Source organism: Stegostoma tigrinum, chromosome 23, assembly GCF_030684315.1.
Source record: "Stegostoma tigrinum isolate sSteTig4 chromosome 23, sSteTig4.hap1, whole genome shotgun sequence".
NCBI lineage: Eukaryota > Metazoa > Chordata > Chondrichthyes > Orectolobiformes > Stegostomatidae > Stegostoma > Stegostoma tigrinum.
Genome location: NC_081376.1, coordinates 12,020,830 through 12,092,918, shown reverse-complemented (window position 1 = coordinate 12,092,918; position 72,089 = coordinate 12,020,830). Strand labels below are relative to the sequence as shown.

The window sequence follows — 72,089 nt, the reverse complement described above, 5'->3', positions numbered from 1 at the left end:
CTGCCATTCAATAAGATCATGGTTGATCTTTTCATGCAATGAGTTCCACTTACCCGCCAGCTCACCATAACCCTTAATTCTCTTACTATTCAAAAATCTATCTTTGCCCTAACTGCTTCACTGAGTAGGGAATTCCACAGATTCACTACCCTTTGGGTAAAGACATTACTCCTCAACTCATTCATAAATATGTCTCCCTTATTTTGAGGCTATGCCTCATAGTTCTAGTTTCATCCAGCATAAGAAACCTTATCTACTCCCTTCATGATTTTGTGTTTCTGTAAGATTGCCCCTCATTCTTCTAAATTCTAATGAGTACAGTCCCAGTCTACTCAATCTCTCCTCATAAGCCAAAACCCTCAACTCTGGAATTAACTTGTGGACCTCCTCTACACCCCTGGCAGTGCCAGTACACCCTTTCTCAAATAAGGAGGCCAAAACTGTACACAGTACTCCAGGTGTGGCCTCACCAGCACTCTACACAGCTGCAGCTTAACAATTTTTAAACTCCATTCCTCTAGCAATATTCCATTTGCCTTCTTATTTACCTGCTGCACATGCAAACCAACGTTTTGTGATCCACGCACAAGGACACACAGGTGCATTTGCACAGCAGCGTGCAATTTTTCATCATTTAAACAACAGTCCACTTTGTTGTTAGTCCCACTAAAATGAATAATCTCACATTTACAAACATTGTCCATTTGCCAAACCCTCGCCCACTCATTTAATCTATCCATATCCCTCTGCAGACTTTGTCCTCAACACATTTTGCACTACCACTCATCTTAAGGTCATCTGCAAATTCTGACACACTACACTTGGCCCTCAACTCTTAAATCATCTATGAATTGTAAACAATGGGGGCCCTAACACCGATCCCTGAGGCACACCACTAGCCTCTGATTGCCAATCGGAAAAACACCCACTCATCCCCGCTCTCTGCTTTCTGTTAGTTAACCAATCTTCTCCCCATGCTAATACATTGCATGATCAAAAACCTCTATATTCATTGAGGCATTATATTGCAAGATGCTCCTCATTCAGGATGTTCAATCATTTGTGAAGTAAAAAGAAATGCACGCACAGGCAACTGATTTGTAGCCACCCATTATAAGAAATGTTCTTCCTCTCCAGCATGTTTCAAGCCAGAAACATCAATTCATAACCTTTTCTCATTAATTATTTTATGTTGTATAATTATCAATTACCTATTCAACATTAAACGGACAAACTTTTGTGCATCAAGAGTATAGAATCTCACATAATTTTAACAAATGGAGTCCAACATCCACCACCTCCAGGTGGGCTTGTTATTCCATAGCTGAAGTACTTTTCACAGCCCCTTTATCTTTCCAAGCTCAGAGGAAATGTAACCATTAGAATTCTGATCATCTGATCAATATGCAAAGTGTCATAAAAATGACTAGCTTAACATTCTTTGGCACAAACAAGGATGGAAAAATCAATTTCTTCATACTTTACAAAACAAGCCTAACAGTTTCTCTGTCTTCTCTTTAGATACGATTTTAACTTTCTTCGTGGGCCTCGTATGATTAACTAGAATGGACATAACGCTCACTAAACAGGATCACTGATTAAAGATTAATCCAGCCCCACCTTGCTTAACGCCTAAATGAACATTTAAAAGCACCACAAACACAACAACAATTTTATTCCGACCTAACCTTATTAATACTAGATTTCTTGAATTCCACTGTGCCTTCCTATTAGAAATTACAATGAATCACTGAGGAAAACTTTAAAGCATCTTCATGATGCCAACAACACTGATCTGCTTTTGGGTGAACATAACCTATTTTCAACAAAATACATCTGATTTTAAAATATCATATGCCGGAAACACCATTTGGGCTACTGATGCACTTCTTTAGTTTCTTTAGCTTTTTTTTGCATTTGTTGCCTCTTCAGGGGTGTTGCAAAAACATCTCTGAGAAATTACCATATTGGGTAATTGGTATTTTAAATGTGATAAGTCTTTGAGCATCACAATCACTCACATTATCATCATTCAGTCCCAGAGCAAATGCATTCTGTTCCTCAGAAAACATCACAAAAGATGAGCTTTTTAAGTACGAAGTATCTTGTTTACTTCTTTCAAATGCTAAGTTTGATTTTGTAAAATTGTGAATTGAACTTACTTGATTGCCTTGTCTGATTATCATGAGGTGTTATTTTACAAGAGCCTGTTTCCCCATAATCTGCTTATTTTTAAAAATACTCGTTAGACCTCAGCTGGAATAGTGTGGTCAGGCCACATACTATAGGAAGGAAATGAACACCGAGGCAGCTAAAATCATTTACAGGAACAATTCCAGAGATGAGGAGTTTCAGTTATAAGGTTAGATTGAGAATGCTGGGACTGTTATCCTCAGAGAAGAAAGCTAAGAGGAGATCTGAGAGGGGTCTTCAAAATTATGAGCTTTTTGTAATGGACCAGACCAAACCCCCTCAAAACACTTGAATAAGGTTTGTGCAGACCCTAACGTCTTCTTACTTTAAGAGCAAATGTAAATGTGTCAGATGCAATGCAATGGTGAAACTACATGACGTTAAGCAAAACATAATTTACTTAAATACTGTAGTTAAAATACAAATAAAGAGGAACTTAGGAAACTTAATTCTATTGGAAAACTTGAGAATAACAGATACAGTATCTATTACTAATTAACTGTTCCAATATAGTAACATCCTATAAAGACACACTATTAAAAGAAAAGAAAATTCAGACACAGATTCTCACATGCAGCTCTCCAATTCAGGAGGAAAATTCATCAAGAAAATTCAGAGCGTAGCAGCATGAGACATTAACTGAAGCTTCTAACTTGAGACCCCAATAGCTTCTGCTGTTACTTAAAAAAAACTAAAACCACGATATCTGGATCGGAGAGAGCTGCCCACACCCATTCAGGCTAGTAACAAAAAATGCCTCCTAGGGTGTTTACTCTAGCGAGCTTCAGTAGCCATTTTTCACCGCTGCCTTACAACCCCTCTTCAAAACCAGGACAAAATAACCTCTTAACGTGGCTGCGCATTAAATGCTTGATAGACTGTGAGAAACTGCTTGCTATTATAAAGGTCACAGACTTCAAGTGATTTGCAAAAGCAGCAAATGTGATGCAAGAAAATCTCTCTCTCGCAGCAGACAGACTGCATGACTAGAAGTGGTGTAAGCAGATTCAATAGAGGCAAACCAGGGGTTTGAGAAAATTACCTGGAAAGAAATAATACGGAAGGGTCTGGAGAAACAGCAGAAAATTGACAGGTTGTAATAATGCTTAGAGTCATAGAGATATACAGCATGGAAACAGACCCTTCAGTTCAAATCGTCCATGATGAAGTGATATTCTAAATTAATTAGTTCCATTTGTCAGCACTTGGCCCATATCCCTCTAAACCTTTCATATTCATATACCTGTCCAGATGCTTTTTCAATGTTGTAACTGTACCTACCTCCACCACCTTATTCCATACACACACCAACCTCTGCGTGAAAAATTGCCCCTTAGGTCCCTTTTAAATCATTCCACTCTCACCTTAAACCTAGGCTCTCTAGTTTTGGAATCCACTAGCCTGGGGGAAGACCTTGACTATTCACCTTATTCATGCCCCTCATGATTTTATAAACTCCTATATGTCAGCCCTTAGCCTCTGATGCTCCAAGGAAAATAGCCCCAACCTATTCAGCCTCTTCCTATAGTTCACATCCTCCAACCCCAGCGACATCCTTGTAAATCTCTTCTGAACCCTTGCAAGTTTCACAGCATCTTACTTACCAGTAGGAAAACCCGAATTGAACTCAGTATTCCATAAACGGCCAAACCAGTGTCCTGTACAGCTGCAACATGACCTCCCAACTCCTATATTCAAAGGCAAATGTACCAAATGCCTTCTTTACTACCCTGTCTACCTGCACCTAAGCAATTTCTTTATTTTCTGCTTTATTCCAATGAAGTAACACTGGATTTTTAGTTCTTTATTTTTCTAATTTTTCACTACGTTGCCCTTACTGTACCTTACGTACTGCTCAATGATTTCTATATTTGGTCTGAGCAGAATACCACTGGTGTGGTGACGTCTCCCCCAACAGCCTCAAACAGACCTGTTCCCTCTGTCACTGCTTCAGAAGTCAGATCAGTCTTTCTGGGAGTCAACGCAAGGAAAGCGATGGATCTGGATGATGTTCCCAACCTAGTACTCAGAACCTGTGCGGACAAACTGGCGGAGGTATTCATCGGCATATTCAACTGCTCCATCCTATAAACCGAACTCCCCACCTGCTTCAAGAAGACTACCATCTTCCCCAAGAAAATATATGTAGCATGTCTTAGGTGACTACCACCCAATAGCTCCAACTTCAATAATCATGAAATGCTTCGAAAGGCTGGTCATGGCCGACATCATCTCCAGTCTCCCAACCTGCCTCGATCCCCCACAGTTTGCCTACCAACATAACAGGTCCACAGAGGATACCATATCCCTAGCCCTGCAATCATCCCTGGAACATGTGGACAACAAAGCCATGGACATCAGACCCCTGCTTGTTGACTACATCTCCACCTGCAACACCATAATCCCTGCTGGAGGATCTCAAAACTGAGACACCTTGGGTCTTGCCTCCCCACTCTGTAACTAGATCTTCAGCTTTTTGACCATAGGCCACAATCAGTGAGGATAGATAACTGCACCTCCTCCATAATAACAATGAACACTGAAGCACCCCAAAGATGTGTCTCAGCCCCTTACTGTACTCCCTGTACACCCACAACTGCATTGCCAAATTCCAAATGAACATCTACAAATTCACTGATGACACCATCGAGTCATGTTCACTTTTGTTGTATCCCCTTGGTTTTCTAACAATCCCGAGTCCCAAGACAAGTCTCATGCGCCCCCGACGTACTCCCACACCGGGTCTGAACAGGAGGAAAAAGGGGGCCGGTCAATAGGTCACAGAACAGCTTCCTGAGCCTCGGCGGTCATTTTCCAGTCAGGCTTCCCACGGTATGTGACCGACAGACCGAGACCCGCCGCACCGCTCACCGACCATTCGGCCCGCCGCTTCCCTGCCTGTCTCCTGTCGGTTTGCCAGGTCGTTCCCGGCCTAGGCCTCAACGGCGTCTTCACTCAATTGGGGCCCGGCTTCCTTGCTGTCGGATCCCCGGCCCCCGAGTCCCCTTCCCAGCCGTTACCTGGCGCGGGCTATCGGTGTCGGGCTTGAATTCGCGGACTCTGGGCAGTCGACACGAATTCGGTCACCAGGCGGAGACGGGACTGTCGGGATCCGGGAACGGCAGCCGCGAGCACGTGCACGTGGGGAGGACCCTTCGATCGGCGGCGCGCTCCCGGCTGGCTCACCTGTTCAATGTCGTTTCGTTATTAAACAGGTCGCACGAGCTTGTCCGTTATCCCTTAACAAACAAACAAAGCCCATTTTTTGTAGGGCACAGAGTGGAAACATATCGTGAGGCAAAGAAATGTTGGCGAATTAAATAATCTTGTCATCTGTACCAACGATGGCCGCGCGCCCCTGAGGTGCAAACATCCCACATTCCTCTCTCCAGGATCATAGCTATGGGTGTGAGGAGGGCAGATAAATACTAACCCAACCATCACAGATCAGGTCCAACCAAGACAATGGTAGTTTCACCTTGTAAGTGATACTACTTTGAGTTTTAACATTTTAACACGCTTTGGTGCTTATTGTAAAAATTACAACTCCGTATGGTTATATCAAAACCAGAAGGCATTTGTTTCTCTTTCATTTGTTGTCTGTTCTGAGAGAGGGACCCAGTGTGCGAGGTCAGTAGTTCAGAGTTACGTACACTTTGACTGTCTATTCTTTTGGGTCTCAAAATTCCATAGACTATGAAGACTGACCCTACTTGGAAGAATGTATTATGTCTGATACCTTCCTCCAACTATGGCTCCATGTTGTGTTTGTGATGGTGGGATGGCATAGGAAAGTGGTCTTCCTAAAACCAAACATGTCTCTTTTATGACTCAGCCTCCGTGAAAGAATATTTCTCACTGCACCAAAACTGTAGGTTGGTGCTGTTACACATTTTCACCATAGAATGCCTCTCCTCATTCATTCCGCAATGCTCTTCATTTACATTTCCTGAGACAGAAAGCTAAATAATTCTCAACACTGGGTGAAAAGAAATAAGGTTGAAACCCTTGGCAAATAGAAAGTTGGAACTCTTGCTCTGGATTCTGAGTCATCATCTAGCATGGAAAATCAGAAAGAGGGCTGAGAAACAGAAGCCGGTAGTTTTGGTTCTGCCTCCCAGAGGAGGTTTATTAAAGTCATGATTCTCATGGAGACTGCCTTTTTACAGGGTTGGACCCGGTTTCGTCGGTTAATTTGAGGCCACAGAGAGCAGAAGTGGCTAGTGAAGTAGAGGCTTAATTTAAAATGCCTGTGACAGCCACTGCTGTGGCTGACATTTACATTTGGAGGAACCCAGCAAAAAAGTTTCTGTGAGCTTCACATTGAAATGTGTGAAGATGTCACTGAAAAGTTGAATGCTGGCATTTCGGGCAGAGCAATCCCTCACTTCATGGAAAATAACTTGTAGGTGATATTTGATACTGTGAGGGAGAGGAGGAAGGTTATCTTCCTGGAGAGTGGCAGTGACAATGGGCAGTGGATCTGCTCTCACCATGGTGTGTCGATGCTGTGGTTTTACGAGGTGTATTTTGTCCTGGTTTTTCTTGGAGAGAGGTTTTAAAGCAGTGATACTGAGCTGTATAGTGGAGGCCATAAAGTGAATAGCTTGGGAGGCCTTAGGTTTTCTTTCATAGTTGGAACATAGAAGCAGCCTGAATGGGTGTGACCTGCTCTCGCAGGTGAGAATTTCTAGATTGTGGCTTTTTAGCTTTGGGGTTTGACATTTGCTATTGTGGACTTAAGTATGTGAAGCCTTATTTTTCCCTGTTTTGTTTACAGTCAGAAGCTGCTGGTTTTCTTTGTTGCTTGGTTGCATATGAGCAAATCGGATTTCTGAAATTGCCAGTTTGGTTAGGGTCTGTTTATGGGATGTTACTGTATTGGAACAGTTAATTATTAGTTGTTACTGTATCTATTACCTTGTTAAGTTTCCCAGTAGAGTTGTTATTCTATACTCCTCTTTCTTTGGTTGTATTTTAACTATAGTGTTTAAATAAATTATATTTTGCTTAATGTCGAGCAGTTTGTCCAGTTGTATTGCATCTGGAACACAGCACTTTATATTTGCTTTTAAAATAAGAAAAATCTAGGGTCTAGGCTGCCTTTTTAAACTATTTTGAGGTTATCTGGTCTGGTTCATAACAATAAGATAATGTGACTAAGAATGGCATCTTAACCCATCTTTAGGAGATTAATGACCTGCACGGTTTTTATTCATATAAGCAGATGGCTTTTGTTAAACTACCTCAGATTCTTTATTGAGGCTCTCAGAGGGATGAGAAGCCATTCCTTGAATAGATTTGGAGTTGAAAATTTAGGAACCTATATTGAATGAAGGAGCTACCAGGATAGCAAGCACACTTAAGGGAAATCTGTTGTGATCACAGACTGGCTATAGGAATGGAAATCCTTCTTGTTGAATTTCACTGACCTGTCACGATTTCTTGATGGCCACATGGATGCAGTTAGTGTTGTTCTTCACCCAGGGAGAAATGAGTTATGGTGGGTCTGTGTTGATGCGAGGCTTCATCTGTCATGAAATGACTGTACTCACTATCAGAAAAAAGGGATCAGTGTTCATGATATTTGGCAATACACTGTCATTTGAGATACCACCGACGTCTGCAGCAGAGACTTGGAAACAGCCAGAGGTGAAAAAGTTCAAAGCCCATAATGGCTTTTATCGACATTGGACGGGGTATGACCAGTACTGAGAGATTCAAAGCCTTTGATAATGAGGAAACAAATGTCGGAGAGTAACTGCCGGAAGAGTTGGGGATCCTTGTTGCAGTGGGTGTCAGACAAGTTCTTTTTTGGTGGTAGATCTATGGAAGGCATGGTCTCTGTATGATTTTCAACTTTGGCATCTCTCTTTTGCCCTTGAGATGCCAAAGTTTCTGCCCATTCAGTGGAAGCTTTGCATTTAACTGCTATGGGGCCCAAATTCTAAATCTCATGCCTCTATTGGCAGCTGCTGCCTTTCTTGTGCTTCGCTGGATGTTGAGTTGTATGTGACAGCCTTGTATCTTGTCCTTATGCACCCTCCCCACCTAAACATCAGAAGATTGATGACCCTCTTTGTTGCCTGATTGCTGACTGGCCACACTCTGTCACCTGTAATCTAGTAATGGGCACCTACTTCCCAAAGGCCCAAGTCCACTCTACAGTTGAATCTTCTATTGTGCTAGTGTAATTCCATGTGCAACATGACTGGATTACCAAACCCATCTCCTTTCACCTCATCTGCCCCAAATAGCACATGGAATCCATGGTCTTAAGATCTCCAGTTACCTTAAGTGGTCCTGTTTAGTGATTGGGTAGGATCACCATCCTCCCCTCCTGGTGAACATGCTCAGCGTTGGGAATAACAGTCACAAAGTTTGTCTTTCTGGGCCCTGTCTGATTCCATTTCCACCCTGGCAAGGCCCAAAGATTCAAATGTGTGAAATGTACAAGTGAAATCCCTTTGTTGTTGTATGGTTTGTAAGAGCTCATAAATCCCTTTCAACAGTCTTGAACCAATCATCCTCTCAGTTGGTATAAAGGTGGTGACAAGGATGGAAGGAAAGTACTCAATTCATGGGATGAGAGACTATTGGTCACCCAAAGAATCAAACTTAGAAAAGTATCTGATGAATCTCTCTCTGATCCCACAGTTGCTTAAACAAGTTTTGGAAGACTATACAACAAAAAAAAACTACGGATGCTGGAAATCAGAAACAAAAACAGATATTGATGGAAAAACTCAGCAGCTGTAGCTCTGAAGAAGGGTTTCTGGACCCGAAACATTGACTCTGCTTTCTGTCCACAGATACTGCCAGACCTGCTGAGTTTTTCCAGCAAGTTTTGTTTCCGTGCAAGATGATTATCCTAACAGGAAAACACATCACACTGTTTTCTCTCATCCACATACCTTCCATACCTGCTGTCGGGTCTCTCGTTGGATTTAAAATATTCCATTGCACTATTCGAAGAGGAGCAGGGATTATCTCCAGTACCTTGGCCAGATTCAACATCAGCTTCATCTGCCATTATTGCATTGCTGTGTATGTACAGAAACCAGCAGCCATGTTTCTCAAGTTACAATGATGTCTATACCTTGGAAGTTCTTCGTTGGATGTAAAGTGCTTGAAATGTCTGTTGATCATGAAAGGCACAATATCATTACAAATATTTCTGTAGATATGTTAATTCAACACTTAAAATAACTTACTTATGGTTCTAGATTCTCCCTAACAAAGCTAACTCATACAATCTACCCTTAAGGCCTGAAGCTAATTTCATGAAATCTCCTACATCCCTACTCTTCAAGTGTATATTTCCTCAGTTCTCTAAACTATTGTCACATATAAAAACCTATTAAAGTAATTACCAATCAAGTAATTATTTTCAGAATTTATTTTAGGGTCTGACTATGTGAGGGGGAAAAATGGTCAAAACCTTCTAAACGCAGCTTAAGCAAAGCTTTACACAAAAATTGAAGTGATTTTTTATTTATATTTATGAAATTATTTACTGAATACTAAGTGTAACCCATTCTCCCTCAATTTTAGAACACTGCAGGCACATTTGTAACTTTCAGATTCAATGTTGCCATTCAATTTTGAAGCAAAAAAATGTTACCTTTCCTGCAAACTGCTAACTAAAATTCATAAATAAAAATATGAATTTCTGATGAAGGGTCCAGACCCGAAACGTCAGCTTTCCTGCTCCTCCGATGCTGCTTGGCCTGCTGTGTTCATCCAGCTTTACACCCTGTTATGTCAAATAAAGAACAGTGTTCATTTTACCTCTAATCTCAACAGAACGTAAACCTGGCCTTGTACCCGCCAGTGTTGAATTATAAATTTAATCAACAGACTATGTTCAGAAATTAATGTTAAAAAATTCACGGTATTTTTCTGTAACTTGAAGCTGAGCTCATTTTTGTTCGCTAGATTCATCTAACCTTTAACGCGCTTAATTCAATCAAGTTCATTTCAGCACGTTTTGAGTTGCCTCTTCTCTGAGCATGGGGCTGGAATGAGGGGCACCCTCTGCACTTTTCAATGAAATCCATTCACACAGTAGTGTCCACCACTCTAATATAGACACGTACATATAGTGCCCTTCATTACCTTTATTCGATTCAGAACTATCAAAATGTCTCCTATAATGGTTCTTTTTGATTCCTAATATTGTATTTCATCAGCAAGCTGACATTATATTCTTGCATCAAAACTTTCTCATTCTTGCTCTTTTCAATACATCTACAGATGTCAATTTTCTGCTTTCGTGTCAACATAGCTCATTTCTGCTTCTCAGCTTGGCTTTTCCAATTATTGGATTGCATAATAGCAGGATGGAATTTATAATTCACACGTTAGAAAAATTAAAAATTATTGGTGTTGACACCAATTTATCCAGCTTGAGAAGAGAATACTAATCATTTGGACTGTTATTGGCATGGATACGTAGCAAGAATAGTTAATTGTTAACCTTAATTCTCAAACCAAATAGATACGTTCTGATTGGTCAGGGTGATGCCATGGGAACACAGCGGAGACTGGCAGAAACTATGACCCATTTTTTATGTGAAAGGTATAACGTATGTACAAATTTTGCCGACATAAAACAAGGTCCTATGGAATCTACTCAGGAGAGAGATGCACCATCTGCCATTTCAGCAGTCAAAGCTTCTGTCAGTATTGTTTACACCCACAAGCCGTTCAACTACCTCTCAGGTGCCAATCAGATAGTTGTTATCACACTGGTGGAATTTAGCATTCACAATTTATTAATCTACTTTGTAAACATTTCTGGTTTACAAAGTGCATTTCCCACAGCTTGAACAAACCAATAGTGTCCACATGACTTACAATGAGCTTCAGCAGCTTGCTTTTTAAAAATGCAGCAATTCCAACCACAACCATTGGTTTTAAAATGTTCATTTTCCAATTTCAATCATCAGTCATAAGTATAGAAAAGTAAAAAAGATACAATTCACAGCGATAGGCACACAGTATAAGCATCTGGAACTAAGCTGAGTCAAATTGCCACACAGCAGAGTGAACAACTATCTGCTCAAGATTCAAGTCTGCCAAGGCTGAAGTAATGAGAATGAGGTAGGTCAAGTGAAATGTCCAAAGAAGAATATGAACAGAAGTGTCAGATCAGGCAATAACACTTCTCCAGGTCTCACAATTGAGAATCGAACAAGCTGTTTTTACCAGTAATTAATTCACTGAGGGAGAAGGAGGAAGCCAAAATATTCAATAAGTCGTGGTAATAAGTTTATCTACTTCAGCTCAGATCTTGGGTAATGTGCTTGGTGTGCGAGGGAAGCAAGGATGCCTACAAGTAATCCTACTGGATTTACAATCTCCTGTGTGTGTATGTGTAAAATGATATGCAATGTATACATCATAAGTCTACTATGTCAAAGATCCAGGTACAGGCATTCCATAGCACTACTTTTTTTGATTCAAGCATGAGTGGGATATGGGCCAGCATTTATTTTCTGTACCTAGTTGTCCTTGTGAAGATGATGGTGAGCTGTATCCTTGAACCACTACAGTCCATACCGTAGTCCTTCATGTCTCACTGTATTGAGGATTATGGTAAATTGTCATTGTGAGTGATGTGAATGCTGACTGCTCGCATTAACCAAGCACCTGTTCTGTTTCTGATCTCCTTCACACAGGTTCATTTGAACCCTCAAATAGATCCAGTGCAACAGGTGTTATTACCTCTATGGATACAGTACCACAAAGGCGCAGAGAATTGTAGAAAGAACAAATGGCCGAGAAGTCCAGGACCAGCAGCAAACAGCAATGGCTGCCAAACAGTCTCCACATGAAGAGCTCACAGATGAAGATCGCCTCAGACTGCAGAGGATGTACAGGAGGCCCCAAGTCCATTGTCCTCAATGCCATTTCCTCCAAGTAAGTGAGATGCAGACTGAGGATGTCTGGGGATGCTGTTACAGAATTGTGTCATTTGCTGGAACAATGTGGACTGAAGGGGTGGTGACTGTTTTAACCCGGTGGCTGTCAAGGTGACAGCTGAGCTAAATTTTTATGCAATTCACTACTTCTAAGGATCTGCTGGGGAGCTGTGTAGGACATCTCAATCCTCAATACATAAATGTATCAGCGCTGTTACTGATGCAATCTGTGCAAAATCACATCATTCTTTGTTGTTTCCCCTGATAAGTTCAGTGCTGTCGTGAGCATAGCTGGCTTCCCTAGGTGCAGGGTGCTACAGACTTTACATATGTTGTGCTGAGGGCACCAAATCGTAGTGAATGCTCAAGTCATCTGTGATGACTGGTGCTGCATCTTGGAAGTGTGCCCCAGGAACCTTGGACATTGACATGATGCATATATCCTCGAGAACTTTCTGTTTCCTTTTAAATTTTAACAGTCCGATGCATTAAAAGGATGGTTGCTGGTAGACAAGGGTTGCCACCTGCAACAATGGCTGATTACTCAGTTACATAATCCCCCAACTGTGAATAGATAATGATGCAGTACCATTTGTCGATCAGCGCCATCATGAAACAAATGACAGGACTCCTGGAGATGAGTTTCCAATGTTTGACTCAGTGTTGGGGTGGCCTTGCAATAAACTGCAGAAACAGTATGCCACATAAACCTTGCATTCTGTGTTCTGCACACCTGGAGCAGGGAAAAAGGGATAGTGATGAACGATAAACAGCTGGGAAAGGGGCAATGACTTCTAATGGAGGAAGATGAAGACATTTAGCAGAAGGACTATCACCTTCAGTATAATTGAGTCATGCAATGTCAGGTGCAACAAGCCAGACAGAACTCACTTGACAGACATTTCCATTCATTGACTGTAAATTTGTTGTTGGTCAAAATGCAAGCAGCCCCTGTTAATCCCAGAAACAAGTGCAGCTTTTGGTTTGTTTTCTTCACTTTTCCAGTTGTTTAATAAAAATTATGTTAATCATTTCAATGCTTTAGAATATTTGATGCTCCCACATTCAACAGTGAGAAGACGTTACGCTACTCCAGGCATTAAGGACAGTGCAGCTCTCCCTTGGATGTGTTCTAACGTGGTATGAGGCTAAGGACGTTGCTCTGTACTTCCAGTGTTGTTACTGTGGCAGTTGATCAGACAGCTGATGTAAAAGTGGAAATGTATTTATAAACGTATCTTCTCTTTTCAGTGATGTGTTGTCTACGTTCCCTCAGAAGCTGTACTTCTCATGCTGGTGATTGCAAGACAGCATGAATGTGGTGCATAAGAAGCCAGGTGCATACATAATGAGGTGAACAGCAGAAAACCATGTGGCTTGCCAGAGTTCACAGACAGAAACCCTCCATGAAACACCCAAAATTGACATTTAGTCTCTTTTTGGTAAAATTCAGCCCTGTATCCTTTAACAACAGATATGTGAACATTATAACTTGACACTGTAGCTAGGACAAAATAACCTAGATTAGTGATTAAATGGTCTATAATTATTCACTATCATCAAAATCTAACAGTATTCCATCATCTTAGGATCAACTACTGACAAGTTAGCTCAGTAGAGTGTAGGGATCTTGATCCCTGAAGGTGGCAGAACAAATTAACACTGTGGTTAAAAAATGCAGATGGGGTATTTGCCTTTTGGAGTCGTAATATAGTTTATCAGTACATGGTGGTTCTATTGGAGCTGTACAAAGCTATAATTAGGCCACAGTTGGAGTACTGTGCGCAATTCTGGTCATTACACTATACAAAGGTTGTGATAGTACATTGGAAGGGGTACAGAGAATATTCACCAGGACGTTGCCTGAGATGGAACAGTTTAGCTAATGAAAGGTTGGATGAGCTTAAGTTGCTTTCTTTAGGAGTACAGAAAGTTGGGGGTGGGAAGGAGCTGATTGAGTTGTATAGGATAATAAAGGGCACGAACAGGGATATGCTTATCCTAGAGGGTAGAGTCTGAAAGTTAGAGCAAAACATCCAACAAGTTTGAAACAGTTCATTGCAAAGAACAATTGATTCCAGATAAAGCTCTAATTTTAAAACCAGTATTTTTTGTTTACAGAAAGCATTAAAGGTGAAAATGTTGTACATGTAGGACTACTTTACAGATGAACGATAACCTCATTGAATGATTGAACGTGCTCCTGAAACTAAACGGCCTATTCCTACCTATATTCCAATTGGTAGAGCCTGTTGGCTGGCAATCACCTCAGCCCAAAGACATCAGTGCAGGCAATCTTCAAGGTAGTGTCCTAGACCAAACCATCTCCAGCCACTTCATCAATTTTCTCAAAAAGTCAGAAGTGGGAATGCTCATTGATGATTTTACAGTCTTCATTTCCATTTCTAATGCCTGACATAATTAACAAGTCTATTACTGCATGCAGCATAATCTGAACAGCATTCAGGCCATAGGCTGATACATGGTAAGCAATATTCATACCAGACGAGAATGTACAAGGAGCATGAATAGGCCATTCAGCCTCTCAAGCCTGTCTCACCATTCAATAAGATCACTATGATCTGCATCAGGCCACTACTCCTCATTTGTGCCAGCTCAACAAGTCCGTCAACTCTCTGATACCTCAAAATCTACCTACCTCCTCCTTAAATACTTTCAGTGATTTCATCTCCAGCACACTTGGTGGTAGAGAATTCCAGACATTCACTACCTTACGGGTGATGAAATGCACTTACATCTCAATATTAGATGAATGTCATCTTATTCTGTAACCATGTACTGCAGTTCAAGACTCCCTGACTTGTGGCAACATTTTTATAGCCCCCTCAAAATCTCAAGTTTCAGGAAGATCATCCCTCACTCTTCTAAACTCTCAATGTTAAAGGACTAACCTGTTTAACCACTCCTGATATGTCAGTCTCCTGACTCTAGGAATCAGTCTAGTAATTTTTCTTGAACAGCTTCCAATAGCAGTATATGGTTTTTTTAAACATGGGGACCTAATCAGTACACTGTACTCAATGTGCAACCTCACTAACACACCAAATAGTTGTAACATGACTTCCCTGTTTTTAAGCTCCAAACCCATTTGCCTTAATTACTAGTTGTACTTGCATATTAACTTTTTGTGTTCTGTGCAAAAGCATATGTGGATTCCTTGGCACTTCACTTTTTAGTCTGTCTCTATTTAAATCACATTTTGCCTTTGATCTTTCCCAAAAATTGACTTTGCACTTTAAACTCCATCTGGCAAGTTTTTATCCACTCAATCAACATATCCATTTCCCCTTGCAGATTCTTTATGCCAATGGAAGATGCCCCCCCCCACCCCCATTGCTCCATCAGCAGATTTGTATGCATTGCACTCTATTCCCTTCTCCAAGTCATTAGTGTAGATAGCAAATAGTTGACGCCGCAGGACTGATACTTTTGATAGTCATTCTAACCTAAAAAAGACTCATTATGTCTTGTGTGTTAGTAATCCTCAAACCGTGCTAATATATTGCCCCCAATACAGTGATCTCCTATCTTGTGCATTAATTTTTTTTGTGGCACCTTACTGAATATCTTCCAAAATCCAAACAATGCATTTACTGGTACCCTTTATGAATTCTAATCGTTTATATCCTCAATGAACTCCAACAAATGTCAAAAATGACATCCCTTTCACAAAAGCACATTACCACTGCTTGATTGCATTATCATTTCTGAACAACATGCTATTTCTTCCTTAATAACGGACACTAGCATTTTACCGTCTTCCCATACAAGTGCCTGGCAATAACCATTTCTGACAAGAGAGCATCTAACCACTTCTCCATGATATTCAACTAACAGCATGATCGTTGTTCAATCTCCCACCATTGACATTCTGGATGCTGGGGTGCGGAGATCATAGGTCCGAATTGGATCAACCACGCAAACACAGTGGTTACAAGCACAGGTCAAAGACTGGGTATTCTAGGGACAGTATGTCATTTCCTGAAACCCCAATGCTTTTTCCACTATCTGTAATGTAAATTAAGGAATACTCCCCTTGTGTGCATCCTCAAAAGTAAAAGAATCTCTATATCACCCAGGTGAAAACAGCTGGATTAATTGGCATTCCATCATTCCCTGCCACCTTAAACTTGCATTTTATCAACCCAGCACTGCTTGTGCATTGTGTTGTACCATCTACATGATGCATTGTAGCAATGTACCAAACCTTATTCGACAGCATCTTCCACCTGGAACAAGGGTAGGAATAACACGAAAACATCACCACCTCCCATTTCTCTTGCAAATCATGCACAACATTGAAACAGAATTACAGAATGTTCTCATCATTGTCACCGGATCAAAATCCTGCAACTCCCTACCTAACAGCACTGAGGCAGTTACCTACACAACATACGCAGCTTTAGTTCAGGAAGTTGGCACATAACCCCTTCTCAATGATAATTACAGATGTGCAATAATATAGCAGCACCAGGAATACTGAATGATTCCATGAATGGACAATTTAAAAAAATGTTTTTACAATTTCTTACATTCATCCCAGTGAAGCACTTTTACTACACTCTGCAGGAGGTAACTTTTCTTCAGTATAAAATTTTTAATTTGTCTGTTAATTGCTTATTATTTTCAGTATTTATTCATCCCGTGTTCCATTTAAATCTTTGAAGGTGTTCCAGTTGTCTTCTCTTGAAAGATTGCTAACCTATTTTCCCAAATTCCTCCAATTTTTCCTTCAAATTCCTCCATCTGAGTCAGAAAATGGACAGAGTATTTAGTATTTTCTGAGTGTTTTTTATTAAAAAAAATTCATGTAATGCTGTCATTATCCTAAGCTACGAATGTAACTGGCTGTCCTGGCAGTCACAATTATACTGTACAATTACAGGACCAGCTACATCATAACATGTTATGGTTAAAAGATTTTAATTTTCACAATCATTAAGACCGATGTGAAGTTACACATCATTTATATCTCTAGTTTTGCAGGAGTATTTGGGGCTGGACAAATTATTTCATTCACAAAATACAAGGAATGAAACTGTTCTCATTGCAGACAGTATTTTGTCAGAATCACCTGGTTCTATACCATAGAAATTAGTAATGTTTTGGTTTCAATTACCTGGGCTCTGCACAATGTTTACTGTCATGCTGGGCTATATGCATAGCATTGAAACAGGCCTTTGAAATCCTGAACCAGTTGGGATAAAACAAGTCACGCTTCTGCTTTGTTCAGACTCATGACTACCATTTAAAATTAACTATATCAGGTACTGCTTGGCAGTAAGGAAACAAAGGGGAATAGGAAGCCACTTCACTTTCAAGTAAGGAAGGAAAATGCACCGTTGTAATTACATTGGACAGAATTTTGTATTCCTCCATGAATTGGTTTGCAGGCAAAGAAGTTTGGTGATTTTTTTCCTGGTGAATTTCTTTTTGCCTACCCACCTACTCTAACCTCGTCACAATTTAGGAGACAAGTGAGACCTGGGTTCACTGGCTCACACCCTAGTTAAGGCTCATAAGAGGCCAAATAAAGGGAAGGTTGCAGATGCCTGACAGGTTGTATTACTTCCATAGGTTTCCAACTGCACTCTTGCAATACGCATCCCAATCAGATAGCTGGCAGCTCTCAGAAGCAGAAATCTTTTCAGGGCAGTCACTGGGGAAAAAAGTTGAGTAGCCTGCTGATTTTTCCAATGATAGGCAGGAACCTCTGCCACCAATGTTTTGATCAAAGAATGTAGAGTACCGAAACAGGCCATTCAGCACAAGAAATCCATATTTGTATTTAATTCTACGTGAATCTCCTTCCATTTTCAAATCTGATTCATCACAGCCTATCAACATACCTTTAAATTCCTGTTTTCTTTAGTGATTACCCCAACTTCCTTTTGAAAGGACAGAACCAATTTGCACTTACAATCTCTTGTGGTAAAACACAGGGTTTTGGTAAAACCACGACTCAGAAAAGGCATTTCTCCTTACTTCTTGAATCTACTGGTAACTAATTCTTATTTATGAAGTTACTTTTTAATTTCTCTCGCAAGTGGCAACAGTCTCTCCAAATTTATGCATCAATCGGACAGGGTAATTTGGTTTTATTAACCTTTCCCGATAATATTTCAGTTGTGAAATATTCAAATTTTTGAAAACTTTCTGCAGTTATTGTGTCATTCAAAATGTGAAAAGGTTGTCTTAGTCACAGGGAAAGTGCAATCCTCAGTATTGCATTTTATTAACTCTTACCAGCATTGTATTTGCTTGAAGCACATCAATGGATGGACCTAGGAAACTTTCCTAAGTCCAATACACTGGAGCAACTCCTTTGTTAGTCACTGTTTCGACTTAATATTCTGCTTAAATGAACATTGCATGCTGAGTCATCAGTAGTGGTGTTTTAAATGATAGAATGGACCTCAATTTCTTCCTCGGGACATAAGGAATAGGAACAGGAACATGCCATTTGACCTCTCGCATGGAAGTGTTGGGCTGAAAGCCCTGTTTCTGTGCTGTATACCTTTATGACTCTTGAACCTCGTATGCTATTCAGTAAGATGTAATTTATCTTTTTATGAAGCACAGGATCTCACTGTCCAGTTTATCATAAAGGTTGCATTATTAAGGCCAGGAAAGAGACTACCAGAGAGGTAACTATCAGCACAGATAGGGCTATCGACCTTAGACTGAAGGTGCAGGAGGAAGAAATTGCTACATATCAAGTGCAGATCCCAGTCTTCGTTGTCTTATCCCCACAGTAAGCCTAGCATAGGAACAGCAGCAGACCACTCAATCCATCGAACCTGCCATGCCATTCAATACAAATGACTGGGGAGGTACCTGTAGAACACTGATAGATTTCTGATTACCAATTACCAATCTCTACTTTAGACACTCAAAAACAGAGCTTCCACAGTCTTCTATGGAAGAGAATTCCAAAGATTCATGACCCTCAAAATAAAAGAACAATTTTATCCCAGTAGCGTTCCACTTTTTAAAATTATGCTGCTAGTCTATACATCCCAACCATGGTTTTCAGAAGATTGGCATAACTGTTAAAAGACTGCTCTGCATCTGACTACACCATTGCACCGATACACCATTATATCCAGCATGGTCTCCTGGCAAGTTAACTGAAAGTACGTCTCTCATCCCTATTTGCCACTTCCCATTATAAACCAAACAAAGTGGTGTAGAGTTCTAGAAACATCAAGAACATCACATTACAGCAAATCCTATTTTAAATTATCTCCCCACTAGTTAAATTGGTCTACCTCAATTGTGGATGAAGGATTATGTCAGATTTAACCACAGGACTTGCATAAAGTTTTAGCAAAGATCTGTAGTTCAGGTTGTGGATGAGGTTGTTTACTTACTCACCAAGCTGGCTTGTTTTTGTTCAGACATTTCACCACTATGCTAGGTAACATCATCAGTGGAGGCTCCGATGAAGTGATGTTATTCTATTCTGCTTGGAATTCACACTGTCCGGTCCATTATGGTGAGTACTGTCATTTCTGGTTTTGATCTGTATGGGTTTGTACATGGGGTCCAAGTCTATATGTTTGTTGACTGAAGTATGGGTGGAGAAGCATGCCTCTAGGAATTCCCATGCGTGTCTATGTTTGGCTTGGGCTACTACGGTTACTTTGTCCCACTTAAACTGGCCTTCCTTGTCTGAATGCACATTATAGAATTGGACCCCCCGCACATAAACCCATACAGATCAAAACCGGAAACAACATTACTCACCTTAATGGCCTGGAGAGTATAAATTCCGAGCAGAGTAGAATAACATCGCTTCATCGGAGGCTCCACTGATGATGTCACCGAGCATGGTGATGAAACATCTGAACAAAAACAAGCCAGTTCGGACAGCAAGTCAACATCATTGCCTGCATTCTTGAAATCCTAACTGGAGTTTCCATCCAGATGTCCTTTCCACTAAACAGTCACAAATTTACAATTCTGAAGAAAGGTCATTGTGTCTAATCCACTGAATATTTCCAGCATTTTATGTTCTTATTTCAGATTTTCACCTTCATTATTTTGGTTTTGTATCATTGTACCCAAACTAAACAATAACTATTTATTAATAAAGTAACAATGCTCAAAGTAGAAGAAGAAGAAAACCATCAAAAAGGATGCTAGAAACAGGATGGAAAAATAAGAACAAAAAGGAAGAAAGATTGAAATCCAGTTGCTGATCCAGTGACAACACCTCAGAAGCATTTCATTGTGAACTGAATGGGAACATCCTAATGTCACGAAGATAGCTTTTTAAAAAAGCTACCTTGTTTTTTACCTTACTTTCATGCTGGCATTTGCTTCTCTTTCAACCTTTTCACTCCTTCCTTTATTCCCCATCTTCTCTTTTCTTCTCATTCTCTCATTTACAAAGTTTCACAACTTCCACATGCTGCATAGTTCTCCTCAGGCATTTAAATATTTCTCAGGTGTAGTCACAGCAATTGCTTTGAAAGGTCAGGAACTAGATTTTAATCAGTTGTGAAATACAAACGATCAATAGATGAAATCAGTCCAAAGTGTTTGGTTATAAGAAGGTGGAATTTAGTAAATACTTTCATGAGATGGACTGAGGACAATCAAGAAAGCAACTCACCAACCACACCCAGAGCTACAAGTGCTGGCCTGTTCATGATTGGGTGTTGTAAAGGAATGGAAGCAAAACGTTTTCTATTTTAAAGTAATGATCTTTTAATAATAATATGTGTAAGAGGAGTCCTCATGCTTCAGTTTCTACTTGCAAGTCGGGAGAAGGAGAACAGCATTGCGGTCTGATATTCCAAAGTACTGGCGGGGTTTGGAGCGATAGGCGTCTTTGATGGTTGTGTAGCAATGGTCAAGGATATCTGGACCTTTGGTGGGACAGGTGATGTGTTGGTGGTATTTGGGAAGCACACTCGTGAGATTGGCCTGATTGAAGTTACCGATTACAATAAACAAAGCCTCGGGGTATTCCATCTCAAGGCTATTTGTAGTGATGCAAATTTCATGAAGCGCATTCTTCACTTCTGCATCAGGTGGGATGTAGACTGCTGTTATAATAGCAGAGGTGAACTCCTGTGGCAGGTAGGGAGGACTACACTTCACCATTAGATATTCAAGGTGCAAAGAGCAGTAACTCACCAGGTTCACCACATCTAAGCACCAAGAGTTATTGATTAGGAGGCAGACCCCACCACCCGTTCCCTTGCCCAAGGCTGCTGAGCGGTCCATCCGGTGAATTGAGAAACCCTCAGGTTGTAAGGTACAATCAGGCGTAGCACGAGTGAGCCATGTCTCAGTAAAACAGAGCACACAGCAGTCTCTCAATTCCCTTTGGACTGTAAGTCTAGACTTAAGTTCATCCAGTTTGTTTTCAATAGCTTGGATATTTGCCAGGAGTATGGTGGGGAGAGGGGACTTGAAACCACGTTCTTTTGCTCTCGTTTGCAGGCCAGCACGTCTCCCACGTTTCCTGGGTTTCGGACCTTTCAGCTGTTGAGGGAGATCTGCTGTTCCAGAAGGTGCATGGTTGCGTCCGGTGGGGTCCTGGACAATGGTTGCAGCCTTGAGGAGGTCGATGGGATCGGGTAGGTCAGGCGTTTGAGAAACCTGTAGATGTATGGTCTCTGTGGGCACGTGATTGTTGTTCCACCGTTGGCAGTCCAGCCCCATCGGTTCATTCAGTCGGGCACACCAGGTGCTGCTAGTTGTTCTCGTAGGTCGAAGGATTTCCAGACCTAAACATAGATTTGAAACCATTGTTAGTAGTTCTGACACTCAAAATCGAGGTTTAAAATAGACTGGTTATAAGAGATATAAAGTAAAAGATCTGCTGGGGACAAGAATTGCCACACTCTAGTGCCGTCTTGACAACATGGTGATTTCTGGCAATCCCCATGACCCCCTGCATCCTCCCGCACTAACCACGTGGCCGGGGATGCAGTGGTGATCCTGAGGCTGGAATATTACCAGGCAGCAGCCACTGGACTCACTAGCACTGCATGAAGTGGGGAGCATTCCAGCCTGTTAGCTGACCAGTAACTATTGGGGCCGGAATTTCAGACTGTCTGTTGGTTTGATAGCCTGACACTGGCCATTTAGACATTTAAACAGCATTCTCCACAAAAGCAACATAAGACCCGTTTCTTGCTCTGACTAGTGAGTTTCTGCTTCTTGCACTAAAATCCTGGCCAGAGGCAGGCCTAAGGCCACTATGATATTTCAAAAAGAAAAAAATATTATTTAACTGAAATGGACAATGTCACTGTATTGTTAATGTTCCACTGAACTGAGCAAAAGATACTGTGGTTAGTATTACCCTGGAAATTACATGTGCTGGTAGCTGAAACAAAGGTGAGCAAATATATTAAGCGGACAGATTTTGACATTTCATTTATTGGTTGAATAATCTGGCATTGCCAGTTATGGAACAGACCCAACACCCGCAAAATATTTCAAGGGAAACTAGACCCTAACTGGTTCTTATTTTAAAGGTTAATGTGAAGTGCATGTTCAGATGTGATGGAACTGGTCAAACTACTTGACATTAAGCAAAACACAATTTATTTAAACACTATTGCTAAAATACAAAACAAGAGTCGTTTAGAATAACAACCATCGAAAAACTCGACCAAATAACAGATACGGTACCTATTACTAACTACCTGGTCCAATATACTAACACCCCGGAAATATACCCTTTGCAAAAAGGTAAATTCAGACAGATTCTTACATGCAGTTTTACAATCCAGGAGGAAACATTAACAGATTTCACATTAGCAGCTAGGAATCCTTTACTGAAGCTCCAATACCGCTGGGACCCAAACAGCTTCTGACTGCTACAGCTAAAATAAACTAGAAAGCCTGATTGAGAGAACTGGCCACTTTCCTTCCATTGTTAGAACCGTGTGGAAAAAACTAAAGATGTCCAAAATTATTGACTTAGGCCGTTTGCAGTGGCCTGACTTTACAACCTCTCTTCCAAAAACAAACCGACAACCCAGGACAAAGCAACCTTTCTAAAGTGACAGCATTGTCAAACTGCCCATGTACTCAATCTCAAGAATAAGTCGCAAAAGGGTAGGTTCTTTGCATATGAGATAATAGTTTTGCTTCTCACTAGGAATATGAAAAAAATTATGATGATTTTGCAAGCTTTAAGTTCTGCAACGTAAGTGGAGTGAGAGTGAGATTTACTCCCACAATGAAGATCTGCTCAAAATTACTTCTCTCCTACCCAGTTTTTTTTGTTTTTAAACACAGAATTGAGGTACTCTTGCAGCAAATTATGCTCAAAAAGAATTTAAACACATTAGAATTTTGTGCTGAATTTACCAAGAATTGACTAAATGTCATTTTTAGGGAGATTCATGAAGGGTTTCTTTCTTTGAGCTCTAGTGAGTTACCTCACAGTTCCCCACTGCTCACCACATTACATATGTACCACGCCTGCCATATTATGCACTCACTAGCAGTGAAAGTACTCACCACTACCAGGACCATCTGGCAGGTGTCTGCTTGGTACCATATGTAATCGCAATTGTGTACCAGGTCAATCACAGAAAGCCAGGAACTGCCATTTATAGTGTGCTGCTGTATAATTCTAAAGGACATGTCTGAGAAAGGGAAGTCAGTAGCCTGCTCTGTTTACAGGAAAATGGAAGGTCTGCTGAATTGCATGGTAGCAAGGAAAGCCATCCCCTTCAGCCAGGAATGCCAGAGTTGGCCATGGTAGCAGATGCTGCCAGCCTGGTCTGAAGTTGCCCACCAGGTCAGTGCAACATGGAGGAATACCCAACAAGGCAGGAAGAATGTTGTTGACATTCTTTGTTTTGTAAGAGTAAGTACTACCTTCTCTTTGCAGACTTACATTCACCCTAACTCTGCCAATGCAATCACCTCTCACCAGAGCTCATGGTCCACCACTCCATCGCCACTGCATGTAGCATCTTTGATCAATTGCTCCCACCCATCCCAACACCTCCCCACTGATTGATTTATTGTCACGCATACTGAAGTACAGTGAAAAGCTTTGTTTGATTAGCAGTGCAGGCAGGTCATAGTAAGCAAGAACATACAGATCAGGAGGTTGTAAAAAGACAGAGGCATACAGGTTACATTGCACAAGGCCTGCACTTGGCAAGATCAACCAGAGCAAGATCAGCACATTCAGTAGTTCTTTACATCTTGGGCACAGCAGCTGCCAAACCAGGCCATTACGCACCTGGACAGTATGTTTTCAATGCTGCATCTGTTAAAGGAGGTGAGGCTCCTTATGGACAAGCCAAATTCCCTGAGCCACCTGACAAAGAATAGGTATTGTTGTGCCTTCTTGACCATTACATGTGTGAGAAGTCCGGGACTGTTGGTTATTGTCACTCAGAGGATCTGGACACTCTCCAGCCTCTCAATTTCAGTTCCATTGATGTAGATGGGGGTGTGTTCTCTTCGTTTCTTTCTGAAGTCAATTAGTTCTTTATTTCTGTCAATGTTGAGAAATAGGATGTTTTCATCACACTGCATCACCAAGTCCTCTATCTCCCTTCTGTAGTTTGACTCATCATTGTTAGGTATCTGTCCTACTAAAGTGGCGTTTGTTTGGAATTTGGTAACAATCCTGGTCATACAGGGAGTACAGTAGGGGGCTGAAGACTCCTCCCTGAGGGCACCAGCTTTGAATGTTACTGTGGAGGAGGTGCAGTTACCTAGCTTTACTCATTGCCGTCTGTGACTCAGAAAGCAGAGATTTCAGTTGCAGAGGGTGCAGCTGAGACCAAGGTCACCGAGTTTTAAGATCAGTCTGGAGGGGATAATGGTGTTGAAGGTAGAGCTGTAGTCAATGAGCAGGAGTCCGACAATAGGTGTTCCTGTTGTCCAGATGTTCTAGGGATGAGTGCAGGGCTAGGGATGACATCCACAGTGGATTTGTCATGTCAGTAAGCAAATCTTAGGAGATTGAGGAGGCTGGGAGAGTGGAGTTGATGTGGGCCATGACCAGCCTCTGAAGACACTTTGTGATTATTGAAGTCAGAGTCCTAGGCAATAGTCATTTAGGCTCACTTCATGTGTTTTCTTAGTACAAGGATGATGGTGGTCTTCTTGAAGCAGATGGGGACTTCGTCTTGTAGGAGGAAGAAGTTGAAGCTATGAATACCTCTGCCAGTTGGTCCACATGGGATTTAAGTGTTTAGACGGGGACACCATCTGGGCCCGTCACTTTCCCTGGGTTGACCGACAGGAAGACCATTCCAATGTCTGCAGTGGTGACTGAGGGAACAGGTGTGGCCAAGGATTTTGGGGCAGGCGTCACCACACCACTGGCAATCTGTTCAAACTGAGCACAGAATGCAGTCTACTAGTTGTAGATGCCCTCTGCACTTCCTACTTGTTCTCTTATAAAAGAGTGACTTTTCCTCCAACTGCAGCAACAATAATAGCTGCGCTAGCCAATTTCATCCTTTACAATCCTTCCCTCCACTCATTTAAGGAGAAAATATCACACGAGGGCACAGTGTGCCAAGATGGATGGTGGGGCGCTCAACATTTATTCCCCCCCCGCCAAGAAGATCCTTGCCTTCGCGGGAAAGGATCATGACCACTCATGTATTGATAACAAGAGCTCCATGACCTAGCTGACCAAATAAGATTCACGAGACTGACAATAAGAGCGCTGCACAGCAGTTAAGTGAATGTCCTCTGTCAAATCCAGACAAGGTGCAGCACTGTAACATGGTTAGGCAAGATTTTATATGAATCTTCAGGTAGCTTTTTTAAATAGTGATCGAACATACACAAAACAATTCTGATGGGATCAGTACAATTTTTTCTGTACAGAAAAATACATGAAAAACATGCCACATTTGTCAGAGATCATGTTCAACTTGATCCAAGTAACCTAACGACACTAACATTACTGTTGACTTCAAAGCGTAAATTAGACAGTGTAAAGTGGTTGCTGATTCCTCACCACCTATTTTTCACCTCTGCTAAACTCAAATTTCAAACCCTTCGTCTAACATAATAAGAAATGTGATTTTGCTGAATCGTGCAAATAATGCCATTTCACCAGAAAAAGTTTCAGAAATTTTTAAAATAATAGAATAGGTACACTGCACTCAATTAATTCAGGTTATACTGAAGAATTTTAGTCTGATTATTCTGCTTGACATTAGCAAACCTGCAATCAGACTGAAGTATTCTCAGGTATTAGTATTTTCGATTGCCTCACTCATTAAACAATAAACTTTAGTGTTTAGCAAGCTATCATGCAGTCAAGACTGGAAAGTGATTTATGTTTAAGTATGGTTTATGATAAAGTGTTGGATAACTTTAATAAAAATGCCCAACATTAGCACTTGAAAATTAAACAGATTTGGTTTGATTCATTTAACTTTGAATAACTACATCAATGGGTATAGATTATCTAAAATTACCAGGAGTTTAAGTGATTATAATCCAAGAACAACATAGGGCTGCTCTCTCATTAAACCACTGCCAGTCATGTGTCGAATCTGAAAATCACCACATCACAAAGTATGGGGTAAAATCAAGAAGGTGAGGCCTTCACAATTACACAGATTGCAAAGGGGGACATCAGATAGGCATGTGTGAAAACAAGAATAAATAGTTTTAAATTGAGGCCAGAGTGGAGCTGGTGGAAGTCAGAAACCAAAACGTGATGAGTGAATTAGATTTAAGATGAGTAAAAAATCAGGCATCAGAATTTAGGATGAGCACAAGACAACACTAGGTATCAAATGGAAAGCTTGCCAGGAAAGCATTAGAATAATCAAGCCGAGACGTAAGAAAAGTATGAATAAACTTTTTAGTAGCAACACAGATGAGGGCATGCAGTTGTGTGATGTTGTGCAGCAGGAAATACATTAGTTTGCTGACTGTTTGAATATGTGGTCAGAATCTTAACTTGGGACACACCTAAGGAGGTTCTGAACATTTCAATCAGTTTGTATAGAAACAAAGAAAATAGGTGGAGTAAGCCATTCAGCCATTTGAGCCTGAGCCACCATTCATGGATGAACATGCAATCTCTGTATCTCATTCCCACTTTCTCCCCATAGCCCTTGATGCCTTTCGCTGCAAGGGCCACATCCAAGTCCCTCTTGAGTAAATCTAATGAACTAGCTTTGATGGCCTCCTGTGGGATAGAATTACACAGAATCACAACTCTGAGTGAAGAATTTCTTCCTCATCAGTCCCAAATGGCTTACCCTTTATTCTTAGACCATGAATCCTAGTTCTGGGCTTCCCTATCCTCAGGAACATTCTTCTCACATCTAGCCTGCTCAGTCCCAATAAGATTTTATATGCATCTATGAGATCCCGCTTCATTCTTCTAAATTCTAGCAAATACAAGCCCAGTCGATCCAGTCTTCCTTCATAAGTGGTCCTGCTTCCAGAAATCAGTCTGGTGAACCTTCAGTGGACTCCCTCAATAGCAAAAACATCCTCCTCAGGCTAGGAGACAAACTGCACACAATACTCAAGGTATAGCCTCACTAAGGCCCTGTATAACTGCAGCGAGACATCCTTATTCCAATACTCAAATCCTCTCACTATGAAGGCCAACACGCCATTAGCTTTGCTCATTGCCCACTGCAGCTGCATGCCAACCTTCAGCAACTGTTCCACCATGATACCCAAGTCTCTCTGCACCCCACTTTTTCTTAAACTGCCACCATTCAGGTAATAATTCCTGTTTTTGCTACCGAAGTGTAAAACTTGCATTTATCCACATTATATTGCATCTGCCAACAATGTACCCACACAGCTAGTCTGTCCAAGTCACCCTGCAGCCTCATCGCATCCCCCTCACAGCACACATTACCACCTAGCTCTGTGTCATCTGCAAATTTAGAGATATTGCATTCACTTCTGTCATCCAAATCGTTAATTTATATTGTGAACAGCTGAAGTCCCAGCACCGAACCACAGCCGTCACTGCCTGCTGCTCTCAAAAGGATCTGTTTTTTCTAACTCTCTACTTCCTGTCTGCCAACCAGTTCTCTTCACATCAATACACTACCTCTGATACCAAGAGCTTTAGTTTTCCTTACTAATTTGTGCGGAACCCTGCCAAAAGCATTTTGAAAGTCCATAGAACATGGAACTGTACAGTACGGTACGTGCCCTTCAGCCCATGATGTTATGCCAAACTTTTACCCTAAACCTAAGGTCTAACTTCCACCCCTACCATATACTATCATCCATATGCCTACCTAATAGCCATTTAAATGCCCCTAATGAGGCCAACTCCGCTACCCTCTTCCGGCAAGGCATTCCACACCCCTACCACTCTGAGTAAAGAATCCAACTCTGACATCTCCCCTATATCTACCTCCACTTGTTTTAAAACTATGCCCCCTCGTAACAGCTACCTCCACCCGAGGAAAAAGTCTCTGGATACCGACTCTACGTATAACTCTAGCAAGTCACCTCTCAACCTTCGTCATTCTAAAGAGAAAAGCCCTAGCGCTCTCAACCTATCCTCATAAGACCTTCCCTCCAATCCAGGCAACATCCTGGTAAATCTTCTCTGCACCTTTTCCAACACTTCTACATCTTTCCTGTAATGAGTTGACCAGAACTGGACACAATACTCTAGATGTGGTTGAACCAGGGTTTTGTACAGCTGGAGCATAACTTCATGGCTCTTGAACTCAATCCCTCTATGAATGAAAGCTAACGCTGCATACGCCTTCTTAGCGACTCTATCCACCTGGGTGGTAGCTTTCAGAGAACTGGGGACATGAAACGAGATCCCTCCGCTCCTTCACACTGCCAAGAATCTTTCCATTAAATTTCAAAGCAGAACACAAGGAAGGTTGTCCTTCCAAAATGAATCACCTCACACTTTTCACGGTTAAACTCCATCTGCCACTTCTCAGTCCAGCTCCGCATCCTATCAATGTCCCTTTGTAACGTAGAACAGCCAAATACAGAACAGCTACTGAATCACCCTTATACACTCAAAGTTCCAGAAGATTTGTCAAGTAAGATTTTTAGTTAATCCATGCTGACTTGGGCCGATTCTATCAGCACTTTCAAAATGCTCATCTTTTAATAAATCCTTTATATTGGCCCCAGCTTTTCACCACCAGCGATGTCAGGCTAACTGGCCTACAATTTCCTCATTTTCACTCTCCCTCCTTTTGTTTTAAAAAAAAGAGGGGTGACATTAGCTACCCTCTATTCCTTTGGAACTCTTCCAGAGTCTACAGAATGCCAGAAAAATGATCACCAATGTGTCCACTATTTCTAGGGCCACTTCCTTAAGTACTCTAGGATGCAGAGCATCAGGCCTTGGACACTTATTGGGTTTAGATCCCATCGATTTCTCCAACATGATTTCCTGACTAACAAGTATTTTCTTCAGTTCCTCCTTGATGATTGACCCTCTGTCTCCTAGCATTTCCTGAAGGCTATTTGCGTCCTTAGAGAAAACAGATCCGATTTTGTTCAGAGATTGTAGGAACTGCAAATGCTGGAGAATCTGAGAATAACACGGTGTGAAGCTGGATGAACACAGCGGGCCGAGCAGCAGAGGATCAGGAAAGCTTGACGTTTCAGGTCGGGACCCATCTCCCAATTTTGTTCAACTGGTCTGTCTTCTCTTTGTTGTCTGTTATGAATTCACCTGATTCTAACTGCAAGGGACCTAAATTTGTCTTCACAAGTCTTTTTCTCTTCACATATCTGTAGAAGCTTTTGCAGTCATTTGTTACGTATTCCGTAAGCTTACTTTCATATTCTATCGTCCCTTTCTGAATTAAACCCTTTGTCTTCCTCCAACAAATTTTAAATTTCTCCGTGTCCTCAGGTTTGCTGCATTTCTGGCCAAATTTATATGTCTCCTCTTTGGCTTTAACATTATCCCCAATTTTCCTTGTTAGCCATGGTTGAGCCACCTTCCCCGTTTTACTCTTATGCCAGACAGGGATGTATAAATGTTGAAGTTCATACACGTGTTGTCAATTGTCAATCCCTTAAGTATTGTTGGCCATCTTATCCTAGACAATGCACACCCCATACCAAAGTTAGCCTTCTTTAAGTCCAGGATGCTAGTTTCTGATTTAATTGTGTCACACTTCATCTTTATGAAGAATTCTAGCAAAGGATCCCACACCACAATGTTGCTAATTAATCCTCATTACACAATGCCCAGTCTAGGATAGCTTGTTCTCTAGTTGGTTCCTTGACACACTGGTTAAGGAAACCATCTCTCATACATTCCAGGAAATCCTCCTCCATCATATTGATACCAGTTTGATTGAAGTCATCCATAATAACCGCTATACCTTTATGGCATGCAGCTCTAATTTCCTGTTTGATACAGTCGCCAACTACTGTTTGGTGGTCTGTACACAACTCTCACCAATGTTGTTTTCCCTTTGGTGTTCTGCAGCTCCACCCATGCAGATTTTACATCTTCCAGGCAGATGTCCTCCCTTACTATGATGTTAATCCACTCCTTAACGAGCGATGCTACCCCACTTCCCTTTCCTTTCCATCTATCCTTCCTGAAAATTGAATACCTCTGGTTATTGAGTTCATCCTAGGAACCCTGGAGCTAGATCTGTGATCCCAATTACATCATATTCATTAGTAACTGTTTACTAGGTTAATTCATCCACCTCGTTACAAATACAAATTGACAAGGATGAAAATTGTGTGCAAGGAATGGGATTTGTGGCAAGGGCCAATAACATTAACTTCAGTCTTCCCAAATTCTTAGCAGCAGGAAATTTTTGTTCATCTGATACATGTTAGATAAATAATGGCAAATCAGAGACAACTGAATGGTCAACATATACAATTATAGCCATCTACTTGCACCTTCCTGTCTTCACATTTACCTTAAAGCATCCTTGCTTTCATTTATCATTGAATCAAAAGCATTTTTAGTGATGAAATGAGTTGCTTAACTGTTACTGACTGAGAATGGCAAGGGCACAAAATGTACTCTGGGTCAGGGATTTCGATGTCCACTATCAAGATAGCTCAGCAGCAGTACTACTGATTGAGCCGGTTGGGTCCTAAAGGACATAGCTGCTAGACTGGGTCTGCAGCAGGTGGTGAGGGAACCAGAGAGAAAAACATACTTGACCTTACTAATCTGCCAGCTGCAGTTGCATCTGTCCATGACAGTACCGGTAAGAGTGACCATCGTACAGTCCTTGTGGAGACAAAGTCCAGCCTTCACAGTGAGAAGGATCTCCATCGTGTTGTGTGGCACTATCACCGCGCTAAATGGGACAGACTTTGCACAGATCTAGCAACTCAAGACTGCGCATCCATGAGGTGCTGTGGCCATCAACAACAGCAGAATTGTACTCCAACACAATCTGTAACCTCATGGCCTGGCATAACCCCTACTCAACCAATACCATCAGGCCTGGGGATCAACCCTGGTTCAATGAACAGTGCTCGTGGGCATGCCAGGAGCAGCACCAGGCATACCTGAAGATGAAGTATCAACCTGGTGAAGCCACCAAACAGGACTACTTGCATGCCAAACAGTGAAAGCAGCAAGTGATAGACAGAGCTAAAGCGATCCCACAACCAACAGATCAGATCTAGACTATGCAGTCCTGCCACATCCAGTCATGAATGGTGGTGGACAATTAAATAACTCACTGGAGGAGGTGGCTCCACAAACATCCCCATCCTCAACGATGGAAGAGCCCAGAGTGCAAAAGATAAGGCTGGAACATTCACAGCCATCTTCAGCCAGAAGGGCTGAGTTGATGATCCATCTCAGCCTCCTCCAGTGGTCCCCAACATTACGGATACAGTTTTCAGCCAACTCAATTCACGCTATGTGATATCAAGAAATGGTTGGAGACATTGGATACTGCAAAAGCTACCAGCCCTGACAGCATTCCAGCAATAGTATTGAAGACTTATGCTCCCAAACTTCCCACTCCCCTAGTCAAGTTGTTCCAATACAGTTACACCACTGGTTTCTACCCAACATAGAAACTTTTCCAAGTATGTCCTGTACACAAAAAAAAAAGACAAATCCAACCTCGCCAAGTGCAACTCCATCAATCGACTCTCGATCGTCAGTCAACTGATGGACGGTGTCATCAACAGTGCTATCAAACAGTACCTGCTCAGTGAGGCCCAGTTTGGGGTTCTGCCAGGGCCACACAGCTTCTGATCTCATTACAGCCTTGGTTCAAACACAGACAAAAGAGCCGAATTCCAGATGTGAGGCGATAGTGACAGCCCTTAATATCAAGGCCTCATTCAACCGAGTGTGGCATCAAGGACCCCTAGTAAAACTAGAATCAATGGGTATCAGGTGGCAAACGCTCTGGTAGTTGGAGTCATACCTGACACGTAGGAAGATGGTCATGGTTATTGGGGGTCAATCATCTCAGCTCCAGGACATCCTGCAGGAGTTCCTCAGGGTAGTGTCCTAGGCCCAACCATCTTCAGCTGCTTCATCACTGACCTTCTCTCCATCATAAAGGTCAGAAGTGGGGTTGTTCGCCAATGACTGCACAATGTTCAGCACCATTCGTGACTCCTCAGATACTGAGGCAGTCCATGTTCACGTGCAACAAGGTCTGGACAATACGCAGGCTTGGGCTGACATGTGGCAAGTGACATTCGCACCACACAAATGCCAGGCTACTACCATCACCAACAAGAGACAATCTAACCATTGATCCTTGACATTCAATGGGTTACCATCATTGAATCACCCACTATCAATATCCCGGGGGTTACCGTTGACCAGAAACTCAATTGGACTCACCACATTAATAGAGTGGCTACAAGAGCAGGCCAGAAGCTGGGAATACAGTGGCGAGTAACTCATCTCCTGACTCCTCAAAGCCTGTCCGCCATCTACAAGGCACAAGTCAGGAATGTGATGGAATACTCCACACTTGCCTGGATGAGTGCAGCCCCAGCAACATTCAAGAAGCTTGACACCATCCAGGACAAAGCAGCCTGCTTGACTGGCACTACACCCACAAGCATTCACTCCATCCACCAATGGTCAGTAGCAGCAGTGTGAACTATCTACAAGAGGCACTGCAAAAACTCAAAAGATCCTCAGACAACACTTTCCAAACACATGACCACTTCAATCTAGAAGGACAAGGGCAGCAGATATATGGGATCACCACCACCTCCAAGTTCCTCTCCAAGTCACTCACCATCTGGACTTGGAAATATATTACAGTTCTTTCACTGTCGCTGGGTCAAAATCCTAGCGTTCCTTCCCTAAAGCATTGTAGGTCAAACCACAGCAGGAGGACTGCAGTGGTTCGAGAAGGTAGCTCTCCACCACCTTCTCAAGGGCAACTAGGAGTGGGCAAGAAACGCTGGGCTGCCAGTGACATCAACATCTTGCAAAATGGATAAAAAGAAGACAAATGTGTCTCTAAACTGCTATGATACCATTCAAAGATCTTAGACTTAAGGAAGCAATGATGAAGAATTCACTGAAAGGACTAGGGTTAGGGGTTCTCAGGGAAGAAACGTGGGAATCATGGGGTCAAGACAGTTGGCAGCTTTGGGGAGAAAAAGAAGGATTTGAGGGAGACAGGAGGAGTTAGGGAACAGGAAGGAATGTGGGAGTCGGGGGAGGGGGTTGGGTGAAATTCAAGATGTCAGCAGCATAGGCGGTATCTGCGTTCCTCGCCCAGGGCTTCTCCATTCCGTCTCTTTCCCCTTTCTTGTTCTCTTTAAACAATGGAGCAGCCGTGACAGCACAGGAATTGCTTTCTAGTCTGGAGGCCCGTGACCAGCAGTGTACCATAAGGACTGGTGCAGGGCCGTTGTTTTTCATCATTCATATAAATGATTTGGATGTGAACATAGGAGGTACGGTTAGTAAATTTGCACAGAACACTAAAATTGATGGTGTAGAGGACAGTGAAGAAGCTTACATAAGAGTACATTTGGACCATGATCAGATGAGCCAATGGGTCGACAGGTGACAGATGGAGTTTAATTTTGACAAACGTGAGATGCTGCATTGTGGAAAGGCAAATCAGGGCAGGACTCATACACTTAATGTTAAAGTCCTAGGGAGTGCTGCTAAGCAAAGATCTTGTAGTGCAGGTTCACCGCTCCTTGAAAGTGGAGTCGCAGGTAGACAGGATAGTGAAGGCGGTGTTTGATATGTTTGCCTGTATTGATCAGTTCATTTATAGGAGTTGGGAGGTCATGTTGTGGCTGCTTGGGACATTGGTTAGGCCACTTTTGAATACGGCATTCAGTTCTGGTCTCCCTGCCATAGGAAGGGTGTAGTGAAACTTGAAAGGGTTCAAAAAAGATTTACAAGGATGTTGCCAAGGTTGTGGGGTTTGAGCTATATGGAGAGGTTGAATAGGCTGGCGCTATTTTCCCTGGAGTGTTGGAGGCTGAGGGATGACGTTACAGGGATTTAGAAAATCATGAGCAGCAAGGATAAGGTCAACAGCCAAAGTCTTTTCCATGAGGTGAAGTCCAAAACTACACAGCATAGGTTTAAAATGAGGGGGAGAAGTTTTAAAAGGGACCTATGGAGTAACTTTTTCACGTAGAGGGTGGTGCGTGTTTGAAATGGGCTGCCATAGGAAGTGGAGGAGATTGGTACAATTACAACATTTAAAAGGCAACTGAAAGGCACATGAATCGGAAGTGCTGGCGAATGGGACATTTTCCTTGGTGTTAAAAGGTACAGTGGCAGACTTCTGTGAATGCAATTAGTCACAGACCACCACATTGAAAAGAATTACACCCCTCAACCCAGGTATCACTCTCAGCTCTGACTTTTACAGTATAACATCAATACGGTTCATAAACCGCCTTTATTAGTGTGGATATTCAGGACTATTTTTGAACCAAGTTACCACCGTATCAGCTCAAAAGGTTTCTGCAAGTCGACATGCAATATCAAAAATGTACAGGTTTGCTACAGTACTGGACAATTCAAATTTTTCATAATTTTGGAATATTGATATCTGGACCCAGAAGCAAACTGTTTATGTACCTGTTATTTGACCAGTATGCTCCTTCAGTTCATGATTCTCCAGTCTCTGGTTTCCATTTTTCTTATAAACAGGAACTCCAAAGTTACTGGGGTTAAATGCTACCTCTGCCAAAAATCAGACAAAAAAACTAATGAAAATTCACATTAATCACCCAATCTTCAATGTCAAGAAGGGTCCCAGAATTTTCAATCTGAGATTTCTAAGGATAGCTTTAGTAGACCAGATTAAACAGATTCCTTTATTTCAAAGAACTGCTCAATTCATTCTCCACAAGTGATCCAGCAAGTTGTAGATTTATCCTCCGAGGTCAATGTACTGTTATAAACACCTGGATTTCCAATAATAAGCATGCAAGCGTAACTGATATCTGACCATAGAAATGGAATACTCAACTTTTCAATGATAGCAATCTAGATAATCATATAATATGCTTAACTACAATTTCATAGACCATACAGGCATTATTTGCTTTTAAGTAAAACACCAACGTAAAGCACTTCTTCAATATCTATCACAATTTATGATGTTAGTCTGAATTGGTATTCTTTTATTGCAGGAATCCTACCTTCATTTAACAACTCAAATTTACTGATAGACTTTATAAAAGTCTATGTTCCTTTTCATTTTTTCCTCATACACCCTCCCAGCCTTCATATCTTAGCCGGTTGATAATTTCTCACCCTTAAAATCCCCATAAGATCCATTTTTAACTTGTTTCTAACTCCTAATTATCTGTAGGCTTTTGAAGCCAGTAAATTCCGTAAATTGCTTAACCTGAAAGCAGCAGAAACATGACTTAATATTGTCCCAGCAAACGGGTACCACAGGAGTGACTGACTTTTCTTCCCTCATAATTTGAAGGTTACTCCACTGTGCCACATTTGTTGTAAGGGCATGGCTTGAAATGTCCCAATTCATGTAAATGTATCAACAGCATTTTAAGGAAACTGGTATTATAGTCTTGCGCAGTAGAAAACTCACCAGTGTTTATATATTTATCCCTAGATAGAGTAGCGCAGAAGAGTCATACCAGTCTCGAAACATTAACTAAGTTTCTCTGTCCACAGATGCTGCCAGAGCTAAGTTTCTCCAGCATTTGTTGTATTTGTTAAGTTAACACAGAACTAATTAAATACAGCTTTAATACATTCCTAATGAGCCCATATAACAAAGGCAATAAATAATAATTTTCTGGTGTAATCTGGCAGTTTCACAATTCAAGGGAAGGCAATGGCCTAGTGCTATTATCACTGGACTGTTAACCTGTATAGTCAGGTAGTGTTCTGAGGACAAGGGTTTGAATCCTGCCATGACAGATGGTGGAATTTTAATTCAACAATAATCTGGAAAATCTCACAGAATGCCACACCAGAATTAGTGGTCTGAATGGCCTGCATTTGTTGCTATCTATCTGATGGCCTTTCTTAACTCTAGAACATGAGATAATAAATCAGCACGAAGTCCATACTTTATAAGTGTCAGCGTAAAATTGTTTTCAACATAAAAGCACCAATCTATGAGCATAACTAATCATCTTTCTACCTTATCTTAAAAGTTGGCTGTTATGGCTGGTTCATGTGGCTCAGTGGTTAGCACAGCTACCTCAAAGCACTAGGAACCAGGGTTCGATTCCAGCCTCAGGCAATTGTCTATGTGGAGTCTGCATATTCTCCCTGTGACTGCGTGGGTTTCCTCCAGGTGCTCCGTTTTCACTCACTGTCCAAAGATGTGCAGGCTAGGTGAATTGTCCATGCTAAATTGTCTGTAGTATTCAAGGATGTTTAGGTTAGCTGCATTAGACATGGGAAATGAAAGGATAGGGGAATGGATCTGGGTGGGATGCTCTTTGGAGGGGCAATGTGGACTTGTTGGGCTGAATGACCTGTTTCCCACACAGTAGGGATTCTATGATTCTATAACTTACGCGTCCGATCTTGATTCCAGGCATGGCACGTTATTGGCTCAAACAAGAATTGATGGTGAGACATTCTAATGTCAGAATTTTCATAGGACAGTCACAGAACCTGTAAGATTTTATAAAGGAAAATAACATCTGTTTTCAACACAAAATTATTCCAAGAAGAAACATAATCTCCCTTCAATTTGTCTATTGACAGGGCACAGACTGCCCAATTAGTGTCCACCACCTGCATGCTATTGAACAACTTACATAAAATTAATAGATATCCCCCCATTCTAAATACAACTTCGATTTTATTCATACAACTGTGATTTCTAAAACAAAATCAAAAACCTGTATTCATTGAGACATTATATCTCAAGATGCCTCTCATTTAGGATGTTTCACAGATTGTGATGTAAAAAAAGCACACACAAACAATTGATTTGTAGCCACCCATTTTAAGAGATTTCTTCCTCTCCAGCGCATTTCATGCCAGAAACAAGAACCTGTAACCTTTTCTTACTCATGACTATTGTAGGTTGTGTAATTATTGATTACCTATTTGATATTAAATGGATGTTATATCTTCGGAACATCAAGAGTACAGAGCCTCACTTGTAATTTTAACAAATTGAACCTGCTATCCACTGCCTGCACAACAGCCAGTTATTGTATAGTTGAAGTACTTTTCACATCTTTACACAGAGCAGTGGGCGTGTGGAATGCACTGCTGGTAGTGGTAGCAGAGTCAGATACTTTAGAAACTTTTAAGCAACTCTTGGGTAGGCACCTGAAACATAGTAAAATGTAGGGTATGCAGGGTAGATTGAACTTAGTAGGATAAGAGGTCGGCACAGCATCGTGGGCAAAGGGCCTTTATTGTTCTATGTTCTACAACCCTTTTATTTTTCAAAGCCATAAAGAAACATTTCACAATTTCACTCATATGGAGAACAAGTAACCAGCAAGACTAGAAATCTGGACATATGATTGATGTGCAAAGCCTTGTTAAAAATTACTTGCTGTACATTCTTTGTGACATGCAAGGATGGAAAATTAATCATCCATTTTCTTCACACTTTAGTTTTAATGTTTTATGCCATTAAAACATTCCAGACTTTGTGTGTTTCATCACAGCACTCAAATCTAACGTACTAAAACTAAACAGTTGGTCTAATCTGAGTGACCAACCAGTATGTCTGATCAAATAAGCTTCAGATGATGTCTTCTTTTTAAAATAAAACTTTAACTTGAGAGCCTAGGTTGATTAACTAGAATGAGCATAACACTCACTTAACAGAATTATTAGTTTTAGATTAGTCCAGCCATATCCTACTTAATAGCTAATATGTTTAAAAGCCCCACAAGTCTGACTCTCAATTCACTCCAATATTAATACAGTTCCTGAATTCCACTATGCAATCCCATAAGAAATTCGAATGAACCTTTAAGATGCTTAAACGTTTTCCTTTATGATACCAGCAAAACATTATGAGATCTGCTTTTAGTTGAACATAACCTATTTTCAGCAAAACAACACCTGAATAAAAAAAGTATCACACCCTGGAAACACCATTTGGACTACTGATGCACTTGACCATATTGAATAATTGGTATTTTAAAATGCCATAACTCTTAAGTCGCACAATTACTCAAATTATATCATGCAGTCCTGAGGTACTGCATTCTGTTCCTCACTAAAAATCACAAAACATGAACATTTGAAGTACAAGGTACCTTGTTTACTTCTTTCAAAAGTTCAGTTTGTGACTTTGTGAAATTGTGAAATGAATTCACTAGATGGCCTTGTCTGATAAATACATTCTCTACATCATGATTATTTTTCTCTGTTCCCCATAATCTGATTATACAACAGGCAGGTCCTGGTTCAGAGCTTCACCGGCGACCCCCGCCCGAGAGAAGCCCACTAACGCCACCGCAGCCTCACAGCTCCGCCCTGCACCGGGCGCACCAGCGATACCGAAACGCCAAAAAGAATAATTGCGGCCGGCCTGAGCAGCGGACGATCGGGGACTGAGGAAACCGAACACTGGCTTGTACCGCACCCGCCATCTTGGAGTGGTAAACCCACTTTGATAAACTCCAGGGGAAATGTGTATTTCTGACCGTCTGGCGTTGTAGTAACTCACTACCCAACTTCCTCGGTTATCGGGTCTCGTTCACTTTTGTTGTATCCGCTCCGTTATGTTGCCATCCTCCCCCCATTCGGATGCACTCCCACACCGGGCCTGAACAGGAGGAAAAAGGGGGCCGGTCAATAGGTCACAGAACAGCTTCCTGAGTCTCGGCGGTCATTTTCCAGTCAGGCTTCCCACGGTATGTGACCGACAGACCGAGACCCGCCGCACCGCTCACCGACCATTCGGCCCGCCGCTTCCCTGCCTTTCTCCTGTCGGTTTGCCGGCCTAGGCCTCAACGGCGTCTTCACTCAATTGGGGCCCGGCTTCCTTGCTGTCGGATCCCCGGCCCCTGAGTCCCCTTCCCCGCCGTTACCTGGCGCGGGCTGTCGGTGTCGGGCTTGAATTCGCGGACTCTGGGCAGTCGACACGAATTCGGTCACCAGGCGGAGACGGGACTGTCGGGATCCGGGAACGGCAGCCGCGCGCACGCACACATTACGGGGCCTGCGCGCGCGTGCACGTGGGATGACCCTTCGATCGGCGGCGCGCTCCCGGCTGGCTCGCCTGTTCAATATGTCGTTTAGTTATTAAACAGGTCGCACGAGTTTGTCCGTTATCCCTTAACAAACAAACAAAGCCCATTTTTTGTAGGGCACAGAGTGGAAACATATCGTGAGGCAAAGAAATGTTGGCGAATTAAATAATCTTGTCATCTGTACCAACGATGGCCGCGCGCCCCTGAGGTGCAAACATCCCACATTCCTCTCTCCAGGATCATTGCTATGGGTGTGAGGAGGGCAGATAAATACTAAGCCAACCATCACAGATCAGATCCAACCAAGACAATGGTAGTTTCACCTTAATAAAAACCGAAGGAATTGCGGATGCTGTAAATCAGGAACAAAAACAAAGTTGCTGGAAAAGCTCAGCAGGTCTGGCAGCATCTGTGAAGGAAAAAAACAAGGGTGACCGGACCCGAAACGTTAACTTTGCTTTTTCCTTCACAGATGCTGCCAGACCTGGTGGTTTCAGCTTGTAAGAGTTTTAAAATCTTAACACGTTTAGGTGTTTACTGTGAAATAATTTTCAATACGGTAACATCAACATCTTAAGGCACTGTTTCTCACTGTTCTCCGAGAGGCACCTTGTATGTGAGATCAGTGGTTCAGAATTATGTACATTGGGACTGCCCATTTTTTGGGTCTCAGAATTCCATCGACTGACCCTACTTGGCAGAACGTATTATGTCTGATTCCTTCCTCCAACTATGGCTCCATGTTGCGTCTGAAGGGGTAAGGTGAGAGAGGAAAGTGGTCTTCCTGAACTAATATTGTCTGTTTGCCTGCAAATCCTCTGTGGAAGAATACTTCTCACAACATCAAAACGGCAGGTTCATGCTGTCACATATTTTCACCAAGGATTGATTGCTTCTCATTCACTCCCCACTGAGATGTTGTCTGGCCGTCATTTATATTTCCTGAGACAGAAAGCTAAAGAATTCTCACCTCAGATTGAAAAAATATAAGGATGAAACCCTTGGGAAATGGAAAGTTGGAACTTTTGGGCCAGATTCTGAGTTATCATCTGAAGCAAAAACTCTGAAAGGGGGCTGAGAATTAAAAGTTGGTAGTTTTGGTTCAGCTTCTGAGAGGAAGTTGTTTAAAGTCATGGTACTTTATGCAGACTGCCCTTTAACAGGATTTGGAGCCTGTTCTGACATTTAATTAGAGGCTGCAGGGAGAGAGCAGAAGTGGTAAATGAAGCAGAAGTTTAATTTAAACCCCTGTAGCAGCCACTGCTGTTTAAATTTGGAAGATTCCAAAGTGAGTTTTCGATTTAAATGTGTGAAGATGGCACTGAAAAGCTAAATGCTGGCATTCAGAGAAGAACAACCCCTCTGTTCTTGGAAAACAACTTGTTGGTGATGTTTGATTCTGTGAGGGAGAGGAAAGTCATCTTCCTGGACGTTGGGAATGACAGTGATGGATAGTGGGACCCCTCCCATCCTGGGATAGTGTTAATAAGGGAAATAGCAGGATTCACGATGTGGACAAAGTTGGGCCTGGCAACATAGAAGCCAGTAATGCGGATGGTGCTGATTTGATATGAAATGCCAGTAGATGGTACCACCTTACTCAGCAATATGGCGAGCAAGAGGTGTATTGTGAAACCTCAGCACTGCAGTGTGTTTTGCTCTCCTAGGCTGGTTCTTACATTCTCCTCCTGTGCCTTTAATGGATGTAGCTGATCACCCAGTGACACTCTTCCACTCCTTTCACAGCTTAATGGGGAATTCATGAAGCTGAGGAAGCACTGTCATGCCTGGAAACCACACGGTCCACTATTGCAGATACTCCTGTCGTGGTGGCTTCTGGCATATGTTCAGACAGTGCAGAAAATGGTATGTGTTCAGGAGGGTCAATGGCAGCTGTTGGACATTTCCCTCCAAAGTGGGAGAACAGACACAGACATGATTGGAGTTTGCACATTCTCTCCATGTCTGTGTGGGTTTCCACCAGGTGCTCTGGTTTTCTCTCACAGTCCAAAGATGTGCAGACTGGTTGGATTAGTCATGGGAAATGCAGGGTTCCGGGGGCGGGGGCGGGTGGTGGGTGGGTGGTGCGGTTGGGTCTGGGTGGGATGCTCTTTGCAAGGTCAGTTTGGACTCGATGGGCCTGAATAGCCTGCTTCCACCCTGTAGGGATGATATGATTAGAGTCGTAGAGGTATCAAGCTTTGCATGTCACTGGAGAGGAGGTTCGGCTTGTAATTGAACCATGAGATGTGTTCCCACATATGAGAATTTCTTGAGATAGTGTAGGGACACTGGCTGAGAATAAAGGAGTTCATGTAGCTGGGGTGCATATGATCTTCCATACAGGGAGTGTTTAACCTCCTGTAGAGCCATATACTGCATCATAGAGTGGATGTAGGGGCCAGGTGTTGGCATGCATAGGATGCATGCTAAGTTTAATCAATGGCATAGAGGTATTTGGAGCTGATGCCAGTTGTACTGCAATTGGTGTGCCCCTCCAGGCTGAGGGTATCATAGAGGAGAATGAATCTGCTACCCTTTGCGGGGCATCTTAATTATCCATAGCCTCCTTGGTCCTTCAAACAGTGGAAGGGCCATGTAAGACAGCTGATTTTGAAATAACGCAGTTGAACTGGCCTCTATAGATGACCCTAGGAGCATAACCATGGCGATGATGACTGCAATATATGCATCTCAGTCACAGGTCAACAGTGGGTGGGCGCACTGCCACCACCTCTTCTGAGGCACAAGAGGAAGTTGAATGGGATTGACCAAATGTGAAAGCTATTGCATGACAGAAAGTACTGATCAAAACACAGGGGTGTTGTCTTACCATCTGTGTGCATTGTTTCCCTTTATATCATTTTAGAAACTTCAAGGTATACATCTGAGAATCGTTTTATTGGCAACATAGCAAAAAAGAAAATGTAATGAGGTGGTGAAGGAGATCGAGAAAGAGTACAAAGCCTTTGGATTACCTGTACATCATTCATAATACAGTGAGCCTTCACTTATATGGGTATGTTAATTCATTAACTTGAGTGACGTGGGTACCTTGCCTATTAAACTAGGAGAAAGGGGCTTGGTTCAAAAGTCCCTTGATCGAATGATCTATCACATACATGGTATCCTGAAGAGAAATTTTCATCCTGCCTATGCCTGGTCACCTCTTTGTACAGTTAGGGCATTAGATATTCTATAGTTTCTGCGCTGGTGTCTCCTGCTCTATCTTTTGTTTCTCCTGCTCTATCTTTTGTTTCTCCCCATCCCATATCTTGTTACAGGATCTCATTGTCCCGAAGGCCTGCTGTGCTCTGGAAGACCAAAGTATGAAGAATGTGATGTAACACTACAATGAAAGAGGCCTCAACAGGACCATATTTTAGAATACCACCGATTGGTTCAAACACCTTAATGCATCTTTAGGAGCCCCAAGACTTGCTCAATTCTTGTTCACGTGAGCAGGTGGCTTTAGGTCAGAATCTTTATCTGAGGCTGCCATAGAGGGATGAGTAGGCATTCCATTAATGGACTTTGGGAATTAAAGTGAAGATTTCTAGCAACCTGAATTGTAAGAAGAAATCATAGCTGTTTTAAGGAGAGCAAGCACACACCTGGGGGAGTCTCATGGTCACAGACTGGCTAAATGTTAAAGGAATGGAAATCCTTCTTGTTGAATTCCATTGATCTGTCTATGGGTTCTGTAACGGTTACATCAATGCAATTAATGATGTTCTTCACCTTGGTCAGAAGTGAATGAGTCTGTGCTTTATGTTGGTGCGAGGCTTCATCTGTCATGAAATGACTGCACTCACTCTCAGAAAAAAGAATCAGTGATCTTGGGATGCAGCGGTGTACTGCCATTTGAGATGCCAGAGGTAAAGAAGTTTAAAGCCCACAGTGACTTTTGCAGACACTGGACTAGACTATAGTCACCAGTGCTATGAGATTCAAGATGTCCGATGATGAGAGAATGAATGTGTGTGACCATCTGCCAGGAGCGTTGGGGTCCTTTGTTGCTCTGGGTGTCAGGCAACTTCTTTTTTGGTGGCAGATCTACATGGAAGGCATGACCTCCGTATGATTCTTAATGCTTGTATCTCTCCTCTCTCCTCTAGATACCAAAGTTTCTGCCTCTTCCTATGGAAATTTTTCACTTAATTGGGATCCACACCCAAAGTTTCATGCCCTATTGGCAGCTGCTACCTTCCTTGTGTTCAGCTAAATGCTGTGTTGTCTGTGGCTGCCTTGACTCTTGATCTTTTGTATCTTCCCTGCCCAAATGTCAGGAGAGTGATGACCCTCTTCATAGCCCAATTGCTGACTGCCCACTCTTGACCTTCTGCACTGTGCCATTGGGTACTTGGTACCCAATGATCTGAGCCTGCTCTGCACAGTTGAAACTTTTATTGTGCCAGTGTAATTCCATGGGCATCCATGACTGGGTTCCCAAACTTGTACCCATCTCCTTTCATCTTGTCTGCCCCAAACAAGACATGCAATCCATGCTCTTATTAAGATCTCCAAGTATCTTAATAAGCCCTGATTGGAGATTGCGTAGGACCACCACATCCTGGTGAACCTTCTCAATGTTGGGATTAGCATTCACATAATTGGTATTTTAGGGCCCTGACTGATTCCATTCCCACCCTGGCCATGCCCAAAGAGTCAACTCTAATGTGTATAAATGCACTCCCATTTTTGTTCTGGAGGTTGTAAATGACATAAACCCTTTTCAGCAGTCTTGGACCATTCATCCTTTCAACTAGTATAAAGCTATGGAAGGAGAACATCCAAGCAGGGCCTGTCAGACGGTTGGTCACCATATGAATCAAACTTAAAAATAGTCTCTCTCTCATCCCAGATTTATTTGAACAAGTTTCAGAAGACTATCCAAAAAAAAATGAACAAAATCAGGAAAAAAATCATATTGCTGAAAAACCAACAGATCTAGTTCTGGAAAAGGATCATTGGACCTGAAACATTAACTCTGTTTTCTCTCCACAGATGTAGCCAGACCTGCTGAGTTTTTTTCCACCATTTCTGTTTTCTTTCAAGAAGATTATCTTGACTGGAAAACTTAGATAGTTTTCTCTCCTCCACCCACTTTCCATACCCACTGTCTGCTCTCTTAAGGGACTTAAAAGATTCAAAGAAGAGCTGGGATTACCCTCAGTACCTAGGCTAGAATCAGCGTCAACTTTATCTGTCCTTATTGCATTGCTGTTTGTTTACAGAAACTGGGGTCCATGTTTCCCAAGTTACAATGGTGTCTATACTTTGGAAGTCCGTCATTGGATGTAAATTGCTTGAAGTTTCACCCTACTACCCTCCAGAAACAAAGACAGATCCCCTTTGTCCTCATGTATCACTGCACTAACCTCTGGATTCAAAGTATCATTCTCTGTCACTTCCACCGCCTGCAATCCAACCCCACAACCAAGGATATATTTCCCTTTCCATCCCTATCTGCCTTCTGTAGGGACTGCTCCCTCCGTGACTCCCTCGTCTGCTCCGTACTCCCCACCACCCCCGGCTCCTTTCTCTGCAACTGCAGGAGGTGCTACACCTGCCGCTACATCTCCCCCGTCACATCCATTCAAGGTACCACACAAACATTTCACATCAGACAGAGGTTCACCTGCTCATCTGTCAATGTGGTCTATTGCATCTGCTGCTCCTGATGTGGCGTCCTCTACATCATGAGGCTAAGCAGAGGCTTGGAGACCGCTTTGTAGAGCACCAGCGTGCTGTTCAAGAACAAATGACAACACCTTCCATTCATGAATCATTTCAACTCTCCCTCCCACTCCCTGGGTGACATGTCCATCCTGGGCCTCCTCCAGTGTCATAATGATGCCACCCGGAGGAGCAGCACCTCAAATGCCACCTTGGGAGCCTACAATCCAATGGTCTTAATGTGGACTTTACCAGTTTCAAAATCTCCCCACCCTCAGCCTCATCCCATGACCAACCCTCCCTCTCATCCCCACCTCCTTGACCTGATACAACCTGTCCATCTTCTCTCCCACTTATCTGCTCCTGCCATGTCACTAACCAATCCCCACCTACTTACCTGCACTCACTTTTTGCAAACCCACCTACCTTCCCCAGCCCCACTTGTCCTTTCTCTATTTATTTCAGAGCTCCCTTCCACCTCCCCCATTTCTGACGAAGGGTCCCGACCCGAAACGTCAACGTTCTTGCTCCTGTGATGCTTTCTGGCCTCCTGTGCTCCTCCAGCTCCACACTGTGTTAACTCAACTCCAGCATCGGCAGCTCTTACTATCTCTGCTTGAAATATCTGTTGTTCATGAAAGGCAGAAGAGAATTGCAAGTATTTCTGCAGATGTGTTCATTCAACACTTAAATAACTTACTTATATCTCTTGATTCTCTGTAATCAAACTAACTCATACAATCTATCCTTAAGGCCTAAACCTAATTTCATTAAATCTCCTACAACCCTCCTGTTTTTTCAAGAATGTATTTCTTCAGCTTTCTAAATTATTTTCATATATAAAAGCCTTGTAAAGTAATTATCAATAAAGTAATTATTTTCAGAATTTATTTTCATGATCTTTAAAACACTGATTAAGTGAGGGGAAAATATTGGACCAAACTTTCTCAATGTCATATAAACAAAGCTTGATATAAACATGAAATTGTGATTTTTGATTTGTATTTATTAAATTGATTTACTGAATTGCTACAGCACAACAAGGAAGCACAACAAAGTATCCTTCCTGCTCAATTTTGGAAAATTGCTGCCACATTTGTTATTTCTCAGTTCGGTGTTGCCTATGAAGCAAAAAGCAAGTTACCTTTTCTGCAAAATGCTAACCAAATTCCACAAATAAAGACAATGAAGAAAATTATTTCACGAAATTAAAAAGTAGCGCTGGAGAGAAAAATGACAATTAGGAGAGGATGTTTTGCTTGTTGATTATGGTTTTGTGTGTGAAGCAAAATAAATGCTGCTTATTCCCTCCTGGTCATTTGATATTCTTTATGTAATCAATCCTTCTGGCATTTGTTACCTTTTTCTTAAGTAAAATTGTCATTATCCAGAATGTGTGGAGAATGGCTGGTTCTGGTTAATTAAAATGCTAACAGAGAATTACATTTTTGGATGGAATATGGTGCAGTACTTGTGGCGTAAACTTGCAGGTACTCAGGAAGTAAAGAACAATGTTCATTTTACTTCTAATCTTTAACAGTAAATTACAATGCAAAGTATAAAAAAAATTGTATATAGATATCCAAGCAGAATTAATCTTAAGCATTTCCTACAACAATCCATAAAGATGAGAAGGCATAGGAGAAAGGGCCATAATTCAAGCCCTGAATGATTAATTCATAAATCTCTAATGTCAGCTTGCCAATTTGCTTCTTGCCTTTTCTACTTAAAAGTAGAGTGCAGAATGTGCGATTAGATAACCTCTTAGGCAGAACAAGTCTGCCTTTCAGCAAATGTAATCAGTGTGTCAAAAGATAAAGTAGCATTAGCTAAGTTACATTCTCCTCTTCGCTGAAATCTTCTTCAGAGTGCTTTTCAGTCTCTTTTGGTTTTTAAGTGTTCACAACATTCTCAATTAATTCTGTATCACAAACAATATATGTCACTTAAGCCTCCTTAACGGCATTAACCCATTCGTTTACCTCACTTTTGTGATATTTGCTGATAGGTTGTGTAAAAGGAGTATCAATAACCTTTTTTGTAATTTTGATAATACGTTTGTTCTAGATCTGACAGTGAATACATCAAAAGTGTCTTTATCAGAAGAGCCTTCCACAAATACAACACAGGGTAACAATTGTTTTAAAGCTCTCCTCAGTGCTATGGTTTTCACTGATTTCGAAGCACAGGCCATGTTGAAATTTACAGCGAAATCTTACAGTTTTTCAGCTAAGTCCAAGTCGGAAGTTTTTGGAAGGTTTTTTCACTGTGAGGCCTAGCCAGGTCTCACCATATCTTGCCACACTTGCCACATTAACTACCACTCTGCTCCTTTGGTGTCGCTCATTTCTAATTCTGGTCCCATCCTACCATAGTCATTCCCAGAATCAATTTGCCACTCAGCAGGTATTATATGTTATGGTGAAAGACTGACATCCCTTGTGGCTGTGCCACCTTCAAGATGCCATTCTGTACCTGTTCAAGCGTTAGCAGTCCAGTATTGCACTTCCCTGGCAATGCCCTGGTATAGCACCTGCAAAATCATGCTGCTCACAGCACGTGGCCAGCATGGCTGATACTCCCGTGCACCTGAAACCTCACCCTGATTACAATTTAACTTAGTGATTGGAGCAGCATCAGCCTGGTGGATTTCATGGAATGACTTCCTGATTAGGGCTGTTAACTGGTCCAATTAGGGAGTCCTGGTTGACAGATATAAACAGGAGTGTCAGTGCATTTGTTCACTCTAGGGACTGCCTCTGAGCTAGCTGGTCAGAATCCATGTACTATGCACATGTAAATAAATGGTGACTTGGTGAAGGGATACTTGTTGCTATGGGGGTATTTCAGTGGCGACAGGAGAAAACTGTATGCTCCTGAAGAACATTTGCTCACAACAGTCATCTTTGAGTTGGGGTAAGCATTTCTGGCATTGTGGCTTTATTTAGGAAGCTTGACTTGTTCAATCCTGCCATCAAAGACTGGGCTGAGTACATGGATATAATGTGCTTTTGTTTGGCAAATGACATTGGGGCAGATGAAAAGCAATGAGTAATTCTGACTGGACTGGTAGCATTTCCGGTTATTAGGAGACTAGCTCTCCCTGAAGAACCAAATACTAAAACCTTTCAAGAGTTGAGATTTAGTTAAGGGATATTTTGACCCGAAGCCTCCCTAATTCTGAGACTCTATCGGTTTTATTCAGCAGCTCAAAAACCTGGGGAGTCTATATCGGGAGTTTTGACGAGGTTAAGATATCTGGCAGAGGCATGGGATTTTGGGTTAATCCTGAATGAGATGCTGAGAGACAGTTTGGTGTGTTATTAAAGGTGTAACCATGTAAAAGCACCTACTAGGTGAAGCCCAACCGAACTTCAGCCAGGCACCACAACTGGCTTTGTCGTCTGAAAATGTGGCAAGTGGTATGCATGAGCTGCAGGGAATCCTGATGGAAGTGGACACCCTCATCTGTTTGAGTGAGCTTGGAGAACCACTTGAATTGAGTTGGAGAACTCATAGCCCGGCATCCAGGAGAGTACACCCCCTAGAAAGTCCACCTGCATGTGGTTTGGAACAGCTAAATTGCTTAGCAACAGTCAAATCAGAATCAATCAAAATAAATATCTAGTTAAATGGTCGGCTGGTTCTCATGAAGGTTGATACCAGCACAGCAGCATCAGTGATTGCAGAACTGGGCTTTGACAAGATTTGCTGTGGACTCCAACCTTTATACTAGTGCAAGACCTCAGCGAGCCTGAGAACATATCTTGGGGAGCTGTTACAGATTAATGGTATGACTTTGGCTCCAGTCTCCTATGAGGAGCAGTTGGTGCAGTTACCATTGGTTGCAGTGAAAGGCTCAGGCCCAAGCTTGATGGGATGGAATTGGTTGAGAAAGATTCAACATGATTTTCTCCACATATTTTGATTAGAAAAAGGCTGTCTGAGTGAAGTCTTAATTAAATATGCAGAAGTTTCTCAGAAGTTCTAGGGACTATCAAAGGAGCTAAAGCCATCAGGGAGGAATTCCATGATTCTGCAAGGCCTTCCTAGTACCATTTGCCTTACTGGCAAAAGTAGAGGCAGAAATCAGGAGGCTGGAAAAAGAAGGAATCATTAAACCAGCATAGTTTACAGAATGGGCAGTAATGGTCACATCACTCATGAAGCCCAATGGGTCGGTATGCCTTTGTGGAGTTTTTAAGCAAATGGTAAACTGCTTTTTGCAGCTTGATAAATACCCAATCCTTCACAAAGAGAACTTGTATGCAGAAGTGGTTAGTGGGGGGTGCTATCCTTCACTAAGCTGTCCTTCATGAGCCATGCATACTTGCAATTCTGACTAGATGAGAAGTCCCACAATTAATTAAGAGTTACGGGTGGTAAATTATTACAGAAGATTCATATGTAATCTGGCCTCCATCTTGGCACCCTTACCCCTGCTATTGAAAAAGGGTCAGCCATTGGAAATGGTTACATAGCCAAGGAGTAGCTCTTGGGGAAGTGAAAAGCAGCTGTCAGCATCTGAGGTGTTGGCCCACTATGTTCCCAAGCGAGATGTTGTGTTGACATTCTATGCCCTCCTGTAACAGGGCAGTCAACAGAGAGGAATGTTCAATAGCATATGCTTCCTAGACTTTGGTTAATGCAAAACTCAAATATGCCAGGTAGAGAAGGAAGGTTCGGCGGTTATCTTTGATGTGAGAAAGTTCCATCAATACCTTTACGGGTGTAAATTTGCAATAGGAACAGGCTAAAAGCCCTGTGCCACCCAAAGCTCTGGTCAAATTCAGCAATGGGCCCTTATTTTAGTGCATACAGTTGCAAGTTGGAACAGTTTCTGGGATGCCTTGAGCCACCTCCCACTGGCAGATACCAGTGGTACTTCCCCTGGGATACTCTGCTCTGGTTTTAAACGTTCTGGACACCCCACCATTCTTTACTGACAATATTCCACTGTGGATCTAAAAAAGATCCTGTCCTGGCAAAACTAAAACAGCTGGTGGTGATGGGAGAAACAAACATGCCATCACAGCCAGGATTGAAACCTTTTTGGATCCTGCAAAACCAGATCACTGTAGAGGACAGCATATCACAATGGGAGCAAAAGTGATTGTCCCCAGTAAAGGTCGCTGCCAGATACTGGCTGAACTCAGCCAGGGTTATCCAGGGATTTTCAAAATTAAGATGTTGGTGAAAAGTTAAGTCTGGTGGCCAGGATTTTATGCCAACATAGCCACATTGGTGAAACAGTGCCCAAAAAGCCAATAAGGACAGAACCTACTGCCAGTAGCTCGTCCACGTTCATGAAAATGGCTGGGTAAACCCTGGACTTGGTCACTGGAGCACTGCAGCAAGCCTGAGACAGAGATGTTGGCCAGGGAGCAGGGTGGTGTGTTAAGGTGGCAGGCAACTGGAAACTCAAGGTCCTTTTTTGCGAGTAAGATTACACTGGTCCTTTCATGGACTGTATGGTTTTAGTCACTGTGGATGCCCATTCAGAATGTTTGGATGTGCATAGAGTTCATTTGTCAAACATGGGGATTTTCTAAAGTCGAATGGCATTCAGCATGTAAGGACAACTCCATAACATCCATTGTCCAATAATCTGGCAAAAAGAGCAAACCAAACTTTGAAGGCAGTCTTGAGAAAATGCCGTACAGCTTCACTAGATACCAAACTGCCCCAGTTCCTGCTTACTTATAAAGTCGCCCTTCACATAGCTCCAGTAGAGTTGCTTCAGGGCACAAAGTTGGTGTCAAAAACACGAGAATTGCCCTGCATGTATAGGAGGCATAGTCAACGCAACAAAAACAGAAGTTTCTGGAAAAGCCAAGCAGGTGTAAAGAAAAATCAGACTTAACGTTTCCAGTCTGGTGACCCTTCCTCAGAACTGGTGCCAGCTAGGAAAGTGTCGGTTTGTATGCAGATGATAGGGTGGGGGAAGGTTGTAAGATGTAAATAGTAGGTGGGATAGAGCCCAAAGAGAAGAGAACCATTGGACAGATAGTGGAGTTAATAATGATCTGGCTAAGAGGGTGGATAGCTGTTAGTGGCTAGCAATAGGTAATAAGTAATGGCAAACTATGTGATAACAAGGCTTGTGTGTGTGGTAGAGGGCAAGAACATGGGAGAGTCCAGGCCCTAAAATTATTGGACTCGACTTTTGAGCCCAGAGATGCAGGATGCCCAAAATGAGGTGTTGTTCTTCCAGCTTGCGCTGAGCTTCACTGGAGCACTGCAGCAAGCCTGAGACAGAGATGTTGGCGAGGGAGCAGGGTGGTGTGTTAAGGTGGCAGGCAACTGGAAACTCAAGGTCCTTTTTTGTGAGCAAAACATAGATGTTCTGCGAAGCGGTCACCCAGTCTATGCTTCGTTTCCCCAGTGTAGAGGAGACCACATTTAGAGTGGTGAATGCAGTAGAGTAGACAGTGAGAAATGCAGATGAAGTGCTGCTTCACCTGAAAGGTATGTTTGGGCCCTTGGATACTGGGGAGGGAGGAGATAAATGGGCAGGTGCTACACCTTCGCTAGTTTTTGTTCCTGATTTACAGCATCTGCAGTTTTTCCAGTTTTTATGGTCAAAGTGAAGTCAGTTCCTGTGACATACAACTTTCAGGTAGGTGAGATGGTCCTGAATAAGCACATAGACGATATGAAAGCTGCAACTTCTTAAACAGAACAGCAGCAAAACATATCCAGCCTCTCAGATCATCTGCCAAAGCTGTCAGAACCTGTGGGTTCTCGTCCTCTGTCTAGCATTGAGGAAACCTTCTGAGGGAGAGATGGACACAGCTGATGTCGCAGCCTTGACACTGTAACTGCCTGAAGAAGAAGTTCTTTGTAGACCTTCCAGCTGTAAGAGGTGGGCTATAGTCTGGTACATGCCACCAGTAACTGAGGCAGAGATGGAGGAATGGGACCTGGTGCAAAAACTCACCAGGAGAAGCGACAGGAAAAGCGAAAGGGCCTACGTCCCAGGGCTTAGAGGGGGAGGGGTGTAGTAATTGGAACAATGTCAGGCAGTTGGACAAAGGGCAAAGAACAGTACAACACAGGAACAGCACAAGAACTGTCTTCACTCACAGGATCTGTATCCTTCTATTCCCTTCCTATTCATATATTCATCTTGGTGCTTCTTGAATGCTGCTACTGTGTTGCCCCTGCCCCCCCCCCACCACCTCCTCTAGCTGCACATAAACACACTCACCAACCTTTGTATTAAAAACATGCCTCGCGTATCTCTTTCATTCGTCCCCCATCCGCAGCTTGAGCCTGTGTCCCCTAGTAATTGACCCCTCCAACCTGGGAAAAAGGCTCATACTTTCCACTCTATCCATGCCGTTCACAATCTTTTAAACTTCTACATTTCACTCCTCAACTTCCCGCATTCCAGTAAAAACAAACCTAGTCTATCCAATCTTTCTTCATAGCTGAAATTCCCTATACCAGGCAACACCCTGGTAAACCTTTCTTGTACCCTCTCCAAAATATTTACATCCTTCTTATAGTGTGGACGACCAGAACTGTACATAATATTCCAAGTGTGACCTAACTAAAGTTCTATAAAGCTGCAGCATAACTTGCGTATCCTTATATGCAGTGCCCCTTCCAATGAAGACAAGCATGCCATAATTTTTTACTGCCATATCTACCTGCACTGCCATTTTCAGTGATCTGTGGACCTGCGTATCCAGATCCTTCTGCATATCGGTACTCCTAAGGATTCTGCCATTCACTGTATAATTTCCACCTGTACTTGACCTTCCAAAATAGATCACCTCATATTTGTATGGATTAAACACCATCCGCCATTTTTCTGTCCAAGCCGTTAGCTGATCTATATCCTCTGACCGTCCACCTCACTATCTGCAACTCCACCAATCTTTGTATTGTCTGCAAACTCACTAATTAGACCAGCTACACTTTCCTCCAGATCATTTATGTAGCCCACAAACAGCTGAGGTCCCAGCACAGATCCCTGTGGAACACCACCAGTCACAACCCTCCATTCTGAAAAGCATCCGCTACTGTCTGTCTCCTACGACTAAGCCAGTTTTGTATGCATCTTGCCAGCTCATCCTTGATACCATGTGACTTCACCCTTTGTACCAGTCTGCCATGAGGATCTCATAGAATATGAGTTCCCTGCTGGGGCTATTAATTTGGTTCAATGAGGGAGCCCTGGCTGATTCTGTATAAGACAGAACAATAGTCAAGGTCTGTTCATGTGTAAGTAAAGGCTGCCTTGGTGATGGTAACTTACCCTCCCACATATTTTTGTTTCAGCAGCAGATTTGGATGCATTGTACTCTGTTTCCCCCTCTGTTAATATAGATAGTAAATAGTTAAGGGCCTAGAACTGTTCCTTGTGGTAGTCCACGAGCTGTCTTTTTAACCCAAAAAAGACTCATGCTGACTTCGTTGTGTTAATTCAACCATGCTAATACATTGCCGCCAATACAGCAATCTCGTATATTGTGCATTAATTTTTTTTGTGGCACCTTACCGAATGTCTTCTGAATATTCAAATGCACTGTATTTTCTGGTTTCCCCTTTATGAACTTGAAGTAATCCAGCAAATATGTCAAAAATATTTCTCTTTTACAAAAGCACATTGACTCCACTTGATTGCATTATCCTTTTCTTGTGTTGTGCTATTTCTCTTTAATACTGGACTCTAGCATTATACCATTTTCCCATATAAGTGCCCAGCAATATCCATGTCTGACAAGAAGAGCATCTAACCACTTGTACTTGATATTCAACAAACAGCACGATTGTAATGAATTTCCCTATCATTAACATTGTGGGTGATGGGTTGGGGAGGTCATCATCGATCCGAATTGGATCAGCCACACAAACAAGGACAGCTCAGAGGCAGGGTATTGTGGAGACAGTAACTCATTTCCTGACACCCCAAAGCCTTTCCACTATCTGTAATGCATAATTATGGAATATTCCACTTTTGCCTCAATGTGTGCATCCTCACATGAAGGAATCTTGATATTACCCAGGAGAAGACAGCTGGACTGATTGGCATTCCATCATTCACCACAATCTTAAACTTTCATTTTGTCCACCCCAGCATACCCTGAAGATACATGATGCACTGGAGCAACATTTCAAACCTTCTTCAACAGCATTTTTGAAATCTGTGACCTTTAACACCTGAAACAAAAAGGGTGGGAATAGCATGAAAGCATCACCACCTCCAATTTCCCTCAAGTCACTAAAACAGAATTACATAAAATTCTATTCGTTGTCATTGGATCAAACCCTGCAGCTGCTTTCTTAACAACATTGGGAGTATCTACACCACATATGCAGCTTTGGTTCAAGAGGTTGGCTGATCATGCTTTCTCAATGATAATTACAGATGTGCAATAATGTGGTTGGTGCCAGGGATACCTACATTCAATGAATGAATAATAAAAAAAATTCTCCAGTTTCTTACATTCATCCCAGTGAACCACTTTTTCCTTCACCCTGCAGGAGGCATTTTTTCTTCATGATATATTTTTGAATTTGTCTATTAATCCAATTTGGGCTGTTGTTTGCTTATTGGTTTTCAGTACATATTCGTTCCATATTAGATCTTTGAAGCTATTCCAGTGTCTTCCAGTGAAATGTTATTAATGAAACTTTGCCGATTTTCCCAAATTTATCCAATTTTTCCTCAAACTCCACCTTCATCAGAGCCATGAAATGGACACTATTTATTCTGTTTTCCAGGATAATTAAAAAAAATTGTGTAATGCTGTCATTATTCTCAGCTAGTTAATGAAACTAGCTGTTATGATGATCACAATTATACTATATAATTACAGGAACATCTAGATAACAACATATTAGGATTAAAAAATTTAACTTTCATGTTTATTAAAGCCCACGTGATGTTACTCTTCTTTTACATCTCTGGTGTATCAAATTTTTCAGGGGTGTTTGGGGGTTTGACAAGTTATTTTCTTCACAAAATAAAACAAGGAAGGAAATTGTTTCCATCATAGACAGTAATCAGACAGTATTTTGTCAGAATCTCCTGGTTCAATATCATAGAATTTAGTAATGTTTTGGCTTCAATTACCTAGGCTCTGCATGATGTTTACTATCATGCTGGCTGTATGCATATCGTTGAAACAGGCCTTTGAAATCCTGAACCAATTGGGATAAAATAAATCATGCTTGTGCTTTGTTCAGACTAATGACTCACCATTCAGAATTTACTATACCAGGTACTGATGGCTGTAAGGAAAACAATGGAGGAAGCCATTTCATTTCAAAATGAGAAAGGAAGACTTACTGTTGTAGTTACATGGGACAGAATTTTGCAGTCCTCCATGTATAGGTTTGCATGCAAAGGCGTTCCAAAACCTTCTGATGGTGACTTTATTGTTGCCTACCGACCTATTCCAACCTTGTCACAGTTCAGAAGACTGGTGAGGCCTGGTTCAGTGGCCAAATAAAGGTTCCCCCCCATGTCTGACAACAGAAGATTTCAGATGCTTGGTAGGGTAGCCTGCTTTGACCTTGAGGGGTAAAGAGACGAGTGTACTTCTTCCAAGGGCTCCCTCCCAGCTCTATTCTCGCACTATGCATCCCAATCAGGTGGCTGGCAGCTCGCAGAAGCAGAACTTCTTTGCAGATGATGTCAGAAAATCCTCAGAACATTAACTGACAGGATAGTATTGGGAATAATGTTGAGTACCCAGCTGACTTTTCCAGTGATGAACAAGAACCCCCGACATGAACAAAATTTTGTTTAAAGAATGTAGAGCACTGAAACAAGCCGTTCAACACAACAAATCCATGCTTGTATTTAAATTCTGCAGCAATCTCCTGTCATTTTTATCTGCCTCATCACGGACTGCAAACACACTTCTAAATTTCTATTTTCTCATGTGATCACCTCTATTTTCCTTTTTAAAGAATATAAACAATTTGCACTTACAGCTTCTTGTGGTGAAACACAAGGTTTTGTTAAAACCATTACTTAGCGAAGCCATTTCTCCCTATTTCCTGCCTGGATCTACTGGTATCTAATGTTTATTTATGGATTTACTTTTTAATTTCTAGGATGGATTCTCTCAAGTGGCAATCATTTCTCCAATTTCACCTATCTTTTCAATTTGTAATTTTGTTGGATTAGTGTTCAACCTTTCTTGAAAACTTTACTGTTTCAGTTCAGGTCCCAACCTTGTAAGTTTCTTCAGAATGTCATTGACTATGTTAAAAGAAAGTTGTGTTAGTCGCAGGGACAGTGCACTCTCTAGCAATGCATTTCTTAAATCTTACCAGCTTTATATTTGCTTGTACCATATCAATGGATGAACCTAGGAAACTTACCTAAGTTCATATCATGGAGCAACTCCTTTTTCTAGTACATTGTTTCTATTTCATACTCCATCTAAATGAATACTACATGCTGAGTGATCAGCAGTGGTGTTTAAAATGATAGAACGGACCTCAATTTTCTCCTCAGGATATAAAGAATAGCCACAGGAGAAGGCCATTCGACCTCTTGCATGGAAGAAGTGGGTTGAAAGCTTTGTTTCTATGCTGTTTATCTTTATGACTCTCGAACCTCGTGTGCTATCCAGTAAGACCTAAGTTATCTTTCTATGAAGCACAAGATGTCATTGTCCTGTTTATCGTAAAGGTTGCATTCATAAGACCAGGACAGAGACTACCATCAGAGAGGGAAGTATCAGCACAGATAAGGAGGTAGGCCTCAGATTGAAGATGCAGGAGGAAGAAATATTAAAGTTATCAAGAAAGGTTGAACAGTAATCCAACAAAATTATGAATTGAATGGATAGGGTAAATTGGAGAGATGATTCCCACTTGAGGGAATCCAAACGTAGAAATTAAAATGTAAATCCACAGAATGAATTGTTTAAGGCCAAAAGTCTGGTGGATGATGTGGAGGCAAGTAGGTCACTGAGTGATGTTGTGGAAAGTAAAGCGTTGGTGTGTGGTGGCTGAAGTGGAATTGGATAGTGATACAGAATCCTGACCATGAATCCGTTTCCTTGTTTCACAAGGAAGCTGTTTAATGCATACAGATATTTATGTCATTTTCTGGGCTTAAGCAGGTTAGGATTGGAGCTACATAGTTGACTCCTGTTTCCACTTTTCTACTAACCATCAGATATGGTCAGAACTGATAACCCATCTACCTTTATACTTTATGTTAAACTCTCTAAAGAATTGTAATCTTTACAGAAACGGGTCCAAATTTACTCCCAATTTCAACCAGGTTCATTTCTTCCTGTTTGCTGTATTGTGATCACCAATTTCCACTAAAAGTAATTTCTTTCAATCTGCTGAGAATCCTAGAGCTGATTTTTAGCAAAATGACTCACGCCAGTGATTCCTTCTCATCACCATGTCAGACTGAGCCTTCCAATATTGCAAAATATAAATTGATTGCATTTTTTCAACCAGAATATGCATTTCCCTGTATTCTATCTAGTAGCTAATAGATAGCAGCCATTATCCTGTTGTCTGCAAAAGCTGTTGTTTTTTGGCCTTCCCCTTAGGGACTCACTATTTTGGTTCTCAGTTATGAGCCAGTAACTCTCAGTAAAAGTTTGTACAAATCCAGATCAGTTCCACTTGCCTTTTTATTCGGGTATTAAATCTGGCACTTGGATTTCAATAAGACATTATCTGGGCCCATAGTCCTCAGGGCACACTGTTTACATCAGTTTATCACCAGACAGAATGAATGGCATATCACCTACTCCATTTTACCTTGAATTAAATAGAGATGGTTTAAACCATTGCCACCTTATAAAACTGTGCATTTGTTAAAGGTGTTAGGTATAGATCACTCAGATGCTAATGTCAAAATTCAATCAGGTATCAGGTGTCTTATTTTTGAAACAAACAGATTAATTTAATTTCTGTATTCTTGGTTAAAAAAATCTCCATTATTTATGGTTGAACTGCATCTTAGATAGTACAGTAAGTGAACAAATTATTTCAAAGACTTTCATTTTTGAGTTTTTATTTTGAGTCTTACTTTGTTGATACATCTGATCCTCAGTGGAATGGTGTCTTCTGACAACTGACACAGAATTTGTCAAAGCAATCTCAGGACAGTAGACGATGCACTGTAGCTAGGAATGTTACCAACTGTATTGTGGAATGAGAACAAGTGACTTCAAATGAAACCGCACCGCAGTTAATGGAAGTGGCTGATGTGACGGACAGTTGAAATAGTAGTTTAAATTTTCCAACATTTCCTAGGTTGGGGGAAGATTAGAAAGGGATGGATTGTTCAAACATGAGGGAAACAAAACGCAGGAAACAACTGTGCTCCTGAGATGCTGCTTGGCCTGCTGTGTTCATCCAACTCTACACCTTGTTATCTTGGATTCTCCAGCATCTGCAGTTCCCATTATCTCTGAGCAGGAAACAACGATCAGTTAGTCAGCCACAAGCTATTATTAAAAATGATATGGTACAGCACTTAAACAGGTTTCTAAGTGAGAATTATGGAGTGTTAACATGGTTTCATGAAACTCAAATCATTTTGAACTAACTTATTTGGTGTTCTTGGAAGAAGTAACACATACTTTGGATGGAGGGTGAACTAATGGATGTACTGTTTTCGGATTTGCAGGAAACACTTGATAAAGTGCCATATCAAATATTATTATTGAAAATAAAAGCTTGTTGTGCCAAGGATAATATATTGGTATGGATAAGAGTGGCTGTCTAACTGGAAATGAAGAGTAGGTGCAAATTGCATTTTCTAGTTGCAAAATGTTTTGAATTGTATTCTATAAGTATCATTGTTGGGGTCTCAACTTTTTACATTTCATATAAATGACTTTGATGAAGAAGCCAAAGGTATGATTACTAAATTTGTTGTTGACGCAAGGTAAATAGGAAAGTAAGTTTTGAGGAAAACATAATGAGCCTACAAAGGGATATAGATAGGTTAAGTGAGTGGGCAAAGACCTCGCGAGTGTAGTAATAATGTGGGAAAGTAAGGAATTATCCACTTTGGCAGGAAGAAAACAAGCATATTATCTAAATAGTGAGAGAATGCAGAGTTTTGAGATGTGGAGGGATCTGGGTGTCTGAGTGCATGAATCACAAAAAGATAGAATGCAAATACAGATAAGTAATTAGGAAATCTAAAAGAATTTTCTGAAGAAGGGTCCCGACACAAAACGTCAACTTTCCTGCTCCTTTGATGTTGCCTGGTCTGCTATCTCAGAATGTTATAATTTATTGTGAAGGGAATTGCCTATGAAAGTAGGGAGGTGCGGTTGTACAGGGAATGGGTGAGACCACATTTGGAGCGCTGTGTACAATATTCGTCTCTATATTCGAGAAAGCTTGTAAATGTGTTGGCAGCAGTTCAGTAAAGGTTTACTCAACTAATATCTGGAATGGGTATACTGCTTGATGAAGTAAAGTTGGACAGGCTTATCATGTATCTACTGGAGTTTGGAGAGTAAGAGGTAACTTTATTGAAGCATAAATGATCCTAAGCAGTCTTGACAGAGTTGACTGGAAAAGATGTTTTCTGCTATGTGACACTCTAGAACTGGGGTCCCTGTTTCAAAATAAGGATTCCCCATTTAAGGTAGAGATGAGGAGAAATTCTTTCTCACAGAATTGCGAGTCTTTGGAGCTCTATTCCTCAATATGCAGTGAAAAAAAAGTCTTTGAATATTTTCAAGGCAGAGGTAGATAGATTCTTGGCAAGCAAGGAGATGAAAGATTATTTGGGGCAGGCAGGAATGTGGAGTAATCAGGTCAGCCATGACCTTATTGACTGGTGGTGCAGGCTTGAAGAGCCAAGTTGCTTAGTCTTGCTCCTGATTTACGTTAGTTTGTAAAGAGCACAGTTTGAGAACACATCAATAGTACTGATTTATGTTCATTCATTTTAAATTGTTATGATCCCAGCATATGGTAATACTGATGAGGTCAAGTCCCAAAGTGAAACCTGGCTTGAGGAACCGTATGTTTTTATTTTTATATTTGCTTTTGTGTGGTCAGTCACTAATTATGTTTGCAAAAGTCTGCAAAAGCTTCACAAAAGAACTTCAACATTTATTGCACAAAAAAAAAATTATTTTATGCATTACAAACTTCATAAATATCAGAAATAAATATTCAACAAATTTACCCTTAACAACAAGTGTGCAGTAGTCAAACCTCAGTGAAGGATAAATCAGTCTCCACATTAAATTTCCTTGTTCAGTTGGCCGCAATTGGTTTATGAAGCGTTTTTCAAACAGTTTTGGAGCAAACGTGAGTTTACCATGCTATCAGCTTGCTGCAGTTTGTATTTTTTTTCTAAGCCATTCAGGACTTTTTCCACAGCCATGACATTTTGAAGATTGGTAAACATTTTTCTCTGACTGAATATGGTCACGCTGTCTACGTGGCCTCCTCTTTTGAATGGTTCTGTCTCACTGTGATACTGCACTCCTGCCAGAAGGCAAGACTAATTTTTTTAATCTTCTACCCGAGTGTGTTGATCGCCAAAATAGCTATGCTGGTGTCCAGTCGTATCATTTATTAATTGACATTCATGGTCTGCCTGGTCTGGATGCTAACAGTAGAAATGCTAAGTCTTTCATGAACTTGCCTTCATTGCTCAGACCATTTACTATAGGAGTTGGGACGTCATGTTGATGTTGTATAGGATTGGGTGAGGCCACTTTCAGAGTATTGGTTGCCCTGCAATAGGACAGATAGTATTAAATTGGAGAGGGTTCAGAAAAGATTTACCAGGATGTTGCTGGGACTGGAGGGTTTGAGGATGAGCTGGACAGGCTGGGACATTTTTCACTGTGGCATTGGAGGTTGAGAAATGACCTTACAGAGGTTTATGAAATCATGAGGGGCATATATTAGGTGAATAGCAAAGGTCTTTTCCCTTGGGTGGGGGAATTCAAAACTAGAGGCCATATTTTTAAGGTGAGAGGAGAAAGATTTAAAAGGGGCTTGAGGGGCAATTTTTCACACAGAGGGTGGTTCATATGTGGAATGAACTGCCAGAGGAACCGGTAGGTGCAGGTACAGTCTGTTATCATGCTGTATGACTGTGTAATATAGTGTCTTCTGTGACTGTTGCCTCAAATGTGCATGGAATTTGCTTGTGTACTATTTTGAACCTCTAAAGCCACTCCTTGAACTTAAATAATGGACAGAATACGTCAGATTGTTTCCGAAGTCTTGACTCTGCAAAACAAATAGACCGCACTTATGATACAGGTTTCTAGATCAGTAGAAAATTGGAATGTAAATAAAACTGTGGCATTGGCTATCATAATTACCATTATCATAATCTCCAGTAATTCCCTGCCAGCCCCATACTCACAAAGTGTAGTCTACAAAGAGACTGATTTGGAGTTTAATTTAAATTGATTAAAAACTAAATAAGCCTGAACATCTAATAGGGAGACACAATATCAAAATTATAGTAAGACTTTTAATGTTATGGATACAGCTACCTATTTTTTAAAAAAGTACTTTCAGTACCATGGATAGAAATGTCATGCTAATATATATCATAAATGAGCAAGATATTTGAAAATGCAGAGATAATCAAATTTTATACTTTCTCATTTCCTAAGTTACAATTTTTTTGCTTTGTTTGGAAATGTGTCATTGTAACATCATCCTTAAGAAGACATGAATGAGCCAGTAAAATGGTATATCTGGATCCAGGAGATATTATCAAAGAAGAAAATATATTTTGTTATTTTATATACCTTGAAAATATGTCATGGTACAAGGTCAAAGGAAGTTAAAACTATTCAAAAATGACTAAAACTTGTACACAAGGCACTTAAGGCTTTAATTCCAAAAGCATCCTTGCAACATAATTAACATGATATAACCTCAAATTAACATCATGATGAATGGACAAGATCCCGCCTGGATCAAAGTACAATCTTCTTGAATAAAAGCAGAAGATGGTGCAAGTGCATCGCTGTTTGATTTGCATCTTTCAGAGAAAGATTAATTAGTGCTGAATGAAACCCTGATATTAATCAGCTCTCTATTCTAGATGTGCACAATTTCTCAAAGCTCAAGTTAATCATGCTGCAGTGAGTGAGTTCCCGTCTGAACTAAGTCCATTGCTGAGTTTGTGGGCTGTTGAAGGCAATATAATTTCCAGCTCCTGGTTTTGAAGAAATGCACTGATTTTTACTTACTGTCAAACTGAGGGGATAGCTAAAATATTGTGATCAGAGATAATGGGAACTGCAGATGCTGGAGAATCCAAGATAACAAAGTGTGAAGCTGGATGAACACAGCAGGCCAAGCAGCATCTCAGGAGCACAAAAGCTGACGTTTCGGGCCTAGACCCTTCATCAGAGGGGGGGATGGGGAGAGGGTTCTGAAATAAATAGGAAGAGAGGGGGAGGCGGACCGAAGATGGAGAGAAAAGAAGATAGGTGAAGAGGAGAGTATGGGTGGGGAAGTGGGGAGGGAATAGGTCAGTCCAGGGAGGACGGACAGGTCAAGGAGGCGGGATGAGGTTGATAGGTGGGAAATGGAGGTGGGTGGAGGGGATAGGTGAGAGGAAGAACAGGTTAGGGAGACAGGGATGAGAATGGGCTGGTTTTGTGATGCAGTGGGGGGAGGGGACGAGCTGGGCTGGTTTTGGGATGCAGTGTGGGAGGGGGAGATTTTAAAGCTTGTGAAGTCCACATTGATACCATTGGGCTGCAGGGTTCCCAAGTGGAATATATGATGCCACCCGAAGGTTGCAGGAACAGCAAAAAAAATTCCACTACATTGGGGAAACCAAGCGGAGGCGTGGGGACCGCTTTGCAGAACACCTCCACTTGGTTCGCAATAAACAACTGCACCTCCCAGTCGCGAACCATTTTAACTCCCCCTCCCATTCCTCAGACGACATGTCCATCATGGGCCTCCTGCAGTGCCACAATGATGCCACCCGAAGGTTGCAGGAACAGCAACTCATATTCCGCTTGGGAAGCCTGCAGCCCAATGGTATCAATGTGGACTTCACCAGTTTCAAAATCTCCCCTTCCCCACTGCATCCCAAAACCAGCCCAGTCCTTCCCCTCCCCCACTGCATCACACAACCAGCCCATCTCATCCCCACCTCCCTAACCTGTTCTTCCTCTCACCTATCCCCTCCACCCACCTCCAGCCGCACCTCCATTTCCCACCTACCAACCTCATCCCGCCCCCTTGACCTGTCCGTCCTCCCTGGACTGATCTATTCCCTCCCCACCTATACTCTCCTCTCCACCTATCATCTCCTCTATCCATCTTTGGTCCGCCTCCCCCTCTCTCCCTATTTCTTCCAGAACCCTCACCCCATCCCCCTCTCTGATGAAGGGTCTAGGCCCAAAACGTCAGCTTTTGTACTCCTGAGATGCTGTGTTCATCCAGCTCCACACTTTGTTATGTTAGCTAAAATGTTATGTTTATATTTGGATTTGGGTTTTATATCACTCCATTCGTAACAGATGAAATTTGAGCAGATATGTGTGACATGATTCACTTTGGGAGGAAGAAGCCATAGGCAGAACGCGTTTTAGATTTTTAATTTTAAGGTTTATTGTTATTGTTGTGGTGCCTTTTATGTAACCTTGAGGGCAAATGGGGTCTTTGTTTACCATCAGCTTTGAAAGACTCTTCTCTGAAGAGATGTAACAAAAACAAAAGTTGCTGGAAAAGCTCAGCAGGTCTGGCAGCATCTGTGGAGAAGAAAACCGTGTTAACGTGTCAGGTCCGGTGACCCTTCCTCAGATGCAAGCCTGGTTTATTTACTTAAGTATCGAGAGTGGTGCTTAAATTTATGATCTTTTAAATCAAAGGGAAAGGATCTATGATTGAGTGTAAACACAACCAAAATAGACCTATGTGAACCAAAATTGACAGAAACATGGGAACAGGAGGAGACCATCCAATCCATTGAACATGCCCTGCCATTTAATACAATCATAGAGTCATAGAGATATACAGCACGGAAACAGACCCTTCGGTCTAACTTGCCCGTGCCAACCCAATATCATTAATAAATCTAATCTAATTTTCCAGCATCCCTCTATACCCTTCCCATTGATATACCCATCCAGTTGCTTTTTAAACGTTGTAATTATACCAGCCTCCACCACTTCCTCTGGCAGCTCATTCCATACACGCATCACCCTCTGCGTGAAAAAGTTGTCCCTTAGATCCCCTTTAAATATTTCGTCTCTTACCTTAAACCTTCGTCCTCTAGTTTTGGACTCCCCCACCCTGGGAAAAGACCTTGTCTATTTACCTTATCCATGTCCCTCATCATTTTATAAACCTCTAAAAGATCACCCCTCAGCCTATGACACTCCAGGGAAAATAGCCCCAGTCTACTCAGCCTTTCCCTGTAGTTCAAACTCTCCAACCCTAGCAACATTTTTGTAAATCTTTTCTGAACCCTTCCAAGTTTTACAACGTCCTTCCTATTGCAGGGAGACCAGAAATAAACACAATATTCCAAAAATGACCTAACCAATGTCCTGTACAGCCCCAACATGACCTCCCAACTCCTATACTCATGCACTGACCAATAAAGACAAGCATACGAAACGCCGCCTTCACTGTCCTATCTCCCTGCGACCCCACTTTCAAGGAGCAATGAACCCAGTCTCTTTGTTCAGAAACACTCCCTTGGACCTTACCATTAAATGTATAAGCCCTGCCCTGCTTTGCCTTTCCAAAATGCAGCATGGCTCATAAAACACTTCAGTACTTTGTATCCACCTCATCACCATCACCCTGTATAGCACTGGTAATCAAAATTCTAACATTCTCTACTTTTGACATACTCAAAGCCTGAGCTTCCACAGTCTTCGGTGTAGAGAATTTCAAAGATTCATGATGTCAGAATAAAAAAAATCTCATTTAGTACTTAAGTGGCATTCCACTTTATTAAATAATGCTGTTGGTCTGGAATTCCACTCATGGTTTTTAGAAAAAGAATTGGGGTAACTGTTGAGAGAAGGACTGCACTGCATCTGACTACACCATGGCCTCAATACTCTTTGTTGTATTGATACCAAATATATCCAGCAAGATCTCCTGGCAAGTTAATGGAAGCAGTAAACCTGAACGTACTCCTCCCGTCCATTTTTACTGCTTCCTGTTATAAACCAACCTAACATAGTGTGAAGCTCTAGAAGCCTCAAGAACATCAGACTACAGTCAATCCTATTTTAATTATCTCCCCACAACTTCTTAAATTTGCCACTCTGATTGTGGATGAGAGAATATCTCTGGTTTAACCACACAGCTTGCATTCTTGAAATCTTGTTTGAGTTTCCATCCAAATGTCCTTTCCAAAAAACTTGCATAGATTTAGAGTTCTGATGATTTGTCACTGGTCACAGGTGTTGTATCTGATCTGGTGAATACTTTGAGCATTTTCTGCTGTTATTTCAGATTTCTACCTTCCTCAATGTTTTGATTTTGTATCACTGTTTAGTTCGCTGGGTACAATAACCATTTAATGACAAAGCAACAATGATAAAGATAGACAGGAAAATAAAGAGGACGGAGAGACTAATTGTAAAAGATGCTAGAAGTAGGATGCAAAAATGAGAAGAAATGAGAAAGAAAGATTGAAATTCAGTTGCTGATCCTTTTTAAGCAGCTACAGTGACAACACTTCATTGACTGTGGACTGATTCGGAATATCCTGAAATTATGAAAGTTGATTTATAAAAAATGAAGCTCCCTGTTGTTTTTATTCTGTCCTTTTCTTGCTTGCATTTTCTTCTTCTAGCTCCCTCTTTCTCTCTTTGAGCCCTTTCCCTCCATCTTCCTTCTTTTTCTGTCTTCTTCTCTTTCCTTCTCATTCTTTTTCACTTTTCCATAGGACTTTCACAACTTCCAGATGTCACACAATGCTCCACAGGCAATTAAACATTTCGAAGTATCATCACAGCAATTGCTTTGAAAGGTCAGTACCTTGCTACACAATCAAAAGCACGGGAATACTTTGGAGACGGTGCAGAGAAGCTTTACCAAGATGATGCCTGGTCTGGATGGTTTTAGTTACAAGGAGAGTTTGCACAAACTCGGATTGTTTTCACTGGAAAGGTGGAGGCTGAGGGGCGAACTGATAGAGGTCTACTAAATTATGAGAGGCATAGATAGGGTGGATAGTCAGAGATTTTTTCCCCAGGATGGAAGAGGGCACAGGTTCAAGGTGAGAGGGGAGAGGTTTAAGGGAGAGAAGCAGGGAAATTTTTTCACACAGATACTTGGAACACACTGCCAGTGGAGGTGGTGGAAACAGGCACATTAGCAATATTTAAGGGTATCTTGATAGACACATGAACGTGAGGTGAGCAAAGGGTTGGCAACCACACATAGGCAATTGTAGTCGGTCTAAATAAGAATTAGGAATTGTCATAGGCTTGATGGGCTGAAGGGCTGGTTCCTGTGTTGTATTGTATTATTGTATTGAATGGATTGTAATCAAAATAAGTTGTGAAATATAAAACATTAACAGACAAAATCAATCCACTGCAGTACTTAGTCAAAAGGAATTGGAAATTGGTGAATACTTTCACAAACTAAAAAAAATTGCTGGAAAGGCTTGGCAGGTCTGGCAGCATTTATGCAGAGAAATCAGTTAACATTTTGGATTCAGTGACCCTTCCTAAGGACTGATGGTAGCTTGGAAAACGTTTTTTATGCAGAAGATAGGGTGGGGCGAGGGGTTAGGGAGTAAACAATAGATGGAGATGGAACCTAAAGAATGAGAAGAACAGTTAGACAGACAAAGAAGTGGATAACAATAGCCTGGGAGAATGAGTAGCTATTAGTGGACACTAGTGGCTAATGATGGGTTGTGTGTAATAGTAGACCATGAGATAACAAGGCCTCATTTGTGGGGGTTGGGGTAAGGACATTGAGGCATTCTCCCAGTTCCTACCTCTCCGTTGTATCTATTCTGATGATGCCAACTTTGGCCCCCGCGCACCAGGGCTTGTTATCACATGGTCTGCTGCAAGTCCTGGGCAGAGACTGGCGCAGGGGAGGCAGTCCTGGATCTTCGCTTGGAGCTGCTGAGTGCCGGCATAGAGTGGTCTGGAGGCTTGGAGTGTAAGCTGTTGGACTGGGATCTGCTGTGAGCAGTCAGACTATGTGCGAAGGCCCTGCGCTGAGCTGCTACAAGGTGATTTAATCCTTTAACGATGTCTTTTTCTAACTTTTTTTAGACTCTTTGTGAAGTAATGCAACTAATTTTTATTCCTTTTTTTTGTATCCATGGATTGTACCTAGGTACATGTACCTAAGATAGGCTATTAGAGGCAGACATTGTAAAAGCATTTTACTGTACTTCTACAATGGAGTACACGTGACAATAAAGGATAGTCTATTCTATTACACATAACCCGTTGTTAGCCACTAAGTTATCCACTTATAGCTATTCATTCTTCCATGCTGATCATCATCCACTCCTTTGTGCCCAACTGTTTTTCTGTTTTGGGGCTCTTTCTCCATCTATCGTTTATTTACCCCCCGCCCCCCCCGCCATGTTCTGCATAAACCAACATTTTCCTAGCTACTGAGCGTTACTGAACCCGAAACTCTAATTTCTCTCCACAAATGCTGCCAGACCCGTTGACCCTTTCCAACAATTTCTGGTTTTGTTTCCGATTTCGGGCAGCCGCAGTTCTTTAGGTTTTTATTGAATATTTTCACGGCATGGATTGAAGACTTTCAGGAAATTACCTCACCAACCTCGTCCTAAACTCACATAATGTTCGTGAATTAATTAGCAATCCACATAGGGTCAAGAACGGTACGGTCCAATAGGACAGAATTAATCGACCGCCAGCCACACGAGGGAGCTACTAGTCAAGAATTTCTTCAGCATGCAACTGTACAAGACTTAAATAATGATTTATCGATATATTGGGCCGATGTTGAAGGCTAGATTGATACTTTAATATTTTGGTGCAGCTTTCTGATCTAAGACTGGAAAAAAGGTCAGATTGCAGGAAATCCGAGGGAAAGGAGGTCAATGCTTTTGGAGATAACAAGATGTAGACCTGGATGAACACAGCAGCATCTTAGGAGCAGGAAAGCTGACGTTTCGGGCCTAGACCCTTCATCAGAAATGCCATTTCTGTTGAAGGGTCCAGGCCCGAAACGTCAGCTTTTCTGCTCCTAAGATGCTGCTTGGCCTGCTGTGTTCATCCAGCTCTGCACCTTTTTATCTCGGATTCTCCAGCATCCGCAGTTCCTACTATTTCTGATACAATGTTATTGGACTAGGGTAGGAAGGAGTCAGGGACAATTGAACCTCAGCACAAATCTGGCAATCTCTCCTTTTTGTAAATGTCAAAACCAAAAGAAACCAGAGGATATAAAGTTTAAAAGTCAGAGATAAAGCTCAGACCATACACCGTGTTGAATTTATTACATGAATGTCCATTAGGGTGTCTGAAACAAGAGAAGTACGGTTGAAGTCTCAGCGTGACAAACTAAATCTTGTCCATGTCAAATGAGCAATAAATTTAGGATGAATAGGAGAGGGTGTGGCAGGTAGTTAATGACTCATCAGAGACTGGCTTCAGGTCAAGCCAAAGGCAGACCCATTGTCATAAATATAACTAGGAAAATAGACAAGGGCCTTAACTATCAACAGTATATCTGACTGCTTCTCCCGTTTGTTAGATTTGCATTTTTAGGTTTTCACAGTTTTTGGGCAGCAAATAGCCAAAATATGAGTTAATAATACTTTGGCAAGGAAAGCAGCATCTGGAATCTGAGTGAATAGGACAGTAACTGTGGATCTTTCAATCAGTCGGACCATGATTCTGGATGAGTGAATAAAAATCAAAAGATTGTCTAAATCAGGATCAAAAACAGAAGTTGCTGGAAAAGCTCAGCAGGTCTGGAAGCATCTGTGAAGAAAAATATCAGAGTTAACATTTCAGGTCCAGGTTCTGGTGAAAGGTCACCGGACCTGAAACATTACTCTGATATTTGTTTCATAGATGCTGCCAGACCTGCTTAGCCTTTCCAGCAACTTCTACTTTTGCCCCTGCTGAATGGGTGTTAGGGTGTGGTGCTGTGAACAGTTTAAGCGGTGGGGGCTGTGAGGGGACAGAATAAATTTTTATTTTCTTTTATAAAGTAATGATCTTTTAATAATAATAATGTGTGTGTAAGAACAGAATTTCTTATCCAAGTTCGGAAAAGATGTGTTAAACAATAGCTGCATTTATGGGCAACATCGCCACAAGGTGCAAACACAAACATGCAAGTGCAGAAAACTACTGCAGTGCAACATCGACAATTAATTTCATCCAGTGTTGCTTCAATCTAAAATCTTCCAGCAGAACGATACATTAGGCCTGAGTCTAAAACTGTATGGTATTTGTATGGGTTATTACAAGTCTGGCTTATCCAAGTCTGTTCACAGTCTTGAAGATCAACAATGTTGCTGAGTGAAAGTTGATTTCTCCAAATTCCATGTTCTTGTTGTCTGATGTGATTAGTAACAGAACTCAAGATGTCACTAATCATTTTGCCAATGAAATAAGCAACAGATTCCAAAAGATCCCACCTTCTGAAGAAGGGTCTAGGCCCGGAACGTCAGCCTTCTTGCTCCTCTGATGCTGCTTGGCCTGCTGTGTTCATCCAGCTCTACACCTTGTTATCAGTTGCATTGCAGGTCTGCCTGCAGGATGGTGAGGAGAGCAGTGAGGCAAGGTGGTGGGCTAGGAAGCAGTTAGTAAGACTCCGAGGGAGTGACAGCAACAATGGGTGCACTACTTTAGGTACCAATGCAGTACCAATGATGACATAGTGACACTGACATCCTATTGAAGTGTGTTGGTGGGCGAAATACTATTCAATAACATGCTTCTTTATAATTCTTCCTCCGTTCCTCACATTTTCTTCCACTGATAACTCATTTGCCAGATCTTTCTCATTCACTTCACCTATATCCATTCTCCTCTCTCAATTTACTTACCTGCCTTTGTCAAACCATAAGAATTCTCTGGCAATGATAATTTTCTTGAGTTCTCCCTCCATTCCACTTAAAGCTATTTCTGGGATTTAATAGTGAAGACCAATGCAAAATACCTGTTCAATTCATCTGTCATCTCCTTATTTTCCAATTTTGATTCCCAAGACTCAATTTCTTTAGATGCATTGCTCACTTTGTTAAAAGCAAAATACGGTGGACTCCAGAGATTTGAAATGAAAGCAGAAAGTGCTGGAGAAACTCAGCAGGTCTGGCAGCATCTGTGGAGAGAGAAGTTGATATTTTGAGTCAATATGACTTGTTCCTGGAACTAAAGGAGGCTGGAATGCAGGCCAAGCAGCATCTTAGGAGCACAAAAGCTGATGTTCCGGGCCCAGACCCTAGGCCCGAAACATCAGCTTTTGTGCTCCTAAGATGCTGCTTGGCCTGCTGTGTTCATCCAGCTCCACACTTTGTTGTCTCGGATTCTCCAGCATCTGCAGTTCCCACTATCTCTGAGGCTGGAATGCTATGGTTTTATGCTTTCAACAAAGGAGGTGGAGCAAATGGAACAAATAGTGGAGATCAAAAGAGAATGTAAGTACTAACGATAATGGAGGAGAGGTGTAGATGCAGATTAGATACTAAACTAATGATAAACTGGCTCAGGACTGATGCACTGTCGTTAAGCTATATCTTTCTTTTTCTCCCTATTCTTAATTTATTGAAACGACACCAAATCATGGAAACATTCAAAAGCTTTTCATCGTATTTTGTTGAATGTTCACTGTAAAGTACACATTACAATAATATCATTCATTCATTAATGGGAAGTGTGAATAATAGAAAATAGATTTGCTCTGTTGAGAGCAAACCCATGCAAACGAGATACGGTGGAATGTGGGTGTAATCAGAATGATGGAAAGCATTCATGGTCTAAGTGATCTCACTTCGTTAACTCTTGTCCTTTTTAAATCTCTGCAGAAAGCTAACCTTCTCCCTCATTGTGTATCTTTTCATCGGTTTTTCCTGGCTTTATATTCTGTTCAATCTTTCAATCAGCTATTTATGCAATTGTATGCTTTTTAAAAAAATTTGATACTATCTTTAATTTTTCAGTGAACCGTGGATAGACGACACTTTTGTTTTTTCTCTTATTCATAGAAATGTATCTGTTCTTTGTACAATACAGTACAGGAACAGACCCTTCAGCCCACCAAGCCTGCATTGATTCCTAAGCTTTATTTAGACCTGCTACTTATTGTCTAAATGTGGTGTCTGCACGCCTCTATACACCTCTGTGTGCCTCACATTCATGTGTCTGTCAGGATATGCCTTAAACATTGCTAATGTGTCTGCTTCCACCACCTCCACTGGCAGTGCATTCAAGCTGCTCATCTTTTGTGTGAAAATGTTTTCCCCACACTTCTGCCCTAACTTTAATTTTCTCTGAAATGTCTGCCATTGTATCTCTGGACCTCAACTTCCCAGTACGCTTCAGCTAGTTCTGCTTTCAATGCAAAATTCAATTATATTATTGTTGCTGCTATGTACAGGCACCTTCGCAATGTGATCACTAATTAATTTTAGCTAATTGTGTAATGCTAGTCCTCATATAGCCTGCTTTCTGGATGACACTAGAACTTGCTGATCTAAGAAATGATTGCATAAAAATTCTACAA

The 72,089-nt window shown here is 41.6% G+C and overlaps 1 protein-coding gene across 10 annotated transcripts; it reads right to left on the bottom strand.

Moving 5' to 3' along the window:
- Positions 1 to 20,830: 20,830 nt before the first annotated feature.
- On the bottom strand, positions 20,831 to 39,703 carry LOC125462214 (uncharacterized). Of its 10 annotated transcripts, none has more exons than XM_048551957.2 (5): positions 39,576 to 39,703; positions 39,154 to 39,310; positions 37,083 to 37,182; positions 35,158 to 35,262; positions 20,831 to 21,883 (listed from the first exon to the last, which is right to left on the bottom strand). In XM_048551957.2, exons 3-5 carry the CDS (start codon positions 37,144 to 37,146, stop codon positions 20,898 to 20,900), a joined length of 1,155 nt encoding a protein of 384 aa, XP_048407914.2. In that variant the 5' UTR covers positions 37,147 to 37,182; positions 39,154 to 39,310; positions 39,576 to 39,703; the 3' UTR covers positions 20,831 to 20,897. The 10 variants fall into 10 exon arrangements, with proteins under 10 accessions (XP_048407914.2, XP_048407918.2, XP_059509901.1 ...); XM_048551961.2 differs by having other exon boundaries at positions 39,212 to 39,310; XM_059653918.1 differs by having other exon boundaries at positions 39,128 to 39,703.
- Positions 39,704 to 72,089: the final 32,386 nt, after the last annotated feature.

What these genes read in the sequence shown, in the direction of transcription:
- LOC125462214 (XM_059653918.1), bottom strand. Translation starts at nt 37,146, where the DNA reads ATGTCTCACCATCAATTCTTGTTTGAGCCAATAACGTGCCATGCCTGG. An exon ending in CTGGAATCAAGATCGGACGC is followed by an intron (nt 35,263 to 37,082) that starts GTAAGTTATAGA and finishes GATTTTTGGCAG; the next exon opens with AGGTAGCATTTAACCCCAGT. An exon ending in GCATACTGGTCAAATAACAG is followed by an intron (nt 21,884 to 35,157) that starts GTACATAAACAG and finishes ATCTATGTTTAG; the next exon opens with GTCTGGAAATCCTTCGACCT.